The 51,207-nt window shown below is 48.3% G+C and overlaps 1 protein-coding gene and 1 long non-coding RNA gene across 2 annotated transcripts; one reads left to right on the top strand and one right to left on the bottom strand.

Moving 5' to 3' along the window:
• The first annotated feature begins 11,706 nt into the window (after positions 1-11,706).
• MOGAT2 (monoacylglycerol O-acyltransferase 2) lies at positions 11,707-36,303 on the top strand. Its single transcript, XM_010305508.2, has 6 exons — positions 11,707-11,834; positions 20,543-20,721; positions 32,406-32,610; positions 34,082-34,256; positions 34,413-34,612; positions 36,127-36,303. Exons 1-6 carry the CDS (start codon positions 11,741-11,743, stop codon positions 36,279-36,281), a joined length of 1,008 nt encoding a protein of 335 aa, XP_010303810.1. The 5' UTR covers positions 11,707-11,740; the 3' UTR covers positions 36,282-36,303.
• Positions 36,304-38,434: 2,131 nt separating this feature from the next.
• LOC142600191 (uncharacterized) lies at positions 38,435-50,344 on the bottom strand. Its single transcript, XR_012833638.1, has 4 exons — positions 50,207-50,344; positions 49,796-49,879; positions 49,417-49,466; positions 38,435-38,561 (listed from the first exon to the last, which is right to left on the bottom strand). It is a non-coding gene; the product is annotated as an uncharacterized LOC142600191 (long non-coding RNA).
• Positions 50,345-51,207: the final 863 nt, after the last annotated feature.

The following is a 51,207-nucleotide window of genomic DNA, read 5'->3' as shown; positions in this document are numbered from 1 at the left end:
CGTGCCCAGTCACACGCATGCACACACACGTGCAAGATACGCCCATGCATGCATTCACACACAAATGCACACACACATGCACACCCATGCATGCATTCACACGCATGCCCAGTCACACACATGCACACACACGTGCACAATATGCCCATAAATGCAGTCACACTCATGCATTCACACACATGCACAACATGCCCATATGTGTATCCACACACATGCACACACACGTGCAAGATACGCCCATGCATGCATTCGCACACATGCAGTCACATGCATGCACACACACACACATGCAAGACAAACCCACCCATGCAGTCACACCCATGTGCCTGCAATGCACATCTGCACACACGTGCACACACGTGTACAATTGCATTCCTGCACCGACGTGCACAGAAATACGTGCACATACGCAGGCACATATAGGTGCACGCACGCAGACATACACACATGCATACAAATGCATGCCATCACACGTGAACACACATGTCCGCACACATATAAATGCACACACATTCACACACCTGCACAGGGCTATTCACACATGCACGCACACGTGGCTGCGCAAACATGGATGTACGTGGTCACACGCACACACGCACATCTATATGCAATACACATGCAAAGATGTATGTGAACAGGCCCATGCGTGCACCTGTGTGCACATGCACATTCACATGCATGTATGCACACGCACATCTGCACACATATGCAAACACACGTGCAAGACACAAGTGTGTGCACACACCTGCACACATATATGTGCACATGCACACACGTGTGCACTCACAGAGGTACACACACCACACATGCATGCGCATACATTTGCACACAGGCACATGCACATACACAAGCACATGGACAAACTTACGTTCACACATACATGCACTCACGTGTACACGCAGATGCACACTCGCACATGCACCTGCATACAGATGTGCACACACATGCCTGCACACACATGCATGCACATATGTGCACGTGCAAACCGTGCATGTACACACACATGCACAAACGCGTGCAGAATCACAAGAATGCACCCACATGCACACATGTGCGCACGCGCATGCGTGCACATGTGCAAGCACCTATGTGCAGAGCGATGCATGCATGCAGACATGCACACAAACATAAATACAAATATGTACACACACACACACACATCTGGACATGGCTATCCACACACATGGATGCACACACAGAGCTGTGCTTACATTTGCGCACATGTGTACACACTGCATATGCACACGTGCGCACACAAACACATGCACACTTATATGTGCATATGCATGTGCACACTTCTGCAAGCACATACACCTGTGCACACACCTGCGTACATGTGCACATGCACACACAAACATGCATACACACACATGCATGCTGCACACACATATGAACACATGAACATATGCACACATGCATGCATGCGTGCACATGTGCACATGCAGACACACACTCACCTGCATGCAGACATGCACACACATGTGCACACATGCACACACGTGGACACACGCAGATATGTGGATAATCACTCATATGCACATACATATGCACAAATGTGGGCACACGCATGTACACAAATGTATGCATGCAAGTGCACACACATATACATGTGAATGCACACACATGCACACAGAGCTGCATACCTTCACACACATGCACGGACAATCACCTGCACACACAGATTCATGCACATATATGTGCACACCCACATGCACACCAATATGTTCACACATGCACACACTCACAGGCACACATGTGCACACACATTTTCACACACATGCACTCACACGTGCAAACAGGAACACAAGCAGGCACATTGACACATTCACATGTACACCAGCGCACACACGTGTGCAACATACCCATGCAGACACAGAGACACTCATGTGCACGCACAAACACACCCTTGAGCATGCACACACACATGCACACACATACCTGCATATAGATGTGCCCTCAGCTGCACATACACACACAGACACATGCATACACATACTTGCACATAGATGGACATACATGCACGCCCACATCCAAAGATACTTGCACACACATACGTTTACATGCATGCACACACATGCATTCTTGCACGCACATTTATGCCTACACATAACACACGTGCATGGAGATGTTTGCACACACATAGATGTGCACGTACACACTTGTGTGCACATATATACACACATACAGATACGCAAGCACATACATGCACACAGACCTACACACCCCAACCCATACGTGCGTGTGCACACACAAACACACGCACAGATCATTGATGAGGTTGCTGAACTGATTTCCCCTCCCTGGGGGATTTTTATGGATAAAGCCAAACACACACGTGTGAGAGCGCGCACACACACACACACACAAACACAAACACTTTATTATTTTATTTTGGCTGTTTTTTTCATATTTTGTTGCAGACTGCCAGCTGCAAAACCAAACCAAACCAAACCAAACCAAGCCCCAGTTCTGCTGCAAGGTCGGCCTCTTAACTCTTCTTCCCCAAATCCCACCCTGAACTCCACTCCCCACCCTCCTTTCCAGCCTCGCCTCCACCTCCTTCACCCCATCCCTCCGTCCCTGGCAGTGTTGAAGGCCAGGTTGGATGGGGCTTTGGGCAACCTGGGCTGGTGGAGGGTGTCCCTGCCCGTGGCAGGGGGGTGGCACTGGATGGGCTGGGAGGTCCCTTCCAACCCAAACCAGTCTGGAGTTCTATGATTCTGTGATCCCTCCATCCCCTACTGACTCTTGGGCCCTGAGGTTTCTTAACAGAATCACAGAATCACGGACTGGTGGGGGCTGGCAGGGACCTCTGGAGATCATCTAGTCCAACCCCCTGCCAGAGCAGGATCACCCAGAGCAGGTCGCACAGGATGGCGTCCAGGCGGGTTTGGAATCTCTCCAGAGAAGGAGACTCCACAACCTCTCTGGGCAGCCTGTCCCAGGGCTCGGTCACCCGCAGAGGGAAGAAGTTTTTCCTCATATTGAGATGGAACTTCCTGTGTTCCAGTTTGTGCCCAGTGCCCCTTGTCCTGTCGCTGGGCACCACTGAGAAGAGTCTGGCCCCTTCCTCTTGACACCCACCCTTTAGATAGTGAGAAGTGTTGATCAGATCCCCTCTCAGGCTTCTCTTCCCCAGGCTAAACAGCCCCAGCTCTCTCAGCCTTTCCTCACACCAGAGATGCTCCAGGCCCCTCCTCATCCTCGCAGCCCTCCGCTGGACTCTCCCCAGTAGTTCCCTGTCTGTCTGGAACTGGGGAGCCCAGACCTGGACACAGAACTCCAGCTGTGGCCTCACCAGGGCAGAGCAGAGCAGAGGGGGAGGAGAACCTCCCTCGACCTGCTGGCCACGCTCTTCTCCATGCACCCCAGGGCACCATTGGCCTTCTTGGCCACGAGGGCACGCTGCTGGTCATGGAGAGCTGCTTGTCCACCAGGACTCCCAGCTTGTCTTTGCCTTGTTTTGCTTAATTTTGGTCTTGCCTGTAGGCAAATTGTGGAACCCTACCGTAGAGGTGGGATTGGAGCCCTCGCCGATAGGGATGGCTGAATGAAAGAGCTGCCTTGGGGGAAAAAAAAATAAAAAATTTTAAAAATTGCAAATAGAGGTGTCTATACACAGGCATTGCTTTGTCCACAAGGATTGTATCATCCTCGCTTTTGCATCCAATGCAATTAAAAGCGGTGATTATAATTAAAGATTTAGGAAGCTCCTCAGCATCTACCATGTCGGGACAGAGCCACGGTTTTCTGGGGCATGAGTGCACTGTGTATTGCTTTTATAAGTAGGATGGGTGCTCCTTTGCACCCACGACAGACATGCTAATCACTTTTCAGGTTGATTTTTCCCTTTGAAACCAATACTATAAAGGCACGTGGCTCTTGCTGCACGGCACTTTCCATTTGCAGAAGATGAAACTATCGGCTCATCCAGGTCATGCAGCAAAAGTGGGAGAATCATCCTGAAACTGCTGCTGACAGACCCCCAGCCCTGCGTTTCCATGCACGCTGCTTTCTGCAGGGGGTGATGGCAAGCAGCTTTCTGCAACCGATGGACTGTGGTATTTAAAAAAAATAAAAATAGGTGGGAGCAGTAACGAGGAAAACTGGAAAAGCGTCACCCTACGATGGTGACCCAAGGTCTGGGAGGAAGGCGTGCAAAACGGGATCGAGCTTGTTGGCTGGTGAACCTCAAGGATGAGTTTATTTTTAAATACTCTCTGTAATTGCATTTATCTCAAAGCTGCCGCAGTGATTTCTGAGGGTGGGAACCATCTTGGTCTGAGATCTGATGCCCGCAGAGGCCCTGCACGTGCTCGGGTGCTTCTTGCAAAAAACATTTTGAATTGCATCCATGTTACTGCTTTGGGGTTTGCTGCACTAAGAGCTATTAGAGTAATTAATTGCCATTAATATAACGGGGAGGTAATACAATAGCGTGGTCCTGGTGGGTGCAAACCCGTAGGAACCCACTGCAACAGCTCCCATTTTGGAGCTAAGGGGTGTCCCAGCTCTGCACCCAGCAGTGCCTTCACGCCGGGTTTTGCACAGCACCCTGCACCCACCTGGGGAACTGCACATGCACAAAGGGATTTCGTACCTTTCTCTGAGCTTCCCGCATCTGCAACGAGCCTGGGCTCGTCTCACACGAAAACGCTCCGTCATGCTCTACCCATCCTTTTTATTTTGTAAGGGAAGAGACGGGCAAAACTGCTCTGCGAGGTTCTGCAGCGTCAGGAGACTCTTTGCGGCTCTGCAGATACCAGGCAGACCTGGATGGAGTTAGAAGCTGCAGAATGAAAAAAATTGCTTAGCGTTTCCTGCAGTGAAATATATAGTTATATATAAATCCCGAAGCATGGCCGCTCATTCACTTTCAGGAATCAGCTATGGAAATAATTTAATTGCTTACGTCAAGTAAAATCCATTAGCTCTAATCAGCCGAATTTATTTGCTGGCTGCAAACCTCTCTTGGAGAGGATGGGAGTTAAATAAATAAAAATACCTCTGTATTTAAATTACAGCTGCTGTGGCAGAAAGCAGGAATAGCTTTCTCCTTCTCCAGCCCCTTCTGGGAAAAGGCCACAGCTGAATGTGATGCCACATGGTGGGACGATGGTCTTGGGGACGGCCGAGGACATGGGTGTTAGAATTGGACTGTGCTTGTTCAGGGCTGCCCAAACATCTGCATGGATTTGATGGATGGACCACTCAGTGGATAAGGAATTGGCCGGACAGTCAAACTCAAAGAGTCAAAGTCAACAGTTCAATGTCCAAGCGGAGACCAGTGACGAGTGGTGTTCCTCAGGGGTTGGTACTGGGACCGGCACTGTTTAACATCTTTGTCGATGACATGGACAGTGGGATCGAGTGCACCCTCAGCAAGTTTGCTGACGACACCAAGCTGTGTGGTGTGGTCGACATGCTGGAGGGAAGAGATGCCATCCAGAGGGACCTGGACAGGCTGGAGAAGTGGGACCGTGCGAGCCGCATGAAGTTCAACAAGGCCAAGGGCAAGGTCCTGCACATGGGTCGGGGCAATCCCAAGCACGACTATAGGCTGGGCAGGGAATGGATGGAGAGCAGCCCTGAGGAGAAGGACTTGGGGGTGTTGGGAGACAAGAAGCTCAACATGACCCGGCAATGTGCACTTGCAGCCCAGAAAGCCAACCGTGTCCTGGGCTGCGTGTCCAGCAGCGTGACCAGCAGGTTGAGGGAGGGGATTCTGCCCCTCCACTCCACTCTGGTGAGACCCCCCCTGCAGTGCTGCATCCAGCTCGGGGGTCCCCAGCACAAGAAGGACATGGAGCTGTTGGAGCGAGTCCAGAGGAGGCCACGGAGATGATGGGAGGGCTGGAGCACCTCTGCTCTGGAGACAGGCTGAGAGAGTTGGGCTGGTTCAGCCTGGAGAAGAGAAGGCTGCGGGGAGACCTTAGAGCCCCTTCCAGTCCCTCCAGGGGCTCCAGGAAAGCTGGAGAGGGGCTGGTGCCAAGGGCAGGGAGTGACAGGCCAAGGGGAATGGCCTGAAGCTGCAGGAGGGGAGATGGAGATGAGATGGGAGGCAGAAATCCTTCCCTGTGAGGGTGCTGAGGCCCTGGCCCAGGTTGCCCCGAGAAGCTGTGGCTGCCCCTGGCTCCCTGGCAGTGTTGAAGGCCAGGTTGGATGGGGCTTTGGGCAAGCTGGGCTAGTGGAGGGTGTCCCTGCCCATGGCAGGGGGGGTTGGAACTAGATGGGCTGTGAGGTCCCTTCCAACCCAAATCAATCTGTGATTCTGTGATTCTATGATGCTAAGGACACCATGGTGGGGTGCAAACCAGAGCAAGCCAGATATTTTGCAGCACCCAAAATCAGCATTGACTTTGGCCAGACCTCTGGCAGTGGTTTCCGGTCCTATCCATGCTGAGATCTGCTGGCATGGAGGCAGAGAATAGCTCCAAGCATCCCCCATGCAATGATAACAGGCATGTTTTGTGAGCTGGTTAATAGGGGACCTGGTGAATCTACTCTTCCTGGCATCCTCAGATGAAGCCAGGATGCCTTTTACTCACACTTTAGCTACTGGAGACGATTCTGGGGCAGGTTTGATGGTCTCTCCTGTGTTTCATGATGGCATGAAGAGCACGCTCACCAGCTAGACACAGCTGGCGGATGCTGCCACTGTCAGAGCTTGCCCAGATTTATGTTTTACTCTGCTGGACCTGATGAAAGAGGGATCGGCTTTTTTTCTCATGTCACCAGCTGACATCTCATCATATGCTGTCCGTACACGTTTCCTCTTCCCTGTACACACGTATTTCCTACAATTATTGCAGGAAATAATGCTATGGCATTGTAGGAACCGTGCGGCAAAGCTCAGTACAAGACCTTATTGGAGGGGAAGGTGGTTTTATTTAGAAAAAACATGTATATATATATATATATATGTAGATGTAGATGTAGATGTAGATGTACAGTGGTAGCCATCTCAAAGGGAGGTACCTGACTCCTGGCTAATCACCAACATCCCTGCAAGTGTCAGAAGAAGGGCATGGTGGCTCATCCCATTGCTCACAGGAGATCACTGATAAGAGCTGCAATGAAGTGAAAAAGAAAAGAAAATCATAACAAAGTGGGGTGGTATGAGCCCAATATCTTCTTAGGAGCCTTCCTCCTCCGTTATAGAGGGACCCTGGACATCAGCTTCATGGGCTAAAGGTGGATGAGACTCCAGCTCCAAAGCTAGACCCGGACCACACCTGGAGACTCCTCGGTGAAGTGTGTTCAACTCCACACTACCCCCGTTAGATGAAGGAAAGCTCTATTTACCTATATTTATCTTCAACAGCACTGCCACCTCTGAGTCCCTGCCATGGCAGGGTTGTCCCAAGCACTCAGACAGCTTTGCAGGCGCATGACCTGCACCGATGACACTTGTCTGAATTGCTCCTGTCCCTGGCATGCATCACCAAGGACAAGGGAACATGACAACACTGTGGGTGGCAACTTGCAGAGGATTTTTAGTGGATTCTCGCATCTTAAATCATTTTATGATCACACACGACTGCTGGGAATGAGGATCTGCCTGGGGTGTTCTTGTTTTCCCTGTCAACTTTGTTTATGATTCGTGTATGTTGGGAGGGTGCTTCGAGGCCAAATGGGATGGGAGCCAAAGAAAATCCATGTCAGAGTGCTGCATAAAGAGAATAATTGAAGTGCATGAAAAGATGAATTTGACTGATAATTCAAAAGTGCTCTGAAGGACATGAAATTCTGTAATGAAAATCATTTGTGTAACACAGCCAGATTTCAGAAGTGATTTTGCAACAGGTAGAAGGGGGAGTAAAATCTGAAAGACTGTATTTTGAAAGAATTTGCATTAAAAAAAATAGCAGCAGGCAGAAGTGGGCTTTTCTCACACCCATGCTCTTACCCAGAGCTGGGGATGGACAAAGATCAAGCTTGGTGCAATGTCACATCAGTTTGGTTTGATGGGAAGGTGCTCAGCAAGGAGGACCCTGTAGGGGAGATAGACTTACTGCTGGTGGAGTGATGGATCAGGAAGGAACAGGACTCAGAGAAACCACTGGACAACTACCAAAAAGATACCTTCAGTTTCTCTCTGATAATTTTGTCCACTGGAGGGGACATTAGTTTGGTGGGAAGCTGTAGGAGCACATATCATAGAATCATAGAATCATAGAATGATTTGGGTTGGAAGGGACCTTAAAGATCATCTTGTTCCAACCCCCGTGCTGTGGGCAGGGACACCCTCCACTAGAATATGAATATATTCTAGTCATATGAATGACTGAGAGGCTTTAGAGGAAAAAAGACAGTTATCTGTGATTAGAAGAGAGGACCAGTGATCTAGAGAAACCTTCTGGCTCCTCTGCTGAGGCACCAGGTCCCATAGGGTCTACATGTGGTGGGGCTTCAACAAGGCGCTCAACAAAGAGCGAGGACCAGCTTCTCCTGGTAGGGCAGAGCAGGATGGCTATGCCAGTGTCCTGGCTTCCTGTACATGCCACTGCATTGCCCCTTCCATGCGTCCCTTCAGGTCCTCCGTGTTAGGCTTTCTCAGCCCTAATCCTGGAGCGTGACCAGGTTTCCATGTGCAACCTGCTCCACTTGTGAAGTCTCATGGGCATGCCCCACCGTGCTGACTCGCAAAGCTTGGTGACTTGCAGAGCCTACAGCTTGGTGACGCAGGGCTTTATGGGTTCCTCTTCATACTCAGAGATGGACATTGATCAACTGAGTCGCAACGGCTGCTGATAAAGGGATTACAGAGGATGACTTATTGAGGGATTAAAGGAACTTAATGTTCCCAGACTAAACACAAGCCACAGGAGATCGGATAAATTACTATAAATATCTGAGAAGGAAAAAGGCAAGGAGAATGTAGTTAGAGGTATAGCATGGGCCACATGTGTGCAAGTGTCTGAGTATGTTAGGAAATGCGGAGAAATGGTGAGAAACTTACAAAAAAATGGAGAAAAATGAGGTTTAAAAGTCATGGAGGTGAGGGGGAGGAACCACTGCCCTGGCCATACCATGGGCACTAGTAAAGTGTGGGTGAAAACAAGCTCTGTCCCAAGCCTGAGAGACCCACAAAGTTCTCCAGGACAAGAAATATGTTGACTGTGGTTGTTTTCTTCTTTGTTTCTAAAGTGTCAGAGGAAGCTGAGGGGGATATAGGGGCCTTGAATGTTTTTCAGGGTGGGGAAGGATCAACTGGGAGCTGGATGAAGTCTGTAGAGCCTGAATGGCTTCAGGATAGCTGGCAGCACTCAGTTTTACCTTTTGATTCAACCATCTGATGGTAACCAAGACCACTACGTGCAAAAGGTTGACCTGGGTATCAGGATGTAGGCTGTAGAGATCAGGGCTCAGTGTTTGGGCATGTCACCTACTGCTTAGCTAGTTTAGTACCTCAGAGACACAGGTTTGCTCTTCCTTAAAACAAGCCACAGGTTTTATTTTATCTACACACAACAAGGAGATGCATTTCTCTTGGCTTCTCCTGACTGTCTGGAAATCTCCGATCACTCTCTAATTTAAGGAAAAAATTTCAAAGCTCTCCATAAGTAGGCATTCTTCTCTCCTGATTTAAGAAAGTAGAAAGACAAAAAGCAAATGACATATCCGCAGCAAAGCAGGACATAAATGAGCCTTGCTTCATTCCTTGGTCACCTCTTCTAAGGAGCCGACTCATTCATAATAAATCCAGAACATGGGGCTTTCCTTGCCATAATAAGCCACAAGCAAAGAGCTTTGCAACACAACTGCTTGGGGAACCAGCAATACAACTGCTCCAGGGCTTAGCCTGAAACTTCCTTGTCCTTCACAGGACAAGGGGTAATGGGTTTAAGCTGAAGGAGGGTCGATTTAAATTAGATGTTAGAAAGAAATTCTTCCCTGTGAGGGTGGTGAGGCACTGGAACAGGTTGCTCAGAGAGGTTGTGGCTGCCCCTGGCTCCCTGGAAGTGTTCAAGACCAGGCTGGATGGGGCTTTGGGCAACCTGGGCTAGTGGAGGGTGTCCCTGCCCGCAGCAGTGGGGTTGGAACTAAATGATCTTTAAGGTCCCTTCCAACCCAAACCATTCTATGATTCTATGATTCTATGATTCTGGGAGCAGAAAATGCTTCCCACATGTCTGGGTGTCCCCAGGGCTCAGGTGTGACCCTTTGCACTAGCAAAAACCAAAAAAGCTCCCTGGCATTGCTGGGCTTCAATGAGGACAAGACTACAGGATGGAAAACACCTTGAAACATCATCTCTGGATCAGGGATGTCCCTCCAAAGGACTTTCCCCTCCTCAGTCCCACCATGCACCTCCCTGGGGGTTGCACAACCCAGAAAGACCAGGAGCCCTGGACCTGCAGATCTCAGCCCACCGTTTTGGAAATTGCTGGTGGTTTCTCACTAGGAAACATCTCGTCTCCAGGCAACAGAGCCGAAAGAGTTAAAACCCTCGTTTGCTTTCTCAAAACAGACAGGGTCCCGGCATTTGCGGTAGGAGACAAAGGATGGAGAGAGATGCAGGCGAGATCTAAGCCAGTTTCAGCTCAATTAAAGCAACCGGTGTCTTTAAGAAAAAAGCCCCTGGGGTTCACCATGAGCCGTGTTGTTTCTACTGACTCTGGAAAATGGAGTCTAACAGATGTAAATTCCTCATAGCCCAGCATCTTCCTAGGGCCTGACAAAGAGGAGGGATTATTTTTCAGCTAACACCTCTGATTTGCTTTTGCCAAGGGTTGTTTTTACTTTTGTTCTGTAATTCTTGGCTGCGGTGAGCTTGGGGATTTGAAATGCCCCTTAGAGAAGCAAGCGACGCCTTTGTATACGCGCCGGTGCTTTAGCAGTGGATCGGCTTATTGTTTAATTCAGTCTGTTAGCGGTATTATTCTGTATCCTGGTTACGACGAGACCCTTGGTTTTCTCAGGCCTCTCACCAGATGATTTCTTTGTTTACCTGAGCAGCTTGTCAGTTCCCTGAGGATTTTTTCCCCAAATTTATGATTTTTTTTTTTCCATCCAGTTGTAGCTCTTTGCATGTGACGAAGCAGAAATACAGAGCATGCACCTGCTTGGAGGCAGAAATGCAAAAGGCAGGTAGTATTTCCCTTCTTGTACATCCACACGAGCATATGCAAGGAAGCACATGGACACTTGTGTGCTCCATACATCCATCCATGCATCCATCCATGCATCCATGTCCTGACAGAGGCGTGTGGCTGTTCGTGTACCCCTGTGCTCAGCAGCGAAACACCCTTGTGTTGTTTGCACACTTGCTTGGCTGAGACTGAAACCCATCCACACCACATCACTTGCAAATACAAGTGTCCTGCCCATGCTTGTCCCTTACTGCCATGCACAGGGTGGTTTGTAGCAGAATGGGGAAAATAAAGCCTGGCTCACACGCACAAACGCCTCATCTTCTCTGCGAACATCCAAATATTGCAAAATTTGAAAAAGACAGGCACTTGAAGGCAGGACTTCCCAGATTTCAGTGGTAAAAGTATGAAATCTTCACCGTCTAACCATGTGGTGAGTCATGTTGGCATAAAGTTGGTGACAACTCCCAGCAGCGTCCCTCTCCTCCCTACATGGGAGGGTGGCTGCGGGCAGTCACCACCGCCACTGTACGTTGCACAATCTTCTATACTGTAAGACTGGGTAAATATTGACAGGCGACTTTGCACTTTGCATTTGCCACTTGCGGAGCTTCCTTCTCCTTTTGAGACGCGCAGAGCCGAAGATGAAGGTTGAGTTTGCTCCGCTCTCTGTGCCAATGCAGAGAAGGCTTCAGACGGCATCGGTGGTTCAATGGGTCTTCAGCTTCCTAGGTCTTGGTAAGAGACATCTCCTTTTCCTTCTGAGAAGCCAGAGCAGCTTTTGCCCCAACCCCTTCTCTCCTCGACCCCAGGGAAGACCTGGGACCGAAGGGAAGTGGCATTAAAGGCATCTTCTGGGAGCCTGCAGTGAATCCCAGGCCATGTTAGCACAAGTGATTAGCAGCAGACGTTGAATTCGCATGTCTCTGTTTGTCTCACTGTAGGAAGAGCGGTGTGGGAAGCTCTGTCTCACTAAAGCAGTTTTGTTGTATGGTTTGGGTTTTGGTTTTTTTTTGTTTGTTTGTTTTGTTTCTTCTCGTCACCCAGTCTGAGCATGGTGGCAGTAGGGAAGTGCACGTCTGCGTGTCTGTGCTTGGGCACGTCTGCTAAACCCATTTTCAGCTTCTCTTGCTCTTTAGGTTTAGTGTTTTCCTGGTCTAAGGTCCTGCCCTGCTCAGCGTTAGCTGTGAGAAATGCCATTCCTGTGCCTGAGGGATAGTACGATGGGAGCAGCATGGGCAACTCTGCTTCGCAACCCTGGGAACAGACACTTCATTTCATGCAGATGCCCCTGCACAACCCAAAAGGGCATTTTACCAGTAAAACCCAAGCAGGTTGGGGAAGAAACACATTAACAAACTGGGACCCTGACTCACTACTGTGTGGAGAGCATCAGGTGCTGATGGAAATGAGGGACATGCAGTTTTGGATAGGATAGGATAGGATAGGATAGGATAGGATAGGATAGGATAGGATAGGATAGGATAGGATAGGATAGGATAGGATACACCGGGAAATAAGGAGATAGAAGAGCCAGAGGCAAGTTATCAGAGAGTCCAAACTGTCTGGAGAGATTTAGATCCCATCAGGAGCCAAGCTGGAAGGTGACATCCCAGAGTTTCCCATTGCCATGCCAATTCTTAATCTCAGATGGGATCTGTGTAAAGCTTCTGCTTTACTGTGGCAGGATGGTTGCTGACTAGCCTCAATGCACAGAGGCAGCAGATCTTTGTGTATATACAGGTCTTGGCACACAAGCATTTCCGAAACAGTACCTGCAAAGGAAGCATAGGCTATGCTTCAGAGCCTCATGAAGTTTTGGAGATGGCTCCATCCAAACTCTGCTACAGACCAGGGGCTGAATGGCCACCTCCACACCAGTATCTGATGTACCGGAGCACTGGGCCATGCTGGTCCAGACCGTGTAGTTGTTTGCGTGCTTCTTGGCATAGGTTTGGCCCATACTAAGTAACACTCATCCAAATGACACGTTGGCAAGGTTTGGACAATGGCAGAGGCCAGGGACCATTGCTGGTAGCCAGGATGGCTGAGGCTGCCCTTCATTGGAAGAGAAGAGAATTAGCAACATGGACATTACTGGGCAATGCTGTTCACACACTGGGTGAGCAAATGGGCTCTGCTGAGTTGCTTTGGAGAGGCGTAACCAGTGTGGCGTCTTGGGTTGCTCTGGGGCAAGCTGGAGGACATCCCTCTCCAGATGTAGGGGAAATCTCGGTGTGGCAGTGGGGGCATGACCAGCTGAGCTGTCACAAAACATGGTTATGGCATGGCAGAGCGCAGGGCACTTGGTGCCATCCTGTACTTGCGTTATAAACTCTGGGGCACTTCTAGTGCAGAAGAGATCCCAGATGTGATCAACCTTCCCCTGCACACTGGAGACCACCTTGCAGGAGGAGACATGGGTGTTGTTAGCAGCGCAGGGGAAGGGAGAGCTGGGAAAAGCCATGCAGCCCTGGCCCCAGCCAGCCAGCCAGGGACATTTTATCATGAATCATAGAATAAATCACAGACCACCTTGGGTTGGAAGGGACCCCAAAGCCCATCTAGTTCCAACCCCCTGCCATGGGCAGGGACACCCTCCACTAGCCCAGGTTGCCCAAAGCCCCATCCAACCTGGCCTTCAACACTGCCAGGGAGCCAGGGGCAGCCACAGCTTCTCAGGGCAACCTGTGCCAGGGCCTCAGCACCCTCACAGGGAAGGATTTCTGCCTCCCATCTCATCTCCATCTCCCCTCCTGCAGCTTCAGGCCATTCCCCTTGGCCTGTCACTCCCTGCCCTTGGCACCAGCCCCTCTCCAGCTTTCCTGGAGCCCCTGCAGGGACTGGAAGGGGCTCTAAGGTCTCCCCGCAGCCTTCTCTTCTCCAGGCTGAACAAGCCCAACTCTCTCAGCCTGTCTCCAGAGCAGAGGTGCTCCAGCCCTCGCATCATCTCTGTGGCCCTTCGTGGCCCTATCTTTTGGGGTGCTCTGTAGCTCCCTCTCTGCCCCTGCACCTGGATTTCCTTCCATGGTGCCTGGATGGGATGGGGGTGTGATGTTAACAAGGGATACAACACATCCCCATTCCCAGCATGAATACAGCTGGGACTTAAGAAGCTTTAACGGTATTTTCCAGCAAAACAACTTCCACTGCAGGTTTTACCCTTCTTGGTATTGGGTTCAAGCTGGCACTTGACCTTTCAGTGATGGAAATGACTGCTGGAGCCACTTGAAAGCCAGAAAATGGTCAGGAGGGAGGAAACCTCTGCAGTCGGGGGGTAACGTGGAACTGCTCAAAACGCAGGCTCTGCCTCTGGCAGGGAAATGCAGCTTGCTCTAAATGAAGATGAGATCCAAACCCAGGCCTTCTTCATGGCCAGCCTTCCAGAAATTACTGTCTTACCCTGGAACAGTTTGATTTTGCGTGTTGGTTTTTTTTTTTTTTTGTGCGATACAATCTGAAACCAAATGCAGTTAAGAAATGTTGTAGGAGAGGTATTAGAAAGGTGAGAACCAAACCTTGTGGAGCGATTCCAGCTGGTTTGATTCATTTTACAAAGTTTCTTTAAGCCTGGATCTTTCCACCCAAAACCTCCCAATTTAACAACCGCAAAAGCTTGGTACTAAAGGGATACCCTTAATTTCATCCCATGAGCTGCCAAACGGTCCATGCCACACTCAGTTATAACCCTCAGGCACAGAGATCAGACCTTCTGTGGGCAGGATTAGGCCACCGGCTGGTTTTTTCTCTCTGAGACAGGCTTGTACTTCTGCTGCCAGAAAAGGGCTCTCGAAAACACTCGGTCAGCTGCTGCCAGACGTTTGCACAGCCCTTTGGCTGGAGATCCCAGCAGCTGCCGCTCGGCAGCACTGGTTGCAGGCAGCTGTTGCTATGGTTGTGCAAATGCATCCCCCGAGAAGCCAAGGATCGAGTGAGGGGCTCATTCATTCTCCACGGGGCGCTGGATGAGTGCAGCAGCTCGACCCCAGCCCTGGCAGGGAGCTCTGCTGCAGCATCTCTCGCAACGGGCAGGCATTGTCCAGGCTGCCGGTTTTCTTGAGGATGCTCCTGGCAAGGGCACCGAGACAAAAGGTGCCGTTTGCTTCAGATGCTGGCAGCTGCTGGAAGGAGAGTGCCCGGTGCAAGGATGGGATGCAGGGCATGGAATGGGGACCCCATTGCCTCCCCACTGCGGGATCCCAGTCCTGACCAGTGCCCTCTCCTAATGCAGCACAGCCAGGCTTCTGCATGGCACTCAGCCATGGAAATCAGCAAGCTGGTGCCCAAACCTGCTGCACCGCTTCCCGCTGCCTCCCTGATTCCCATCTCCATGGACTTGGGCATGGGCATCCATCCAGACACAGCATGCAGAAGCATTAGTGTAAGGCTGAACCCATGCAAACAAACCCAGGGCAGGGTCAGGAGACCTGTGCACGCCGCCTCGGCAGATCCAGCATACAACACCCAGCCTTTGAACCCGTTCAATCAGCAGGGTTGGCTCAAAGGGCACGTGGTGCCAGCGGGAGTCAGGCCCCCTTGACAGCTGAGCGTAGTCCACAGCCCAGGACAGCCTGGCCAGGCTTGGCTGTGCCAAGGGGTACAGGATCTGTGCAGGCTGTCACTGTCAGGGGCTCTAGGCTGGCACTGGGGACCTCAGCAATGTGCATCTTGAAACACTCCTGACAAGTGCAATATGAATCTGACCCACTCTGGGGCCACTGCGATGCCAAAAATCTCTTTCCAAATGGTGCTGATTTTCCTGTTTCGGGCTGAATGAGCAAATGTTGGGTTAGCAGCAATCCTGGGCCCAGCAGCACTTAGACATGACATGGTCCCTGTTTTGACTTGACCAGAAAAGTCCTCCATGTGCTTCTAGCCTGTGGCTCACTTGGGGCCCATGGCATATACGTGTGTGTTGTCTGTGATATGCCCATGTTTTCATCCAGGGAGGGACTTGCAGCTCACAACAAAACCACTTAATGCAAGATACCCACCAAAAAATGCTTCATTTTAGCTCTGAGCTTCTTTGAGGGAGTCCAGCCCAGGAAACCACTTGGCCTGTGGGGAGATCGAAGAAAGCCATCACATCCACATGGATGTGTCTTCTCTTTACTGACTCCCATACAGCCATGGAGATGTGAGATGCTGGGTCCTGGATCATGAAGAGCTGCTTCAGGAGCACCCTTGGTCAACAGGCTGGGTACAGATCTTTGTGGTCCTGCAGTCCAGGAATGTCCCACGACTGCTTAACCCAGAGCCATACCTCACCACAAACAACCACAGACAAACCTCCTGGCATATGACCTGAACAGAAAGTGTAAAATTTAGGGTCTGTAAGGATCTTTCCTTCTTTTCAAGGATACTTTGGTTTTGGTGTTAGTTTGAAGGGGTCTCTCTTCACTTTCCATGGCAGAGTAGACACTGCAGCAGCTAATCTCAGCCTAGGATTGTCTGGCCATTTTCAGATAACTGAACTGAACTGATGTGATTGCAAAGACATGCATGATGCCCTTAGACATCCTCTTGCAGCCCATGGTGATATCAGCCTTGGAAGGGCTCTGCGTAAGGGCTTAAGCCATTTTATAACAATTTCGCACGTGCAGTTGGACTACCTCGCAAGAGTCCAGACCTGCAGAGGGAGGAGATGAGGATCACGTCTGTTTGCAACCGCAACTCCAAACCTGCCTGTTCCTCCTGAGTGTGCAACCACAGCTTGAGAGATTGCAGCCTGAGACTGGGAATGAAGGGATTTATGGGGGCAGAAAGGTGGAGAGTAGATACTGTAGTGATGCTATGGCTGAGCCATGTTATAACTACATCTCATTGCCATTTCTGTGCCTAATCATCTGCATTCCACATCCTCACCAGAGAGCTTGCTCCCATGGAGAGCTTGATCAAGCTGGGGATTGGAAATAGATGGTCTTCAAGGTCCCTTTCAACCCAAACCATTCTATGATTCTAAGCTGGAGAGCTTGTCTGGCTTTGCAGGGCCCTGGCAGCCGATGGGGTTCAAAGATGGGTTTCTAATGAACTGGCGATTTGTAGGTTTCCCCCATCTCCATCATGAGGCAGACTGTCATCTCTTCCAGCAACATTTCTGAGACCCAACAGCCCTTTGTGGGTTGCTCTGTGGGCACAGCGGGTTGTATGTAGGCTGGAGTTTGGCCCCAGGAGGGAGATATCTGCTGAGGTTCCTTGGCCAAGAGCCGAATGCTGTGTTCATGATAGCCTTTAAAGTGTTTGCCTGGCCAGTAGCCCAGAAAACGACAGTTGTTTGTAAGAAAGCAGATGCTGAGGGAAATATGGCTCTCATCTGGGCAGCTCTGAAGTGGTCCCCAGTCCAGGGAGGGACAGACAAGAAACCCTCATCATTCCTCATTTTCCTTTTGGGATTCCCCTCAAGGGAAGAAAGCAATGATTATGGGGATCAGCCTCACAACAAGCAAATATTCCTGTTTGCCACCCATCCCTTCTGCCCTGTCCTGCAGAAAAGAAGCAGAAGGAGCAAGGACATGGCTTTAGGTTGTCCTTGCTGCTCTGCCTCTGGGACACGACCCATGGAGGGAGGGGAGTGTGTGTTCCCCTCCAGCGTGGATGCAGGAAAGAATCGGGATTTACAGGAATAGAAATAGATCTTGGCTCCTGGTGCACAGTCCTTCTCTGTAGCCCTTAGCTCAAGTGGATACAGGATTTGGCCCTTTCTTGGGTGGAATGTTGTTTTTCAGTGGCTTGGAGAACAAGGACACTCTGAGATATGAAGAGTCACTAACCTAAAAGAGGCTGGATTGGTGCTGGTGAAGGGACCCTGGAGCCAGGCTGAAGAGCATGAAGTCCCAGGCAGTGGGGCTGGTGGTAGACCAAGCCTGGGGACCTGACATGGCTTTCAGGAACCAGCAGTACAGCTCCGTGGCAAATATCTTGCCACTGGTGGTCCAGAAAGTCTTGGTGTCTAACCGATGGGATTGCACCACCTCTGCAATGTTTTTAATAAAGAATTTAAGGACATGACACAAAGACGTCTGCAAGAAAGTTGAAAGGGGGACAGCAATCTCCCTTGATCCAAGCAGCTACGATGACACCCTCTTGCACACCAGGCAGCGGTACAGAGTGCCCCCTTCTCGCCAAAATACAGCCCATAAATAATCATGCATCTGCCTAAGGCTAGGATTGCTTTGGATGCAGACAATAGGATTTAACTGTACATTTTCTGGAACTTTCCTGTCTCTTTGGTCCCATCCACAGCAACTTTCAGACTGAGGGTCCATTCTGGGACAGGAATGGGCTCCTTTTCCATGGCACCCAGGACACTGTAAGATTTTACAAGCACACACACACCAAAAAAAAAAAAAAAAAAAAATCTTAAGATTGAGTGAAGGTCACTGTGTGCAAATTCTGCCTTGCAAAGAAAAAGTTGAATTGCAAATGAATCGAGGGAGAAATTAATAATTATATAATTGCAAGATAAAGCCTCACTTGGATGATAAGTGCATGGATTTGGACCAGAACAACTCCTTCATTTTGCAGAATGTACTTTGAGCTTTGCACGGTATGATAAAGAGAATTAGGCATTGCACAGTTTCACAGCAGACCTGATGACCTGGCTCCCAGGTGCAGTAAAATTGCAACCTCCGCGCTGTTCCTCAAGCGGTGTTTATGTGTCATGTGGACCCTGGAGCTTTGTTTCATGCTGCGTGCTATTCTCCTCAAGAGTTATAAAGACTGCGTCTGTGGCATTTGAAAGGAGTGGTGCCAGGAAGGAGCAGTGGTTCGTTCTGACCTGGAGGATGCCTCTGCAGAGGGCTGAGGTGTTTCCCCATGCACTGCCTACCCAGATGCCTGCCACAGTGTCTCTGCCTATATGAGGACATAAGATGTCATTTCAGCTTTAAGGAGACTTAGGATCCTGCTAGGTTATTGCTTTTTCCCCCCCCATAGGAATTATCAGTACATCATGCGAGTGTTTCAAAAAGGAGCAGGGATTTCTTTTTACATGCAGAGCTCTGGGATCAGGGTGACTTATCACCAAAAACCAGAACAAAACAAAAAAACCTACAAACCAGACCTACTTATCTATCCTTAAGTAAAAGCAAACAGGAGGTACAAGGAGATCTTAACCAAGAGCATCGTATACCTCTTCTCTGATAGGCCTTAGCTGAGATGAGCTGGAGGGGGCAGGAGCCAGGTGACTCCCAAAGATGAAAATCCATCTCTCAGAGGATGAGGGCATGGATGCATCTATCTCACAGCTGAGGCTGAAGCTGAACAGGGCATCACCATCCTCATGTCCTTCAGCCCTGGGTGCCAGATCTGTGATGAAGACCCAGAAAAGAACAACATATACAACCCACCACACATGATGTAACCCATGATCTGGGGAAGGCAAAGGGTTTGGATGAATGGGGGGTTTTTTTAGCTCAATCTCCCCCTTCACAGACAACACCAAGACTTCCACAGGGACAAATGGAGAGGACATAGCTCTTCCCAGGCACTTAGGGCATCTGCCTTGCCAGGTGGCATCTTGGTGGCCATCAGCACTTCTCAGTCTCTGTGTAGACAGACAACATTGGGCTTGGGTGGGATCCGATGTACCAAGTGACTTTTCTTCTTTTGTTCCCATGCAAAAACACAGGGCATGAGGGAGGTGGGAGGTAGAGGGCAAAGCTGAGCACTGACTGGAAGCAGCTCAGAAAAGTCTTTAATGACTTGGGAAAGTCCCAAGTCATTAAAGTCTTAGAGAATGAAATAGACCATTCTTATAAAATCTGTGATGATGCCGAGTTGAAAGGACTGAAAATCCTCCAGAGGCCAGGATTAGAGTTGAGAGTGAACCTGAGAAGTGGAGGAAAAGGTCCAAAATCAATAAGAAAAAAACTCAATAAAGAGTAAAATCTTATCTATGGGAAGATAAAAAATTAAAAATCCAAGACACAATTAAAATGGGGAATTGATAGCTCAGGACAAAGCTATTGGGGACTGTACAGACAGGGCGTAGTGCCTCGCTTCGCTGCCATTGCAAAATGCCAGGTGTCATCGGGGAGTATTAACAGGAGTTTTGGGGTAAAACATGGGCATCGTCATTGCAGAGATCAGACTGACTCCAGAGAAAAGCCAGACAGCAAAGAGATAGAGATCTGATCCGTGAGAACCCTCTGAATGCAGTGAGGTCCATCAGCCTTGTGAGAAGAAGGGAACACAGTGGTCTTTGGAGAAATAGGTGGTTGCTGCAAGGATGGTGTTTGGTTGCTCTCCAGGTTCCCAGGGCAGATAGGAAAGAAACCATCTCTTTACCTCAAAGGTGCCTTCACACTGATAAAATAATTCAGCAACAAGCCCAGCGAAGGCTTGGGCTCCATCCCAGGTCCAAACAGAGTTCCTTCAGGTGAATGATTTCTCCCGCAAAGTCCACCTAACCCAACCGCCAACTCACTGGCTGGCTTTTCTCTCAGCACAGTGCTGCATAGCTGCCTTCATCGCCCTCTTCTTCACCCGTTTTTGGCTGGTCAGTGCCCTCTACGCTGCATGGTGGTTCATAGACAGGGAAAAACCCCGCAAAGGTGGGAGACGGATCCATTGCCTCCGGAACAGCGTCGTCTGGCAGTACATGAGGGATTATTTCCCCATCACGGTAAGTCTCACTGATTCCATCGGCTCTTAGGAGATTCAGGGACCAACTTCATTCTTCGTGTTTGGAGGCGAGTCTGGGGTCAGCAGTCATGGCATGGGGTGCTTGGAGGTCGGTGTTGAAGGATTGTCTTCCCAGCTCCCGGATTACTGCATGACCCAGAAAAAATGTAGACCACCATTTTCACAACCACATCCTTTAACCATCTACATTTACGCATCCATTTCACCTCGTTTCATTCCAGCAGTTAGGGAAATCTCCCCTTGCCTGTTTCCCACGTGTATATTGTGACACTCCTGCTCTTCGGGTTGCTCGGCATTTACCCAGTGGACATAGGGCCAAGTTTTGACCAAAATCCAAGAGGTCCTGGTGCCCTGCAAGGTCAGCATCCCCTTCTACTGGGGAAGAGGCTGAATGGGTAAAGCTGGGTGTGCACTGGGCAGTCTCACAGAGTTGCTGTTCTGCTGAAAGGGACTTCTGTGACATTTCCAGATTTATTTTAATGCATGTGGTAGGCCTTTGCCCTTACTCTTATCCCCTTGGCATGACATGAACACATGGACCAGCACGAAGTCCTGCCTCAGAGCCGTCACAAGTCAGTACAAATCTGAGCAATGAAGCAGAAGAGTTCATGGGCTGCGCAAGGGAGTGAGTTTCTAGGGTAGACCAAGCCATGGCAATTTGTAAGATAAGTCATGTAATGAAACATTGCCTGTTGAGGGAACTCAGATGGGATGTGGACAGCTGTGCCTCATGGTTAGAGACAACCTGGAGCTAGGAGCTGGGTGCTGCGATCAGGGTAGAATGAAGTGGGGAGCCCAAGCAGCCACAGGACTCATTAGCCAAAACGAAAACCAAGAGTCCAGGCTGACAGTCCATCCCGCATAGAGTAGGGCCTGGGATAAGGATGAGCGGGAGTGGGAGCAAAACGAAGACCACAGTTGACATGCCCAAAGTCACCCATCAGGTTTGCTGCTCAACCAGAAGCAAGAGCCAGCTCTTTTAAATCCTAGTCCTTCATTTCAACAGTACGATGTGAGGCTTCTTTCTTCAGCTTGTCATCTTCAGCAGATCCCCAATAAAACACACCCAAAATTTTCAAGATCCTGGAGTATGGACTGCAAGATTGGTGCAGAAGGATATTAATTTAGGGCAGAAGTCAGAGCTGGACAAAAAATGAGAAAATGAGGTCTGTCTGGATCTCTTCCACCATTTCTGAGTAGATCATATGCATACTTGTGTTAAAACAACTCAGGTGGGTATATCTGCCTCTAAAATTATCGTGCCTAAAATGTATCTTCTGAAGTCACATCATCCCCTTTTGCAGGCCACAGCTCAGTACAATATTGACCCTAGCGCTGCAAGTAAAGCAGGGGCTTTGCCAAGCCACAGCCTTCTTACACAGATAGTGTAACATTGCTCCTTTTCATCAGAGTGGAAACATCACTTGATATCAAGACAAAGTGCATTAGTCCAGAAAAGCAACACCATGGTTATACTTAGATCTGCCTGTAAAGGCACCACCTCCAGGATACTCCAAAAGCAAATGTTGCCCAAGGAAAATCAGAGATTTTCGTTTTCCTCTGATTTTTCCCTATCCTCATTTCAATTTTCTTCTCATCCCCAATGTGCCTCTTGGGTTGGTGAAGGTGGAGGAGCAAAGGGCAGTGTTGTCTGTGACTGTGGTTAGTGGCGTACGGCACTGTGCAAGCTGCAATCGCCTCTCACAGGACCTGGGTGCAACTGGTAGAGACAGATGTGCGGGGTTCAACCAGACCATCACCCTTCCTTTCCACTGTTGTGGAAAATTCAAGTAAATGCACTTAATTTGTGCTGGAAGCTGGCATACACTAGCAAACTTCCCATGTCGCAGCTGGGTGAACTGCAGCTCCAAGTTGCCTCTCTACAAAACCATCATAGAATCATAGAATCATTTAGGTTGGAAAAGAACTTTAAGATCACCAAGTCCAACCGTTAACCCAGCACTGCCAAGGCCACCACTAAACCATGTCCCCAAGCACCACATCTACACGGCTTTTAAATCCCTCCAGGGATGGGGACTCCACCACTTCCCTGGGCAGCCTCTTCCAGTGACTGACAACCCTTGCCGTGAAGAAATATTTCCTGATCTCCAACCTCAACCTCCCCTGGCACAACTGGAGGCCCTTTCCTCTTGTCCTGGCCATCAGAGTAAGTCCACCTTGTGTGCATCCTAGTGCCATTGAGTTTCTTTGCTCAAAGGCATGGCACAAAATGATGCAGAGGACCCGCAGTGAGTTATTTTATGTCTAATCTCTGAGCTTAACTTGTGATTTAAGGGCTTCTGGATGAGATTCAAAGCAAGGCCCCCAAAAGGTATGTCGTAGTCTTCAGGGGAAGGATGGGAACACATCCCAGGAAAGCTTGTGGTGAGTTTTACCAGAAGGGACAGGTAATATTTTATGACATTTAATAGGAAACGCCAAGTGGGTTCCAATAAATTATTCTCAAGGTTGCCTTAGAAAATGCTGGAATCGCTATGAGCTATTTATGTGGCTGTAACGATTCTATGCAATATACATTCTGTAAATTATTTGTGGCCATAAGCTGCCACTTGGGCAATGTCGGACCAACCTCTCTGCTAAAACATAACTTCTAGCTAAACCCAGCGATACTTCTTCTCCTGTCCCTTTGTAAGGACATGGACACCTCCCCCTGGGTGCCACATTGTCCATCTGTCCTTCCCTGCCTGGGTATCACTTCCAGGCAAGGAGGACCTGGCAGGAGGACCAGTAAGACCAGTAGAGGGAGCATGGCTACTGGGTTTGGCTGCAGCTCTCTGGGTGATGCAGGGAGGCTTTGGTGGATCCTTTCTCCCCACTGGTCTGGGAGAAGTCAGAGGGGGGCTCTGCAAAAGGACAGCATGTAATAAAAAGGGTATTATAATCAAGCAATCGCATAATATTATTTCCCAAAACCACTGTCTCAGTCTTCCATGCTTTGTTTGCTCAAGGAATTAGCTAAAATATAGGGTTTAACAGCCCTTGTTGAATGTACCTGCTACCTGTACAGGAGCATGGGAAAATGCTTGGCATCCCCGGCATCCCCAACATCCCGCAGCAAGGAGCTCCCCAGATGAACCACACAGTGTGAAGAGTTCCCTGCTCCCTGATTATTGCACTGGAACCTCCCTGCTTAGCCCATGTAAATCCTGTCCCACCTATCCATGCCACTCCTGGTTTTATACTCTATTATATCCCTCATCTCCCAGTTTTTCCCCACCTAAAACCCCCAAATATACTTGCTTCCTTGCACAGAAGGCATTTCACTTCATACCGCCGAGCATGAGCTGATTTGTTCCTAGCAGCGTGGAAGTTAAGCATTGTAAATATTGCTTTGACCACCCTGCACACCGCTTTCATGATGAACTAAGCTGAGCTTTTCGTGTGAACACGCACAGCTGGATGCTCCCGTAGACCTCTCGCTTGCCCAAAGCTCCAGCCAGAACAGGGGCACAAGGGGAATGGGATTTTTTGGGAGACAGACAGGGTGAGCACCCAGCACCCTGGGCCGTATCTTTGTGTAGATTGAGTTCATTTAGCCCTGGAGGATTAGGCATTCTGGGAAGATTAAATGTGGCTCCTAATCCTCCCAGATCCCAGCAGCAAACTTAGCATGGCCAAGCATCAGTGTTTGGAGGCAGGAAGAGCTACTGTTATTTTTATTGTAGGAAGTGGCTTTAAATACTGCTTTTAAAGGATCCCTGGGCATGTTTGCAGCTGTGGAAGCAAAGAGAGGTTGGGATGAGCATCTGTTTTCTGGGGATCTGGGCAGCGTGAATTTGCACTTTGCTGCAGCGAGCGTCTGGCACGTGGGAGCGTGTAGGCTCCGGCTGTGCCTCCACAGCGTGTGCAAGGAGCACCCCCTGCCGATACCACCCTTGCACAAGTACCACCTGAACACTTGGGTTTTTTTCCCATTGGAGCTGATATATTTTATTTAGGGATTTGGGAGTTTGAGGGTCAGGCAGGACCTGAATGTGTTGGGGTGATTTTAAAAGGGGGATGAGAAAAAAGGACTGAGGATCCAAGGCTCAGGAAAGTTATTTCTGCTTCATCCACCTGTATTTTAACCCTGTTCTAGTCCTTCTTTTTTATACACCCTCATGATGGGCCTGCAATACATGGCTGAGCTAAGCTGGGCCTTAACAGTGGGGAAAATATACCAAAAGGTGTAAAATGAATCTGTTTGGGACTGGCTACAGTTGAACCAGTATCCAGTGATGCCTGCTATTGGTTGATGTTGCCTCCAGAGAGATTTTGGGTACCTTGGACTGCTCTACCTATGCTATTTTCAATAAGCAGTCAATAATCTGCCGCTGCCAGGTCTACTGCCCAAACCCTTATGTCCACTTGCACAGTCCCTTTCCCATCATTTATCAACGTGGCATCTTTATTATGAAGGGTAAACCCAACATTACAATAAAAACAAATTTCTCTATCACATGGCCAAGCAAATGCACATCTTCACTGGTTCTTCTCCCCAGCCCCATCCCCTCCTGCCACTGTAAGACTGCTGTCACCAACCTCCTTCTCACAGCCAAGGTGCTTTGGTAACTTCAGCTGAGGAGCACCATGGATGTGAAGAAGGTGAGGATGGGGGTGAAATGGGGAAAGCATAAGCTTGAAAAAGATCCATCTCTGTCATAGTCCTCAAACAGAAGTCACTGTCTCTTGCTGACTGTAAATTGGGGCTGGATGCTTGGCTTAGACAAGACATTTCACCTTTAAATCATACAACCTGGGTTACAAGTTAAATCTAACAGCAGGAAGCTAAAATTAAGGTCTCAGAGGGACAAATCTTGTCTTCAGGTGCTGTCACCATTCAGAGCAACCCCAGCAGGCACCATCTTACCAGCTTTATTCAGGGCAGTCTGAGAAGCGTTTGCTGTGTGAAGCTCTCCGTGGTCTTCACTGCACTTTTTTCTGCTTGTGAAGAGCCACAGGACATTTCTTACTAGCCTTGGGATTATCTAAGTGCCAGTTGGACCTTATTATCTATAGCAACTGGCAGAGTCCCAACCTCTGTCATTGTGCTTGGGGACTTGTTGGTGTTATAGTTTTTTTATTAGCGTAACTAAAATGAGTTATTGGAGAATCACTTGATCCCTAGGACCTGTGATTTGGGATGGCTCCATCCCACAAACCAGTCATTCTCATAATTGCATAAACCATGACGGGGGTTATTTGAGTGTGTTGTGGTTCTGGGGAAGTACAAGGCATTGCAGAGAGGGGACAGGTCAAGTTCATGTGAACCAAACCCTGACAGGAATGTTTTCTTTCTTCTCATAGAAGAATGGTATTATTTGTAGCTGGGAATTTTGTGTTGTGGCCCATGACGTTAAATATACTTTCTGATTTCCAGCAGTCTTGGCTGTTCACTTTGCTTCCTTCTGTTGGCTGGAGGAGAGAAGAGGGATTTTTAGGGCAAAAGCAAGATATGGCCAAATGGCCCAAAGCCACCTCTCTATCCTTTTCTGAGGAAATTCTCTGTCCAACATCTTGGCCCTCTCTTCTCTGTCCTTGCGTGACCTTAAGTAAGAGAGAGGCCACCACTGAGGTCAGATCCGCCAGACGACTGTGTTCCACCATCTGCACTGCCAAGCAATGTGCTAAGCCACTAGATAATGGAGATCCTACAAGACCCTAAAAGCAGCGTCACACAAAACAAGGGAAGACTCGGGCGTTTTGGAGATGTCATGCTTGCCCAGCTGTGGGTGTGAGGGTGAAGTCGTCCCATCCTAACCCAGTTTAAATCCAGCTGGCTGGTCAAACTCCCCGATACTTGCTGCAAACACAGCTCTGACCTGGCACTGTGGCACCTGGAGAAAACCCCAGTGCCCAAAGCCGTCTTTCCCCAGCTGCTCCTCTCAGACTGTCACCACTGCTGGGACCTAAACCTCATCTTCCTTGGCAGCTGCCGGCTGCACTCAGATATTTGTCCTTCTTTTGGTCTCATATCCAGACACCCTTGGGTGGGCTACCTGCTTTTCTTCTCCTTGGCACACTTCCTCCTTCTTTGGATCTGGCTGGATTTCTGGATTTCTCTGCTGAGTTTCATCCCACAGAGATTCTGTCTGCATGTTTCATCCTGGAAGAGATGCTCTTTGGAGGTGCCTGGGTAGACAGCAAGGGACCTGAAGATTTGCTTAGCACAAAGTTGAAAGGAGGTTTATCCTACTTAAGAGCAGATTAATGAACATAACATCCTTGGAAACAGAGTGTGGGGGCAGAGAAGGATGGAAATACAATAGCAATTCAGTTTGGGAGACTTTAAAAGAAGAAGGCACAAGCTTGCTGACCAGCTTTCCTGACCACATCCTCCTCTGCTCTGCAAATAGCTGCGGGGGTGATGCTGTGCTACTCCCTGTCTCCCACCACATATTCATCTACCCCTAAGGATGCAACGTCATGGCATGTCAGTGCCTTCCCTGACTACATGTCCCCCAGCATGGCAAACAGTGCCCATACTCATCTCTACTTGACTTGATCTAATTCCTCACTTAATGACTTTTTAATCCCTCCAGCCCTGCAAACAATGCTGGCTAGGGGCCTGGATATCATTTCATCTCTAGGGCGTGCTGGACCACCCAGCCCACCAACCCTTTTGACTCAGGGAGAATTTCATTTTCCTCAAGCATTAGTGCAACAGCCTCACACGGGGAATCACCCGTCCTCTCTCTTCTTGTGATTAGGGGCAGGACACACCAGTCCATAAGGGACAACCAGGAAACCCGAACCACATCTTGAGGGGTGAATTAAAGCAGCCTTGTTAAACCAGTGCTGAACTCCTGTGCTGATACAGCCACTCAGAAGGCCTAACTCCAATTAGCTTAATTCCACTCCAAAATTAATTTTTAAAAAAAACCAAAACAAAACAAAACCCAAATGAAGGCCACTTTAATTCCAGCTAAGAGCATCTACTTGGGATTTTAATACAGTTTGACTAATCCAGTTTAAAAGTAATTTGGATTAATGTGCTTGAGATCCTTGCCAGTACATGGGCTCTTGTTAGAGCTCCTGAAATTCTGCGTGTGCATTTCCCTAACAAACAGAGCTGGCAGTGCATGGAGCAGGTCTCACCACATCTCTGCAGGACCTGGGGAACCGGAGCAGGGTTTCACCCATGTCTTGGACCCACATTTGAGTAGATAGAGTAAAGGAGGTGTTCTGCTACAGAGCGATCACTGTGAGCACTGAACAACTGTAGCTGTCATTTGTCCATGAAGGATAAAGTAGGCGTCATCCTTCAAAACACAAATTTAAGTTCATTTGTTGGGAAGGTCAAGATAACCCCAGATCTGGAAGGACTCATAACACCTTTGACAAAGGATCATTACTGCTGTCAGCAGCCAAGAAACAAGCCATCATCCCAACCACGCCAAGGAGAAGCTCAGGGAAGCCAGGAAATCCATGGCTTATTTGGAGAGCACAACCCTGACCTAATAACAGCTCCTTGCCTTTGGACCATAGGTCATACACACTAATTTGGTATCCCTCAGAGAGCCCTGAGATGAGAAACTGCTCTTGTCTTACCAAGAAAAGTTCAAATTGAGCACTTGTCTCACTTGCTGTTTACGCACAGACCAGCTTGGCTGGACCCTTAAGTCCTTTGACAATTATTGAAAATTCAACTCACCCAGAAAGACCAGAGCAGCAGATGCTATCCGGTGGGTGTGGAAACGACAACCTGGCCAAGCCAGGAGGGAGGAGCATCCCACCCCTCTGCACCTCAACCCCAGCTCCGTTAAGCACATCAAGGCTGGAGTGTATGAGAGAGCTGGGCTGTGCGATGTCGGGGATTAGCTTTCCTGGCTGTTTGGGAACAACCTGTGGTACAGAGATTGACCTCTGGCAGGAGGAGGGGAAGAGGCGAATAAACACTGGGAACAGTCCAGATGGGAGGGTCAAGTTTCTGCGTTAAAGAATTTCCAGAAGGAGAAGGGTGGTTTAGAGTCCAGGCACCTGACCTGTGGCGTAAGAGACTTTGCCCAAGTCTCCTCCCTGCTCCAGATTTCCTTCTCAGTCTTGTACAAGCTCTTTGGTTTCTCTGTAAATTGTGGCCAAATCATCCAAATGTGAGCAGACACTGTGACAAAATGGGGACCTTCTCTCTCCTCCTTTGCTTATGCCCTGGAAGGAGCCCAGTTTACAAAACTGAAAGAGGCAAAAAATTCAGCAAAGTCACTAAGATGTGGTCAGTGTTACTGCAGGGGGCAGCTCTTGCAGAAACATTAACCAGATCCACTAACTCTTGAATGACCAGACACCCACCCTCTAGTTGTCCATGGCTTAGAGTAGGGATTCAAAAATCACAGAATCACAGGTTGGTAGGGGTTGGAAGGGACCTCTGGAGATCATCTGCTCCAACCCTCTGTGCTCAAGCAGGGCCACCCAGAGCTGGTTGCCCAGGACTGTGTCTAGATTGGTTTTTTTTCATATCTCCAAGGGTGGAGACTCTACAACCTCTCTGGACAACCTGTGCCAGTGCTCGGTCACCCTCACAGTGAAAAAGTGTTTCCTGATGTTCAGAGAGACGCTCCTGTGTTTCAGTTTGTGCCCATGGCCTCTGGTCCTGGCACTGGGCACCGCTGGGAAGAGCCTGGCCCCATCCTCTTGGCACCCTCCCTGCAGGTACTTATGGACATTGATGAGATCCCCCTGAGCCTTCTCTTCTCCAGGCTGAACTGTCCCAACTCTCTCAGCTTCTCCTCATAGCAGAGATGCTCCAGTCCCTTTATCACCTTCGTGGCCCTTTGCTGACCTCCCTCCACATGCTGGCAATATATCTAATGCAGCCCAGGATACCATTTGCCTTTGCTGTGATGTCTCATTGCTGCATCAACTTCAACTTGGTGTCCACTAGGATCTCCAGGTACTTTTCTGCCAAACTGGGTGGCCCTCAGCGTGTATTGGTGCATGGGATTGATCCTCCCCAAGTGTAGGACCTTGTACTTCTCCTTGCTGAACTTCATGACGTTCCTGTCAGCCAGATACATAGGATGCATAGAGTTGGATACGTAGATCATGGTCAAGCTCCAAAACACATGTGTGGTTTGAAAGGCCAAATCCAGAACCAACAATGGTTGGTAGGACTCGAGACGTTAGTGGCATTGAGGTCACTAGGGATATGAGGAATCATTTACCAGTGACAGATGTGCTATTCAGGGACATCATAAAATACCAGGGGTTGCATTTGGCTTTGTCTGTGGCCAGAATTAGCCTTAAAAACATACAAACAAAAGAGCACCCAGAAAATGATATGATAATGCAGAGCAAGATGAAAAATGCAGTATCTGAAAATAGGTGTGCACTACAACAAATAAAATAAATCACAAGGTGGTATCAATGGAAAGTATCAAGAGCAAATGTGATCAGCCAGAAATAGAACTGGAAAGATTGCTGGTTGGTGGGTGTCCATTCCTTATAAGGGGACATAACCTCCTTCTTCTCTTCCTTCACTTCTTGTCAAGAGATTCATAGAATCACAGAATGTTTTGGGTTGGAAGGGACCTTAAAGATCATCTGGCCTACCCCCCCCCTGCAGTGAGCAGGGACACCCTCCACTAGACCAGGTTGCTCAGAGTCCAGTCCTACCTGACCTGGAATGTTTCCAGGAATGGGGCATCTACCATCTCTCCGGGCAACTTGTTCCAGTGTTTCACCACCCTCAGTGTAAAAAATCTCTTCCTTCTATCTAGTCTGAATGTCCCCTCCTTTAGTTTAAAACCATTACCCCTTGTCCTATCACTACAGACCCTATTCTTCATTCTTTCCTCTCCTGTCCTGTCTCCCCTTTCATTGGGGCGAGCACCAAGGCAGCAGCTGGATGCCTCCTAGGGAGGGTTTTAAGGACGTGAGGTGTCTTAGCACAGGTGAACTCTCCCGTCAAAGCAGTTTGCACAGCTCAGTGGATACCCTGAATTTGGCTTTTCATTACCAAGGAGAGTGGTTTGAGCTTGGGGTGCAACCAGGCGTTGAGCCTGCTGTCAACCCCCCCTCCTTGCCACCCTGCGCACACACAGACGTAGATTTAGTGGTTTCCAACACACCCTGAGCATCTCGCCTCCCTACTTATAAATCACTCAGAGATGAAAGGCTGTTTGGAAGCTGAAGATGAATGCGGCAAACATTGATGCAAGATGAGATTACTCAAAAATGAGCAAATGGTGGCAGGGGCCCTGGGCACTTAGTATTTCAGCCATCTGCCCCTCTTCCCGCCTAGGCACCTCTGCACCCGGGCAGCGGTGGGACTCTTGTTTGTCCGTTCCCCTCATTAAGAGCAGGCGCTTGAATGGGCTCATGTGTACAGTCAACAGTGCCTTAGGACAGATGGGAAATTAGCCCCGGGTATAAGAAAGTAAAATACACCTTTGTGATTAACCTGCGGTTCTGGCTGCTTCTAGGAAAACACATGCACCATTAGCTGCTCCCCGAGTGCGGATGGGATCGGGGTACTCTGAGGGGTGACGCGCTAAAACGCACAGGGCTTTTTTGGTTCTTCTAGAGCACGAGTGCCATGGAGCTGTTTGGAAATTCATGGTGGCTCTGTGATGGCTAACCTTGGAAAATTTCATCCTTCCCTGGTGGTGTGAGCATCCATGGCACCCATGAAAGGGTGCAGAGGCATCAGCGTTCAGCTTTGACTGCTTCTGCCTGTGTTATGCATATACTGGGTGGTGTTGGCATGACAGCGTCTTCTCGGTGGCACAGCTGGAGAGTGGGTTTGTCACACCAGCCCCTCTTCTCTGGGCAGTCCATAACAAGCGTAAATCCAAGAGTCCAAATCCTGGTTGTCCCTTATCTCCCTTTAATCATCCTGTCTTCTGCTGTGGCACCCGTTATCCCATGTATCATCTCCCAGGCTCCAAACCCAGTTTCAGATTGGCCGAGTATTTCAGCTAGCTGCTTAGCCAACCCTCAAGGCTGGACATGTGCTGTATCTGCAATCCGTGCTCTAAATCCATCTCTAAAGGCTGGCCATGGGCATTCCCCCATTCCCTCCTCCCGGTAAAATTGCAACAACCTTGGGCAGACATCCATTGCTCTTTGATGGACTCATAGATTACCTGGGCATCCAACATGGGCAGAACGGCTGGGTTCTTCCAGGCTTTCCCCAGTGGAAAGGAAACCATCAGCTTGTTCTCTGTTAAGACAGGAAAAATCTTGGGTCCACACCATGTTGTTGAGCATGGACACATCCCTGCACCAGGTAGCAGCTTTACATGGATCATTACCAGAGTGATTCTGCCCTCCCTTTGCTGTTCTGGTTGTGGGGTGAAGAGGGGGGATATAATCACCCTTTTGTCACTTTTTAGCTTTGTTTTCCCATAGTAGAAAATTTATTGGAGGACATTTTAAACAAAGTAGGTTCCCAACAGTATCTAGGCCAGCTCAAGACAACATGAGGAACTGTGCCATTGGAAACGTCATTTTGGGCCAATGGGTGGGAGGAGATGGAAATACAGGCAATGACATACATCTCAGTGAAAAATGACTCAGTTGTTCCAGCTGACCTTTTCCAACAGAAGGCACGGTGGGTGCCTTCCCACCAGGAATGCCCTATCCGCTCTCCATAGCCGATGCTCCATCCCCCCAAGGTGACAGCACTAACTCATGCCCCCTTTTTGGTCCCATCCCTGTGTCCAGCTGGTGAAGACGGCGGAGCTGGACCCTAGGCAGAACTACCTGATGGGATTTCATCCCCACGGGGTCCTGGCAGCAGGAGCCTTTATCAATTTCTGCACAGAGGCATCGGGCTTCTCCACGCTTTTCCCGGGTATCACCCCGCACCTGATGATGCTCTCCCTATGGTTTCGCATCCCCTTCTTCAGGGACTACCTGATGAGTGGAGGTAAGCAGGGCAGCAGCACGGGCAAGTGGTGGGATCGTGGGTGAGTCGGATGCTTTTTGAGGGAGCAGAGAGTGAAGACAGGAGGGGGGCTTGAGAAGAGGAGTCAAGGGTCTGTTTGTCCCCATCTGTGGCCAATCTGATCCCATGCATGGACACAGCTACTGGAGATGGCACCCAAAACCTCTCTGAAGTTAAAAATTTCCCTCTTAGCTCTTATCTCTGTCGTTCAACTTCATAGATCGCCTCTGAGCTCAGGGCATCGCTGTGCCAGGCGCTGTGTAAGAGCAAAATGCAGAGCAGACCGTGAGCAGAAATGCTGACACCAGCAGGACAGGGGGGTCCTGTACTTTTCTTCTTTCCATGCAAATAACATTCAGGCTTGAAATTGTAATTGCCACCGAAAGAAGGAGAAAACCTATTTTTCCAAAGCTGCTGCTGCTTGAGGGGAAGCAGCATCCGGGGAGAGAGGATGCAAATAGCAGCTCATGCTGTTGCAAAACCACATGGCAGCAGAACAAAATGAAAAGGAATAGGTAAAAATTAAATGGAGAGAGGAGAAAAGGAGTCCGGAGAGATTTTTGGAGATCGGCAGGAGATGACCTCCATCACTCACCGGTGGGCTTGGGGAATGGCCACTTCTCCAGCTGAATGGGCTCATGTGGTGGGCAGGATTCAATAGACTAAACAAAGGCATCCAGCTCTGCCTGAGATATCCCAGGGCATTCACCACCCTGTTTTCCACAAAAACTCTGGCTCCTGCTGGTGAAAAAATATTTACATGGACAGTGAGGAATCGTAACAGTGAGATATGAGAGAGTTATGACCCAGGAGAAAGAAGGTTTAATTGCTGTAATGTGGGAGTTCAGTGCATAACTCATTTTCAGGTTGATTGAATCCGTTTGCAAAAAGGTTTTAATTTGCAAATTATTTCAGCCCCTGAAACAAGGATTTTTTAAAGAACTGAAAACAGCATTGCTTTGTCATTTCTGAATTAAAGGTTTCTAACTTCTGAAAGTAAATACCAACAACAGACCAAATTTTGCGTTAAATTCCACTTTAAATTAGCAGCATCCACTGAAATTTGCGTGTGTTTTGACCTAAAGCAAATGTTTCACTGCCTCTGGAATGATTCAAGGTTGGACATGGTTTCATCTGACAACAAACCAAAACAGATTTTTCCTGGGGCTTAAGTGCAGCTAGTTCTCAGTTTACTTTTTTCCTGATTTTTTTTTTTCCCCTGTTTCTCACTTCTGGGCCAGACAGCAATTGTATATTCACACAGCAGATCTGTGCATGAACCCAGCACCTTTCAGGTGACCTGGGCTGAGATTGCCAAAGTGTAGGAAAACTCTGAAAATAAAGTGCCTGGCACCCCTCTGGAGCTGGATAATGGGGGGAAAAAACGTGCAGAGCAAACCACAATTGTGTGGCTTTTACAGATGTTCATTTTTTCTTCCTCTCTGACCTCCAGGGCTTGTCTCCTCCGACAAGGAGAGTGCATCCTATGTGCTGCAGAGGCCGGAGGGTGGGAACATGCTGGCCATCATCGTCGGTGGGGCGCAGGAGGCGCTGGATGCCCGGCCGGGATCCTACACCTTGCTGCTGAAGAATAGGAAGGGATTTGTCCGCTTGGCCATCGAGCACGGGTGATGCAGGGGATGGGCCCAAGGGGCACTTGGGGACGGATGCTTCGGTCTGTGGCTGGTTAATGGGGTGTTTCTGCTGGTTTTGGAGAAGGGGGGGAGGTGTTTTGGGGTGGGCTTTGCTAATCATGCCCCTACATTGGGTTTGGCTCCCCACAGCACCCCGCTGGTCCCCGTCTTTTCCTTCGGGGAGAATGACCTCTTCGAGCAGGTGAGGAACCCCAAGGGCTCCTGGCTGCGGCAGCTCCAGCACCGGCTCCAGCAGATCATGGGCATCTCCCTTCCCCTCTTCCACGCGCGAGGCATCTTCCAGTACAGCTTCGGGCTGGTACCCTACCGACGGCCCATCCGCACCGTGGGTAAGTCCTTCCTCGGCACACCAGCACGATGGTGGCCACACACAGCCTGGCCAGAGGGAGGACCAGGGACAATCCCTGGGTTGTGTCATCCTCCTGCTGGGCTGGAGCACCATGCCAGAGAGCACGAGCTGCCGTGAGCTGGAAATGTGCTGGCAAAGGAGCATCCCCAACTGCTCAGGTGTCACACTGGTTTGGGACTCTGGCTTGGTCTTACGATAGAGCCCAGGTCATCTAGGTTGTGCGGGGAAAGCCCCAGAGCAAACATGGCCACCCCATCACACCTTGTGGGATGCAGCCAACCCCAACCCCAGCACAACCTGGTGATACGAACCCCTGTGATAGTGCTGGGTTAAAGCCAATTTCACAAGCACAAGTAGGACAATGCCCAAGCAGTTTGCAGGTTTGCTCAGCACTCAGTGCAGATGGAGCTGCAAACCCCAACCTATTTGCACATGAACAAGGCAAGCCATTTCAACCGCAGACCGTGCCCGTGGGAGATCAAATTTAAAGGAAGTCTTTGGTTTTGAAATAGTTTTGCCTGGTTTCAACAACTCCATGCTTGACCCACCAGCCTGACTGATGCTCTGTGAATTAGTCTAATTAAAGAGGCTGTTTGGAAGGTCAGAGCTCATCCCACTGATTAGGTTTGACAGCCAGCAATTACTTCTAATTGTTTTACAACCTGTTTGGATTGTCTCAATGGTTTTATGAGCTGTGCAGTATCACAAGGGCTCTTCATTAGTCCGATGAGGAGCAGTGTTACACAATGATGAAACCCTCTGCCACTTGACAAACACAATTTGAGTGAGAGGCCAGAGCAAGAGAGGTATCTCATGGGCTTCTCTGTCCCCTGCAAGCAGCTGGTCCTGTTGCTGGTGGCTCTGGGACATGGCAGGGGGCTTCTTCTAGTGCTAGGAATCAAATTAATTAGATTTGCCCTTGAAAAAAGCATGATTTTCTAAAGATGTGGAGGCACTTGTTGCCTCATAAAAATCAGATGCTTCACAGAAGCTTTAATCTGAGCAAAGTGGAAGCACCCCAATCGGTAGTGTATGTATGTAGGTTGTCTTGGGATCCCCCATGCCTCAGTTTCCCCATTTGCAATGCACATTCCCAGGGCCATGTGGAAATAGCTTGGAAAGTTCAACCCAAATGTTAGGATGATGATGTCTTTATCTGCAGCACTTCTGAGATGTTAGGAGCGGCTGTAGGGACTGCGTTGGGATGCAATACTTTTTACTTCAAAGAGCTATAGAGAGGGTCTTTGGCATTAACCAACTTTGCAGATGGGGAAACTGAGGCAAGGAGAGATGTGACCTCTGGAGGTCAGGTTCTGAACTTCTGTTTCTCTACCTCCTTGGCTGTGCTCCCCCCCAAACCCCAGGAGATGACTGCTCATATCCATCCACCCACCGCATCCTTGGAGAGGTGGACTCCAGCTCTGTTCTAAGACATGCAAAGTGTCCAGAGGGACCTGACACTGGCTCCTCCTAATGCCTGCCCTTGTTTTCCAGTTGGAAAGCCAATTCCAGTGCAGAGGAAGCACAGACCCTCCGAGGAAGAAGTTGATCAAGTCCATCAGAAATACCTAAATGAATTGTGCAACCTCTTTGAGGAGCACAAAGCTAAGTATAACATTCCGGAAGACAGACACCTGGAATTTATATAGAGCTCATCAAGCAAGGTGAAACCATGGAGATCATGCTCCAAGTTTTCCCCTATCTCTGGAACTACATCACAACCTCACTTTACTCACATTTAACATACGGTCTATACTGTGTAGGGAGGAGGACTTGACTTTCCCATCATTTGCATGGGTTTAGAGACACACTTTTCATTTTTAGTCCCTGTAGGACACATGAAAGATATAAAGAAGAAGAAAATAAAATATCCCATCTGTGGTCAGCAGTGCTGAAACTCCCCAGCAGAAAAGTCACCCTTCCAGGCTGGCATAGAGGCCAGTTTTTCAAGACATTTCCAGGCAGAGACGAATTATTGAAAGTTTCCTTTGCATTCTTTTCATTCAGAAATGGAACGACGAGCCATAATTTCTGCTGAATGCATACTTTTTAAAAAATATAATTTGTCTACATCAACAAATGGTCATTGTTTGCTTAGTGTTCTGAGTGTCTTTAATTGTTCTGGGCTCTTTTCTCCTCACCTGAAACACAATCAGAAAGGTCATACTCCCAGCATGGTGCTGGGCTCCCTCGGCAGCACCATGATGCTGTACCCCACTGGGGCAAAAGAAATAAAACCATGAGCAAGAGCTCATCCAGAGGATTCCTGGACTCTGAGAGTCCTTCTTTAATTTTATTAATTTAACCCCTACATGGGAATGCCTTGGACTAGTCACCAGCCATGGCAGCACTGTCGCTGTGCATTTCATTTTACAAACGAGGCCATTTCCTAAGGAGAGAGCGTGGCCGGGAGATAAGAGAAGGGACAAGTGATTTGGGACAGGAAATATGGCTCATAAAGCCACGTTTGGCAGGTGATCAAGGCTTTAAATAGCTGCTGCTTCTTGATATCCAGAACTTTATTAAACTCTGCACTTAATGGGATTTCGCAACGTGGAAGTTTTAGGTGGCAGGAAGCCATCTGCTCAGATCAGCTTTACATCGCCCCTATAGAGCCCTTATACCATCACCTTCTCTCTCTCCCTTCATTTCTTGTTGCCTTCCCCACATCCCATTCCCACCTGCAAGAAGCCATCAAAAATCCTCCAGAGCACGTGCACTGCATTGCACCCAGGAATTTTGCTACTGCAGCTGCAAGAATTGCATTTAACAAGGAAAACACACAGAACTGTTTCTAAACTGACAACACCAGGGCCATCATTGTGTTTTGTTCTCTTTTCCCTTTCCTCCTGCCCTGATTGAATTACTCCACCATTAATCTGAGTGACCCACTGCAAATCCCCCCTATTCCCAGAAAACAAGCAGCAACAGGGAAGAATTTGATAGAGCCCTTATCGACATTTCTAAACACTCCTGTAATCCCACACTAAATCCAGTCAAATAAAGCAGGTCACCTGCTATGATTTCTTGCTTGCTTTCTATTAATAGACTTTTTCTTTTGTCCTTAATTAAGGACAGAGGTGCCTAAGCAGGAGGAAGGTTTATGCACCAGGAAAATAAAAATAATTCTACCCCACCTTTTTCTTTTGGTGTCCATCACCATCCAAGCTTTACCATAACTCCAGTTGTTTTTTTTCTATGCTTTCCTCTGCCTTCCCTGCTATTTGCCATGCCATCAGCAGATCCCAGGAATATCACCATGACCTTCTGCAAACATTCTGATGGGGATCAGTGCTGGAGAGAAGGGATGGGGATGTCCCCAGGGACATGGTACATGTGATGTAGGGATGGGGGGAGGTCTCCAGGGGTGAGGACAAGGAGCTGAGATCTTGATGCAATGGGAAAAGGAGCAAAAGTGCTGCTGTTGGGGTGGAAATCAACAGTGCATGAGGGAGAGGATTTGGGGAGATGTCAGATGGGTGGTTGGATGTGGAGATATTGTGCGGATGTAGGAAATGGGGAGGGAGCAGGATGCAAGGTCCAGTCCATGGCATGGAGAAGGATGGCAAGCGTTTGTACAGACGAGAGGTGTTGCGTCTGTAGGAGTGTCACCATCCCTGGAGGGATTTAAAAGATGTGTAGATGTGGTGCTTAGGGACATGGTTTAGTGGTGGGCTTGGCAGTGCTGGGTTAACGGTTGGACTTGATGACCTTAAAGGTCTTTTCCAACCAAAACAATTCTATGATTCTATGACATGACTTTGCTCTAACCTAGTGGAGGAGTCACATTAAAAAGTGTGGTCCCCAGTTGTCCATAGAGGCCTCAGCCTTCCCCTATGGGGACCTGACGCAGTGATGCCTCCAGTGACAAAGATGCACCTACTTGGGAGGTGGGATGGTCCATCACCTTCCTGACCAGTGATGCCATCCTGGAAGAGAGAAAAGGCAGAAAATGAGTTGTCAAGAAAAAAATCCCACGGAGAAATGGGGAGGAGGATGCTGGAGCTGTCTGAAGGCTGATGGTGCAGTTCAAGACCTGAAGGAAAAGGAAGACCGCAGTGCTGGAGAAGAGGGGTCAGAAGAGTGCGTTGGCTATATATAATTGGCTTCCTTTGAGGTCAGTTTTATCTCACAGACTGGAATGTGTCCTCGATCCCTCAGGGACCTATATAACCCAGGTCAGTGCCTGGGCTATTCAGGGGGCTCAGTGTGATGAGAGGTCTCATCTTCTCGAGAGGCCAGAGCTGGCTCTGAGCAAAACACCGTAAGAAGAGAAGCTTTTGTGCTATTTCAGCCTCGCGCAGAGCTGTCTGGAGGATTAAAACTCCTTCGATGCAACACAAGGCAGGAGAAACCTCAAGAAAAGAGGAGTGCCTGGATGAGCCAGTCAAACCCAACTACGTTGGGTTTGGACTCTGCAGCTCAGGACTGGCTCAGTTGGAGGCAAAAATGCTAGGACTGGGGGACATCCAAGCTGTTGCCCCCAAACAAGGATTTTTTAAAGTTAAAACGCCACAGCATGTTTCCTTCCAGCATGTCCATTCCCTATTTCTGTGACTGGCTTTGATTTAAGAAACAAGCCCAAGGAGGAGTGATAAATTCATTGCCTCTCTGGCAGAAATTTCAAATTTCAGCCTTTTTAGGACTTCTATGGAAATTCCAAATTAGAAAACACAGTAAAAAATAAAAGTGCAGTGATTCTCTATTCCTCTCCTGCCTGTCTCTTCCTCTGACCGCTTCCCTGATGATCTCTCCAGTATTTCTGTTGCGAGAGGCTCTAATCTGGATTTGCCTTACTTAGCAGGTTCAGATCATGAGGCTCAGAAGAAAACCTCTGACAACTGATGAATACAAAATACGGACTAATTCCCCAAGAGGAGGAAAGCCAAGCAAAATGCTTTTGTTGCCCTTCTGTAGCTGTAGTCCTGCAAAATTATTTTACTGCCCTGGGAATGGGGTTAAACGGTTGCTTGCTCTTGCAGCAAATAACTCGAAAAATGTGTGGTTTTCTGCTCAGGGAGAGATTTCCTGCTTTTAATTCAATAAAGACCCAAAATGTGGTATGTTAAACATCCCACCCTCACCCAACAGAGCCTTTTCCTTTTCAAGAAAGGAAATAAAATTGCAAATGCATCTGAAACCCATCACTTTGCTTTCAAAACCATTTAAAACATTCAAAAAACCAACTAAACCCACAGGTATCCCTAGGAATATGGACACTTTTTTTGGTAATCTTTCAGTTCTGTCTGATTTGAACCCAATGAGCTGCTTTTCTGCATCTCCCATCACCTGAGCTCACCTCTGGACACAGCCTTTCTGGGAGGGACCATCTGATACAGGATTTTGGCAGACCGTCTTATTCAGGTTATAAAAATAAGTGGAGACCAGTGGAGAAATAAGCTGCAATGACCAATGTGCTGCATGAGGCAGGAGAGTTTATGTTGGATTTCAAGAAATACTGGGTATATAATATTTTTCAAGCTTGTGCTTACTCTTAATTCTGCCCATGTCGCATCCCCAGCCCACTCAGAGATGCTAAGCCATTAACTCCATGCTAGCAACGTGCTAAGCCACCACATCTCTGGGGCTTGGGGGGTCTCATGTGCTTCAGACAGCATAAAACCTTCAAAATGCAGTGTGCACTTATCAGTAAGGGAAAGTTCTGTAAAAAAAAAAAGTTCAGGTAGTCATAGGCCAGCATTTTGGATCTTGGGGTACAAAATAATACCTGCGAGCTAAATGGATTAATATTTTATTAGATCACATCAGGTCAAGAAAAAAGCAGCCCAAACATGTTTTCAATGAGCAACTCAAGGTGCCCTGAAAATTACATATAGAAAGCACTATGGAAATGATTTGAAATCACTTGGATTTATGAAAAGCTTGCTGAAAATGCATGTGCAGAAAAGCATGCGTGCACAGAAAATCATGCATACATAGAAAATTGTACATGCACAGGAAAAAACCATATGCACAGGAAAAAAAATCCATAGAAAAGAATGCATGCTTAATTCTTGAGGAAGACAGTTTTCTGGGTTACTGACCTGTTCTGATCACCTGAAATTGAAGGGCAACAAACGCAAGCAAGCAATGCTTTTATCTTCACCACCGTCAGCAAGGACAGAACTTGGTCGCTTATTGCAAACAAATGATTCATGGCCAAGGGTATGTGTGGATGCCGGAGGAATTCACCTCCACATCACGGAGTACTTTGAACTGGGAGAACACCACTGCATTGCCAAGAGCACGTAAACACCACGATAGGATTCTTCCACGAAGGCGATGCCGTAAGGTCAGGATTTTCAGCGGTGTTTACAAAGTGCTTAGCTTCTACCTTCTGAAAAGGAGATCCTTTAAGCTGTCACACAGTGGGATCTCCTAGCAAGGCTAAAAGCACCTCATTTTTCTCATCAGCAACCCAAAATCTTGACTTGGGAGACTTGGTATCGCTACGTGCTCACTTGCTGGGGTCAGAGTGTGTCCTTCAGATGAGGGAATGAGGTGGGTTACAGGTTTTTCCATGCTGCATTTTATATCAGTCTCATGACATTACCTACAAATCCCATGGTGTGCCTTGCTTCCAAGAACTGCCAAGCACTTTACAATACGATCCATAATACCCGGAGAGGGGGGGGCGGGAGCTCCTTCAGCCCCTCTGTTGATGCTGAACTGCTGTCAACCTGAAACCATGAGTGTCACAGGGCCAGAGAGCACGAAGCAGCGTGACCCTGTGGCCCAAATCCTTGGTGCATCTAGACCCAACTCTCTGCTGCAGGTCGCAGGAAATCTGTAGTAAAGCTGAGACCTGAATCCCCCCTCCTGTGTCCTGGGGTCTTAACCACGGCACTGCCTTCCCCCTTATAGTTAAGCCCCAAAGACAAAATTGGGGGCAGATACCTGACCCATTTCAACCACCTTTTGCGACCACCATCGCGTCCTTTCAAACATCGTCTGCTTGATGCTGCTCCTGCCCAACTGCCGTTTTAAGGTCTCATCCTGGTGGCAGCCAGACAGCCTGGCTCCCATCATTGCCAAACGATTTGCAGGATGCAGGGGTACCCAAACTGCAAAGCCCTGACAAATAAACCAGAGGGGTGGGATGAACACTTTTCCAGGTCCTCTGGGTCTCCGTATCTTACCCCCTTACAGGGAGAAGCCCTGTGAGAGACAGAGAGAAGTTTTGTCTTCCAGCCACTCAAGTAAGTGATGGTGTGTCCCAGCACCAGTCACACCAGCATCTCCAGCTCCTCAAGCTATTAATTACCCATGGCCAATACCAGGAACATCCTGAGTGTTTGTCTGTAGAAGTGATTAGTGACCACTAATGATAGCAGGAGCTGATCGAATCAGAGGAGCCATCCCACCGTCTGTACCAGCCTTTAAGACTGACGTGCACAACACTCACTTTCGCTCTATCTTCAAATCATCATCGTATCAGCAAGAAGGGGCCTCTGTAGGAACACAGCCAAACATGGATTATTTTATATGTGAACCCAGAAAATGTCTTGTATCTTCTTAAGTCATTATGAGACATCCTGTGGCTCTACAAGCCACACATTGTGGTTATAGATGAGATGGAAACTTAGACCATATCTTGAAATTGGGTTTTGTATAATAATTCCAAATAGAGAGAAGATTCCTTACCAAATAATCCTGTGGAGAAAGTATGCTAGAGGCATATATGTAATTCCTATAAAAAGGCAAGTTCCTGGGTGTAAAGCTGGTTAAAACAGGATCAGCAAATCCCCTTCTCCCATGGGAGCAGTGCTGTCCTCTGAGAACAACTTTGCTCCTCACATGGGGACAGCTTTTCTGGCCAAATTGCACTAGACCACTTTGAGGACATGCCCGCAGAGGCAGGGTTGGAGGCAGGGAATCTGTAGAGTGCTTCGTACCAGCCTGGTGGGTAGCAAGTGCAGTCTGATGTTCTACCTGGGTCACTTTGGTGCTTCAGGGCTTGGTGTCCTCTCCTGGCTCATTTTTCTGCCTTGTTTTGTCACTGCTGTTGATTTGCTCCTGGTTTAGAATCCAATTTCCAGTCTCAGCTTGAGTCCTGCTTCAGATCCTGGCTATGGGGCTCTAACCATTGAGCCAGGTGGCCATCCAGCCCCAAGACATTAAGAAATCACCTCTTCAGAGCAAAATGAGCTTCTTACATAAAAGCACAACAGAGTGGTATCTACACTCAGGGCTTGTTCAGCCCTGGAAATTTTGGGTTAACTCACCACATCTCCTCTACAGACAAATCCAGAGGATGCTCCTGGCATGGGCCTTGGAGCAATTGGCCATTGCACTGCAAATCCTCCAAGGACAGAGACCATCCCACTAGAAAACAGAAGGGCTGCACATTATATATTATTGACTAAACGTGAGTCGCCATCATTCCAAAGTAGCCAGGATGGCAGATAATTTATGGTAATTTGCTGAATACTGAGGCTCCTCTACTTGTAGTAGGCTATGCCCTGAGGTGGAAAGCACTCATAGCTGGAGCAGCCTGTGCTTCAGCTGTTTTCCACTTTCCCAGCCCTGGAAGAGAGCTTGAGAGAACAGGATGGAAATCAGAGCAACCTAAGGGCTGCTCCAAGTGATGCTTGGGATGGATAGTTGGAGCGAGTCCAGAGGAGGCCATGGAGATGATGCGAGGGCTGGAGCACCTCTGCTATGGAGACAGGCTGAGAGAGTTGGGCTTGTTCAGCCTGGAGAAGAGAAGGCTGCGGGGAGACCTTAGAGCCCCTTCCAGTCCCTGCAGGGGCTCCAGGAAAGCTGGAGAGGGGCTGGTGCCAAGGGCAGGGAGTGACAGGCCAAGGGGAATGGCCTGAAGCTGCAGGAGGGGAGATGGAGATGAGATGGGAGGCAGAAATCCTTCCCTGTGAGGGTGCTGAGGCCCTGGCCCAGGTTGCCCTGAGAAGCTGTGGCTGCCCCTGGCTCCCTGGCAGTGTTGAAGGCCAGGTTGGATGGGGCTTTGGGTAACCTGGGCTAGTGGAGGGTGTCCCTGCCCATGGCAGGGGTTGGGACTGGATGGGCTTAGAGGTCTCTTCCAACCCAAACCCTTCTGTGATTCTATGATTCTATGATTTGGCTCACAAAGACATATGAAAGAAAGAAGCAGAAAAGTACCCTGTGTGCTCTCATGATCCTTTCCTGATCACTTCCCAAATATGCCATCTGCACTTCATGTTGCAGTTCTTTTCAGTGATCTGCCGCATGAGAAGTTTCTTGGCTGAAAATGAACCAGTGTTTTGGGGATTCCCAAGAACAGACCAACAGTTTTGGAGTATAAATGGGAAGAGGGGAAATACTCCTCTCACAGGCCAACTTCCAACAGCTCTTTTCTGTTGGAAGCACTTTCAGACTCATGGCAGTCCTGATAACCCCATGTCTCCAACTCCAGAAGTCAATATGATTATCAAAATATAGATAAATGCACACACATATATATATGCACACACAAGCACCCATACTATAGATGATTATGGAGGTTTTGCTGAATCCAGATGAACAAATAAACATGGTATAGTCTGCAGAAGTGTGGATTGAGAAGAGACATATAATAGAAGACAGATACAGAGAAGGGAATTATCTTGTCTTCATGCACGTACTGGATGGGAGAAAAAGCAATGGGCCTAATTACAGGCGGGAAGATTTGGGTTAGGAATGGATTGGCTGGAGAGGTTGTGGCATCTTCATCATAGAGAGTCTTTAAGAGCACGTTAACACTATGTCTACCTGGTGACAAATGACATGGATGGACTTGATCCTCCCTTGAGATAAGGGGCATGGCCCTACTGACCTCTTAATATCCCTTCCCATCCCTATTTCTCGATGATTGCAGTGCTGGGAACGATAATATCATCTGCATTCTCACCTCCCCTGCTCTAAGAGGATTTGCCCCAGGATGTGCCTTAGCTAATAGGCTTCGGCAGATCTTTCGTGAGGCCAGGTTTAGCGTGACCTGCTAGGACGTGATCAATACCTCTTCCTTCTGATGACACCAGTGTCCAATGGTTTTTCCCATTACTGGGTTTTGTTGCTTCTACTGCTCTGCAGTGGTCAATACAAAAGAAAGTGAGGCAGTAGGAGGCCTCTTTACCAAACTAAAGCTTTCAATGAAGATTAAAAGTTTATTTCTGGACTGAGGTCCAGAATCCAGGCACTCAGTGTGGGAGGTGAAGGCAGGTGGCTTTGAGGACTTACTGCTGTCTTCATTTCTCCAGCTCTTGCACTAGGTTTTGGCTCTGTCTTCGGGCTTTAAAACTTACGTCCTTGACTCCAGTTCTCTGAAGACTACAGAGAAAGTGTCTGGGGTCCAGATTTTTTTTTCTCATTGATGAGCTGTGGCTAGGCCACATTGACTCAAATGTTACTTCTCCAGATCATGCAGAGCATTTCCATCTTCAACTCTGTCCTCACAAATCTCCTCCCAACCACAGGTTAAGAAGATAGAATAGATTTATTGCTTCAGAGCAAAGGTCCATCTACTTCAGTAGCATTTCTCCATTGGTGACCAAAAGCAGATGCCTGGGAAGAGCAGGATGATCACAATGTGAAGATCCTCCATAACACTTCCCCAGCTCCCAGCATTTTGCAGTCTGGGTCTTCCTGAGCAGGTGACATCTTTGTATTTAACAGTAAATCCCATGAATGTTTTTGCCCAGTTCCCTTAGAAGAATTTTTCAAAACTTGTATCTTCACAGGTGATTTTATTTCCAAAGTTAGAAACTTTCACGCCTCTGGACTTTAAATTAGTTTCACCACATGGGAAAGAGAACTTGGAGTCCATGTGGGTAGTCCTCTGAAAAGGTTGGCTCTTTGCTTAGCACTAGCTAAAAAAAAGCAAATAGGATGATAAGAATTACTAGGAAAGGAATAAAGAATGAAAAAGAAAGCATCTCTGTACCACTGAGTAAACTCATGATGTGAGTTAATATTCAAGCAGTGAGTGAAGTTCTGGTCTGAGAAGGACAAAAAAGGATAATCAGAGCTAGAAACCTCTTCTGTACATGTAGGCACACGGTAGGAGTCCTTAACCTGGGAAAGAGATGATGGACGGGATGGCAGTGGCAGTCTGTGAAACTCTGAATGGAGAGGAGAAGGTGACAAAGGAATTGTTCCTTAGAACCCAGAAAATGAGGAACATCCATGGAAATCTTTATGCAGACACTTTTGGAGCAAACAGAACGTTTTTTTAGTTTTCCCTTCCAGAACCCACTGTCAGCAGAAGCTGGGGTGGCCAAAAGCATGCAGGTTCAAAAAGAATGAGAAAAATTTGTGGAAAATAAGTCTACTGGACTCCTAAATGCAGCACCTCAAAAGCCATTTCCTGCTCCCATGCTGGCAGAGAAAATTACAGCAATGCCAGTCTTCCCCTGTTTTGTAATTACCCACTGTTGGCCATAAGTAGAGACAGGTCATGGGTTGATGGACCATCAGGCTAACCCAAAACCTGCGTAAACTCCCATGTCCTTCAAAACACTGAAGCAAATACACCAGATTCCATCACCACTTGCCTGCTTGGACCATGCAGGAATACATGAACATAGAAACATCCTTACTTTTGTAGGTTTTATAAAAAACAACTTAAACGCCTTCCAAAGAGCAGTAGGAGAAATTAAAGATGGTCTGGCATCAAAACAATCCTTTAGAATTTGAGTGCAGTATGTGGAACCCCTGCACAACTGTATCAGTTCAAATTTTCAGATTTGAGTCATAGAATCACAGAATCACAGACTGGTTTGGGTTGGAAGGGACCTCTAAGCCCATCTAGGTCCAACCCCCTGCCATGGGCAGGGACACCCTCCACTAGCCGAGGTTGCCCAAAGCCCCATCCAACCTGGCCTTCAACACTGCCAGGGAGCCAGGGGCAGCCACAGCTTCTCAGGGCAACCTGTGCCAGGGCCTCAGCACCCTCACAGGGAAGAACTTCTGCCTCCCATCTCATCTCCATCTCCCCTTCTGCAGCTTCAGGCCATTCCCCTTGGCCTGTCACTCCCTGCCCTTGTCACCAGTCCCTCTCCAGATTATTTTTTTTTCATCTATCCTTTTTCTTATCCATGCAAGAGCAAACAGCTTCTTCATATATACATGACCTCAGATGGTTAGCCTGAAATCCTACCCAAATAATGAGTAGTACAAGAGAAGTAGTCAAGTAAAATTTTAAATCCCCATAGCAGAGCAAAGAGATATATATATAATCAGGGCCATATATATAGATATATATAGCAAATATCTGGAAAATATCAGGAAATCCATAGGCTTTATGGTCTTCCCTGTCTCACAGGCCTTCATCTCACACTCAATTGCCCCTGTATTTAAACTCATAATGTGTATTTGTCCTTGAAGACTTTCCAGAAAGGTTTGGGAATCCCAGGAGAGAGCTACTGCCTGTGGGAACTGGACCAGATGGTTCATCCTATGGCTCGATACTTGTCTAGCTGTCTACTGGGATCCAGTGGGAAGCAGTGGAAAGCCGTGTGTTGGGCTGAGGAACGTGGCCTTTGGGGATTACCATGAAGGAGAGCATTTTCTGACCGTGAGGGAGAAGGAAGCCATGGCCAGGGTGGAGAGGGAAAGATCTGGTGGTGAAGGAAATGTTTTCAGTAGAAAAGTCCTTTCTACTGACTCTTGAAGGGACTAAATCTGGACTGAGATATACAAGTGGCCACACTCTTCCTTTTTTTACTGCTGTGCCACCTCTCCTGCTGCTCCTCCAGCCATGCCCAGCCCTAAAGTTTGGCAAGGGAGAACCAGCAGCACAGCCTGGCATCATCAATGTCGTGTGCTGGGGCAGCAATGACCTCTGTGCTGCACACATGCTCTCAGCTAGACGTGAAATCCATCCCGTTTCAGTCCTTGGCTGAAGGATGTGGATATCCCGGACACAGTGAGGTCCGATATAACAGGATTGCAAGTGCTTCTTCAAGGGTATAGATGCCAACTGGACGGGCAGGTTTAGAAAGAAGGAGAGGGGAAATAGGGACCACCAGAGATGGCCACCAAAGGAGGAGGCGAGGCTGCAGGGACTGCGGAGCTATGGGGCTAACACGGAGAGGAGTCTTGCTTTACCTGTGTTGTTTATGCTTTCTGAGGAAGGGAACAAGTTTTGCACTAAATATCTGTCAAATCTGGCCATCACTTCTTCTCATTTTTGAGTAAGAATGTAGCAATTTTGCTTGCTTGCTTTAAAATAATCAGTAATTTCAACTTGTTTGGCCTGTTTCTTCCTAGATTGATATTCTTCCTTTTCCTTCTCTCTCGATATCTATACGTATTCATAGAAACCCTTCTCAGACACTCCAGCACCACGGGATGAGATGAAGAGCCATTTAGAGGCTCTGTAGAGAGTAAAGACAACCTAAGGTGACCAGATCAGGTTTTGTCCTTCAGCTTTTAGGTGCCACCAACAAGCACCACCCTTATACTCCATTTCCTGGCCTGATCCTGCAGCTCTGGGGTGCACAGAGAGCATTTGCAGAGACAGTCTTGCTGCAGTCAATGTGAGCCCCTGGGTGAGTAAAGGGTTGCAAGGTTGGGTCTGTCTGGTTCCTACTGCCCACATGCATCTGTGGAACGACTCTGCTGGGACCCGTGGGAGTTGTGAAACAAGGCTGGTAACTTTTCCCTGCAGACTTTGTTAATTCTGAGTTGGTTTATATTTGGCTGTGATGCAACCCCCTAAATTTAACACCATGGGGGAACTGAGGCACCTCTAGTGCATTGATCCATCACACGTGATCTCTACATAGAGCCCTGAAATTGCAGGATTATCAAAAATGTTGCAGAAATTATGTCCTTTTCATAGCACATCAAGTGCAAGCTATTCTAACACTGTGGGAAGGCTCAGGTTATTGCTCAGATTGGCTGGGCCAGGAGCAATTGAAAACACAACCTTCTGCAGGACATCCACAATCCCTTTCTACTGTACAATTGCAGAGTGCAGCGGGGATGGTTTGTTAGCTGACTTCTCTAGGGAAGAAGATGGATTTTTATTCCAAGATCCTTCTTCATTCATCAGGGAGAGGCATTTTCAACCATGCATGGATTCTGGAGATATGCTTTGAAATTCAAGAGCCAATATAAAATCTCCAAGCACAGATGAAAGCCAAAGTCCTGGAGACAAATACATTTCAGCAGCAGAGCCCTGTCAAGCAGGGTCTTCTGCTGTCTTAGTAGCAAGTGCCAAAGAAGAAACCCCAGTAGCAGAAATGTCAGGTCTTTATTCTAGTGGTTTTATGTTTTTCTCCTTGCAGCTGCATTTCCAATTTTGTAACTGAGAACTTAACTCTTTTCCTTGTTAAAATAACCCTCACCTGTAATCAGTGCTTACTGTTAATTCATGTAAAACTGGTGGCTGGTGAAGCCCACTTGCTCTAAAAGAGCAAACTGAAACATTGGTAACAACCCCTGAAATTTCCCTTCAGCTATTACTGTAGGGTAGAGTAGTCAAAACTTCAGCTTTTGATAGACAGAAGCACTTCAGGGCAAGAGCATTTGTGCCTTCTCATGGACCACCAACAGTGATGCTCCCTTGCGTTCACAGGAGAGAGCTCTGGGACAGGGTGAAAGGGCACAAAACTATTTTTACAAGGCATAATTAGCAAGCATGGGTTTGATTGCAGTTTTTCTCAAATGTGAATGCTTCTAAATTAGTATTTTCAGCAGATCTGAGGCGTCTTTTGGATGTCCTGGTAAATTTAAGATCGTTATTACTGATTTGTGTTGCAGGAGCTTCTCACCCATGGTCCAAAGAGTATCACGGTAAGTTTTGAGTCAGTATCACAATCCTACCTTAAAGCTGGTCATAGAAGTTGTAGTCAGACTTAGCCAAGTGGGAAAACCTGTGAAAATACAGAAAAAAAGAAAAAAAACGAGGCAAATTCTCCGGTAGAAATGGTGAAATTTGCTATAGCAAAGGAAACCAAAGCCCTGATGCTCTCATGGTGATGTTCCCACCCTGAGACAGACCTCCAACCTCCATCCTTGGAGACTCGTTTGGTCTGAGACCCTCCTGAGTCCCTTTGGTTGGCTCCCAACACCTCATCAGAAGAAACCATTTGATCCAAGACCTCAGGACCTTAGACCAAGGATGGACTGGGGCAGATCAAGCTGGAGAAAATTCCAGCTGCAACATTTTGGGTCCGGGATCCCTGTGCTCTCATGTCCATACCCTTGCTCTTTTCCTTTGAGAGCCGCATGGCTGGCGTCATCCACGTGCAGTCCTCATCTCCTCTCCTCCTGCTGAGACAAATCCCTGGATGTGGATATGTACATAGTCTTAACATCAAGGCAACGCTTGTTGCCTCCAAACTGACATCTCCCAGTTTGCAATCCTGTGGAGCCCTTTCCTACATCTTAGAAAGACCACAAGCATCCTCCCAGTTTCTAAGAAGCATCAGCTTTTTTTCAGCCAAGGGAAGAGACAAGCAGCAGATAACATGGAGCACAGACCCACCAACTGGAGCAAGACAGTTTTGAAGGAAACAACTCAAAATCTCTTCTCCTAAAGCAGAGGTGCCCAGAACATGTTATGGCTAAGCCTGGAGAAACCTAAATACCCATACAGCAGTGGTTAACTTACCTCTCCACCCCGTAGAAAGGTGGTCCCTTCTCACCAGGCTACTGTGCAAGGATGGCGTGCATCATCTTCTCTGCTCCCCTAGTAGAAGTCATCCCATGCTCTGTGCGGGGCTGAAACTCCAAGGGAGGATTGCAGGAGTCTGGGGGAAAGGGAGGATTTCCTCAGCCTCTGCTTTTCTCTGCATGAAGCACATGGGTGCTGCTGCACAAATGTCCCCAGAGGGCTCGGGAAGATTTGCTACGGTTGGTAAAATCCTTTGAAGATAGAAAGAACCAGAAATGGGCAAATCCCATGGGACAACTCTTGGTTATGACCATGCAAATTGAAGGAGGTTGATAGGGTCAATTTCTTATTTTTCATCCATTTTTCCTCATTGTTTTGGGACTGATGGATCCTGCACAGGATTTGGGGCCAGGGCTGTCCTGTCCAGGCTGGTGGAGAGCCCTCAAGAGATTGGGCTGGCTGGAAGGTCAGGGAGGGACAGACAGCCTAGGCTAATAGCATTACAGCCTTCCTCGCTGGCCCCGGACGAGCCCGGGGGATGGAGGGTGTAAGAAGCTTTCAGCAGGGATTCGCCTGGCGTGAGAGCTGGGATCAAGGCAGGGAGGCGAGGAGGAGCACTTGCCTTGGTTTCATCACAAGTGCATGATCTGGGTTTGGATGGTCATCTCTCCAGGCTTTGTGCCTCAGTTTTCCCACCTGTGGTTGGAGGCTGGTGCTGTCCCAGGGCTGTCTGGTTGCAAACACAGAGGTTTGAGGAGCCTTTAGGAAAATGCAGTCTTCTTCATGGAGGAGAGCTGAAAATGCTCTTTTTTTTTTTTTTTTTTTCTTTTTGAGAAGTATAACATGAGATTAAGTTGATGCTTCTTAAAAGAACATGGAAGTCTCCCACCTTTCAATAAGGGGAAACTTTTTTCCCTATAATATTTAACCAATTTCCCACATATTCCCTCACACGGTTCTTAACGAAGGAAGCAAACCTAATTGAGGAAAACACTAAA

Source organism: Balearica regulorum, chromosome 1 (assembly GCF_011004875.1).
Source record: "Balearica regulorum gibbericeps isolate bBalReg1 chromosome 1, bBalReg1.pri, whole genome shotgun sequence".
Lineage (NCBI taxonomy): Eukaryota > Metazoa > Chordata > Aves > Gruiformes > Gruidae > Balearica > Balearica regulorum.
The sequence above is the reverse complement of the archived record's forward strand: the minus strand, read 5'-3'. Positions and strand labels throughout refer to the sequence as shown.

Coding starts and splice junctions, on each gene's coding strand:
- MOGAT2 (XM_010305508.2), top strand. CDS start 11,741: ATGAAGGTTGAGTTTGCTCCGCTCTCTGTGCCAATGCAGAGAAGGCTT. Junction 32,611..34,081: donor GGACTACCTGATGAGTGGAG/GTAAGCAGGGCA, acceptor TCTGACCTCCAG/GGCTTGTCTCCTCCGACAAG. Junction 34,613..36,126: donor ACGGCCCATCCGCACCGTGG/GTAAGTCCTTCC, acceptor CTTGTTTTCCAG/TTGGAAAGCCAATTCCAGTG.